General features: G+C 40.0%; 1 protein-coding gene across 1 annotated transcript; it reads right to left on the bottom strand.

Moving 5' to 3' along the window:
- Positions 1 to 6,700: 6,700 nt before the first annotated feature.
- HPS1 (HPS1 biogenesis of lysosomal organelles complex 3 subunit 1) lies at positions 6,701 to 47,343 on the bottom strand. The gene is made up of 19 exons (XM_063435252.1): positions 47,289 to 47,343; positions 45,356 to 45,462; positions 44,915 to 45,025; positions 43,576 to 43,710; positions 42,276 to 42,418; positions 38,458 to 38,566; positions 35,890 to 36,050; positions 35,527 to 35,629; positions 25,358 to 25,412; positions 24,141 to 24,202; positions 23,887 to 24,054; positions 23,317 to 23,496; positions 22,659 to 22,726; positions 20,152 to 20,283; positions 18,638 to 18,699; positions 11,906 to 12,054; positions 10,959 to 11,072; positions 9,449 to 9,531; positions 6,701 to 8,729 (listed from the first exon to the last, which is right to left on the bottom strand). Exons 3-19 carry the CDS (start codon positions 45,023 to 45,025, stop codon positions 8,567 to 8,569), a joined length of 1,998 nt encoding a protein of 665 aa, XP_063291322.1. The 5' UTR covers positions 45,356 to 45,462; positions 47,289 to 47,343; the 3' UTR covers positions 6,701 to 8,566.
- Positions 47,344 to 55,308: the final 7,965 nt, after the last annotated feature.

The following is a 55,308-nucleotide window of genomic DNA, read 5'->3' as shown; positions in this document are numbered from 1 at the left end:
GTGTGTGTGTGTGACCGTCTGCCTGTGATGGTGTGTGTGTGACTGTCTGCCTGTGATGGTGTGTGTGTGTGACTGTCTGCCTGTGATGGTGTGTGACTGTCTGTGACTGTGTGTATGTGTGACTGTCTGCCTGGGATTGTGTGTGTGTATGTGTGACTACCTGTGATTGCGTGCGTGTGTGTGACTGTCTGCCTGTGACTGTGTGTTTGACTGTCTGCCTGTGACTGTGTGTGAGTGACTGTGTGTGGGACTGTGTGCATCTGACTGTGTGCATCTGACTGTGTCTAACGGTCTTCGCCCTGCAGTGAGACGGCAGCCGGGATATGGTGTCATCGCGGCTTTGGCGTCATTACAGGGCGATCCCAGCAGCAACCACTGACCACCAGGGACTGAGGATCCACTCCAGCCCTTCTAGAGCAAGGTAGGGAGGCTGGGTGGACCTCTTATTTATTAAATGTGTGTATGTATATAATGTTTGTGTGTGTATGTGATTGTGTGTCTGTGATTGTATGTGTGTGGGTCTGTGATTGTGTTTGTGTATATCTGTGATTGTGTGTATCTCTGTATATATGTTTAGTGGATAGCTCCCTTATTCGGTGTCCATAAATATTGCAATCTAATATATGGATAACAAATAAGGGATTTATCTACTAAACAACTGAAAATAAGAAAAGGGCGTTTTTAATTTTGATCCTTTAGCTGTTTAGTAGATAATTCCCTGAATTGGTGCCCGTATGCAAGATTTCCATATTTAAAGATACCAAATGAGGGTGCTGTTTAGCAGATAGTTCCCTTATTTGGTGTCCTTAAATATGGCAAGCTCACATAAGGATAGCAAATAGGGAAGTTATCTGCTAAACAATGATCGAAGTTAAGAGGTGTCAGCCAGCCCACAACAAGAAATCTGGGTGGCTAATGTGAATTATATGCAAATGTGTTGTCAGATGCCAGCATGCAGAGCACAGTGTTTCTGCGTGTGTGTATATATGTATCTGAATGTGTGTATGTCCGTGTATGTGTATATGTGCAGACATCTCAAAATCTCGCCAATACTACACACCAATACACTCATGCATTTCAACGTCAACACTACATACAAACCACACCATTATATATAACCACATCACTGCATTCAAATACCACACAACACACAAATGCATGCTTGCATTCAAACACCAACACTACATACAAACACACACACCCCTACATTCACTCACTCATACTCCATACAAAAACACGCATACATTCACACACAAACAATGCTCAGTGCTAAATACATTAAAAAAAAATTGGTTGTTTTTTACATTTAAAGTTGGGGGGGGGGGTGCCAAAAATAGGACCCGCCCCGGGTGCCAAATGCTCTAGGTACGCCCCTGACTAGAGGCCCCAACTGGAAGGGAGGGGGGAAACAGAACAGCATTAATTCAGTGGCGTGTGATTTTAGGACTGGGAGGGTTAAGTTACAGAAAGAATGACATGCTGGGTATTCAAGTACAGGGGTATTTAAAGCTAAACACAGAACATCTGCCACTCGGGGAAGCCGTGCTTGAATGCTGAGCTGAATGTACATAGAAAGCAAATGACTTAGAAGTTGAAATGTATATTAGCAACAGTGTTGCACTTAGAAATTAATTTTACATGGATAATTCTAGCATCTAAGGCTGCACACTGTACACTGCACACTGCAGCTCTAATTAGCCCGATTTATAAAAGATTTCTCCCACGTGGGAAAAACAAGTAATTCATTTTCACCAAATTCCCAATACCCTCTAAAAAGCCCTTACCAATGTACAAGTCAGAGGGCGGAATAGCGGAAGTATCGGATGGCGATTTTTTTGCAATAGAGAGAGAAGCAGTCCAGACTCCGTTTGACATTACAAGTTATCAGTTACAAACAAAGGAATGTTCGTTATCCTCCACTTTCTACCACTTATCACAATATAATACACATAGCTTTCCTTCCCACTTATCTTACAAGGAGACAGAGCCATAACATCAGTTGGTCTTGAGTGGAAATAAGCAGAGATATGAACTGTGAAACCCCCAAAATAGTTAAATTAACACTATAGTGTCAGGAATACATGTTTATATTCCATTACACAACGTTTACCCTTATATCACAAAGTAGCAAGCACATCCCAATAGGGGACAGAATAAGTGATTTTTTTTTTGATTTTTTTTTTTTATAAAACTGGATAATGAATTACTAAATCATAAAAATATGGATTCCAATTCATTAAATAATTATTTTAACTAGCAGTTTTTTGTTTTTTTTTGCCTTAAAATACCACTTTATACCAACGAGAAACATAATACTTTTCACTTATTAGCAGCCTGGGGCGTATATAGTAACAGACCTAAAAGGAACACTGTAAGCACCATAACTACAGCACGCTTTAATGGTTATGTTATCATCAGTGGCCTGGCACCCACCATTTTACGTAGTCAAGCTCAGTGCTCCTCAAGGCACATGTAACCGTCCAGGATTTAGGGATTACCCGGGTGTGTCTAAGGTGTTTAGAAAAGAAAAAACCTTAGAGTCTAAGATTTATTTATTTTTTAAACAGCTTAGACACACCCGGGTAATCCCTAAATCCTGGATGGTTACATGTGCCTTGAGTAGAGGGTTGAGGAGCACTGGTCAAGCTGTTTGAATAAGCATCAGGTGATCACTAAGCCTGGCACCAATGAACTTAACTGAGACAGAGAGCGGTCAGCTGAGTGGAAGCTGAGACAGGCTCCTGGCGGACCCCAAATTGTTGACTACATACCTTGGGGGCAGTGATGTAATAGTTATAGTGTTCGAAGTGTCCTTTGGAAATTTCACAATGGAATAAAACTGTGAAATAATGTAAATATGTAAATTATAATTTACTATATAACCCAAGTCATGCTAATCTTTGTTTCAAGGGATGCCTCATTTTATTTGAAATGTATATTCGTTTTTCAGTATTTCTCTTTCTCCTCCTCTTATATCTAGGGCCTCAAATTAATATATTTCCCACAAGCTTTTCAATTATTTAACATGTTTTGGATAAAAGTTTACATTAATTATTTTTATCAAAATAAGAAGACATCAAAAATGATACCATGGGGAGAAAAAAAAATCTATCAATATAAAAAAAAAATAAAAAAAAATATGAAAGCATTCAAATATTTTTCAAAATCTTACATTTTAAAAGTTTATCCAAAAATATTAAATCATTTAAAAAACATATCCGAAAATATAAAACTTAGGCCTATAATCAATGACCAAAAAAATACAGTGATTGACAAGATGAAAGGTAAATACAGAATAGAGGTAAATACACCAGTGTGAATTTTCTTCAGACCTAATAAATACCTTTTTATTAAATATAGGGGATAAATAGACAGAATCTTAAAATACCAGGCAGTAACAGTTCACCTTTAATTGCCTTTATTCTTCACCAGATAATCAAATAGAATGTTTCAAAGCTGCAGGGAGGATAAATTAGTCTGGCTCTCCACTGACACATATCAATGGAAAAACATTTTTTTTTCTTTTTTCATCTTAAATGGCACATGGAGACAATTTCAAATATTTGCTTAAAACATATGGAAATTTTCTGTTTAGTGTTTGTACTGTAGCTAGAACGATATATATATATATATATATATATATATTAGAGATGCCATAAAAAAATTAAAAAAACAATTAAAATCAAAGCCAATTTCTGATGCATGGTTTTAAATTATTCTAGAATTCAAATCACTGTCATATACTTGACTAGAGACAAGTACAAAAAAAAAAAAAAAAAAAAGCTTACCTCCTATCAGTTATAAAATGCAGACACAATGGAGCAGTCAAAGTCACATATACAGGTTAATTTACTTAGTGAGACTTCATAGTGAATTAATTTGACATTTAAAGCAGCACTGTCACCATCTGTGTGACATCGCCGTTTGGGGTCCAGTGGGTCAGGTAAAGATTTGCTTACCTGAACCGGTCCCTCATGGGCGTGGCTTTCTCGTGCCGTCATGCGCGAGAGTAACGCCAGAGCCAATTCCCTGCAGCTGTCACTGGTGATGGCAGTCGGAATCGACAATTATACTCCGTCCACAATCTTAAGCAAGTCAGGCAGAGTAAATATTCAGAGACATAGTCTGACTGATACACTATCACTTTAAAAAAAAAAAAAAGAATAAACGCATTGTACTACGGTTTTATTTTTGAATCCATTTTAAAATTTGGTAATTAATTTATTTTTTTACCATCAACTATCAGACCTGCTTTTATATGGATTTATTTTTATCCTTGGATATCCTAGTCACATTGAGGACTCCTGCCAGCACTGTGTCACTTACATATATCCCAGGTGGGATTATACCACCCAAGCTGATTTCAGAGCATACAGGTGCTCCAAAAAATGTAAGTACATTTCTTTAATTAGCCTTTTTATATACCGTTGCACACAGAGAGCACAATGTCTCTTTTTTTTTTGCTTGAATTACATACTACAATGGGAATCATAAGAAAAAGCAACAACTATATCCTTTGAGCGGGGATTGCTCTGTAACAGGCTACTAAGAGCCGATTGGAAGGCTCTTTCTTTGAGTGTGTTTTTACATACCTTTTATACCACGGTTTTGTTTCAATTGAATTGCACCATTAGTGCTCATTGTCTCTACTTATTTTTATATCATCAATACAAACATCCATACTAGGCTACCATCCCTGCTGGGACCTATCAGTTACTATCCATCATATATCACAAATAAGGATTGTATTGTCAGAGGATGTTCCAATTGAGCTAATTGGTAGCTCTATATTTGTCAATGTATTCATAATTATTTAATAATGCATCCTAGGTTAAACAATATTACTTTCTGGTTTCGTTTGGTGCTTTATTTTCATTTTATATACTCACAGTGTGGATCTAAAGAGAAAAAGCAGACTACACCCTCTATTAAGGAAGTACTGACACTAACACTAGAAAACAAAGCATACAAACTATCACATAGAAGCAATACACACATTTTTGCACAATTAAAATACCACTGGGATCAATGGGAAACCGATGTCAAAAATCATATAACCTGTAATGTACTGTTATTCAATTTAAGTGCCTTGTACAAGTTAACATGTTTACTGTTATAATGGATGGATATTCCCTTCCTCCCCCCCCACTTCCCAGTTTACCCTTCCTTTCCCTTCCCTTCCCTAATATATTGTTCTTTATTATTTGTAAATTCTGCAAAATTTTTCAATAAAAATTATTTGAAAAGAAAAAGCAGACTGTGCTTTAAAATCATCTGCTACAAATAAGAACCTCTGTCTATTCAAAGACAGAGCAAACCATTTATTTTGGCATTTTGCACGGTTATATATTAAGATGCATTCTATGATTTCTTGATCTCATAATTGTCTGATATTCAGTTTAAATGTATTGATTATTTTGCTATGTGCATTACTATCTACTAGACACAACCTGTCCCTTTCTTTTTAGAAGCAATAAATGAGCAACTGATCTTTTTTAAAGTGGATCTGTCAATTTCTGGAATTTTTGCCTATTTTACAAACGACCACGAAGGGGACATCTCTTGATAGGGTCTGGTGGTTGTGGGGTGCAGTTAACGTTTTAATTACCAGAAGCTGTCCCTTGTAGGACTCACATCAGCTCCTGGAGCCTTGTTGGCCAGGAGCCGTGTCAGTGCTGTAATCTCGTTACATCACTAGAGGAGAAGCTGTCTTGACTAGAAGGTGTTTAGGTAAGTGTGCATGCTACTATAGCAGGATGGGGACATAAAATGTCAGCAATAAGCACAAAGAGGGCCTAAATAAATCTGGTTGTAACAACTGCCATGCTATTCAGTAATAGATACCACTGGGTAGGAAGGCATATGTTAAGAGCGTAGGTAGCCTACATCACCATATCTAGCTTGCAGTATATTGTTAGTAGCTGGCTCAGCCTTAGTCAGACATATTATGGCTATTTGGCCCATGTAGAGTGCTCACAGGCTTCCCCCCCAACTATGCTCCATATACCTCTAGGTTTGACATCACACCAATATTAATAATATGCAGCAAGCAAGGGTAATGGGCTTAGCAGCAAGATGACTGCAGTATGTCCACATGGTTGCTCAGCCTATGCCAGAAGATGGGATATTGCCATCTCAGAGGAAAGCCGAAAGAAACATGCAGGGCATATTGCAAGGCCAGCCATCATAGGCGGCTGTTTATCAAAAGGTTGTGGGTAGTTGCGTCGGCTCTGTTCGGGATTCAATCTGTGAGTCCGTGAACAGAATGCTGCACAGATCTCATCAAAGGCGGCTCAAACTGGTCTTCCCAGTTCTTCATAATTTGCTCCATCGGCGCACTGGCCATTATTAAGTCACAAGAGCTTGTTGTAACTGAGCAGGCTGCTGCAGTGGTACTATGAGTGCTCAATAGCTTTTTCCCCAGTGGGGCCGGGATATTCCCCCACCGGTCCAGCGGGCAGAGGGGAAGAACAGAGCAGCTGTGGTACACCTGCAGTCACCTCCTCATAATGTATGAGGAGCTCACATCAAGCATGTCTGACGGCCATGATGGTTAGACCGTGGCCCCCCCCCTTTTTTTTCTGCACCACAGGGAGGAAGGGGGCAGGAAAACAACTTTATTTTCCTGACACTATAGTTTCTCTTTGAAATGTAACTCAGAACTTTGCATATGAAGTTGGTAGTAAAGACTAAAATGATATGCATCAAAATGGTGGGTTTATTAGTTTACAAAAATGCAGTGTGTTACACATAGTACCTCAAACACCCATTCAAATTGTACAAAATCTGATGAATTACATTTAGATGGAGCACATAAGACATTTAAAGGGACAGTACAATATATCAAAACTATTACTTATTTTTAATTTTAGATCAAAAACGCCTGTATATTTTTAATGTGGAAAACCTATATAATTGTCTTTCAGAGATTCACACAAACATTTCATTTGCACTAGAATAACATGAAATATGTTCTAACACAAAAATGAAAAATGAGGACTTTTCATTATGATTAAAGGTGCAAAAATGAATACATCGTGTTTTATGTAGGCAGACACTGCTATGGCTGCCTGTGAGCATGAAGTAACACTGTATCAATTACAACTGCCGGGAGAGAACAAGATACACCTGAAGATTTATCTGTGATCATAAAAGTCTTAATTATTAACATGCCCATGTCATGTAAAATAAAATACAAGTGTCCAACACAACAGCTACTTGTAAGATTGCCAATTTACACTTCATAGAGCCATGTTTGACCTGCCATTAGCAGGGTTATTCAATAATGTTAACTACTTAAGGACACATAACGGAAATTTTCCGTCATGCTAGCCTTTTATGTCTAAAGTTGAATCCTTAAGAGGTTAAAGGGAATTTCAAAATGAATTCCAATTTTAAGACCAAAAAAGCCAAGCTTTGGTCCCAGTTCAGCTACTTTGACCTTAAATCTAAAATTCACATTAGGTTAACATTGAATTCCCATCAGTCCTCACTTTAGTGAATAATACTGCTAAGTGTAAATAGTTTATGGGTCTGTATATGGCAACACAAACACCAGAAGCTGTTTACACGTAGAGCCAGGACAAACATGGCTCAATGAAACGTGAGTGGACAGTCTAAAAGTAGCGTTACATTACACATAGTGTTCTGAAGTAATGTGCACCATTATTTGGTTTATATATTTTGTTTTTCATACTAAACAAAGGGGGAAGGGGGTGGAAGGGTAAATATTAGCTTTTTTATTTTTTTACAGCAAAACATTAGTTTTTTTACGCTTTATTACCTTGCTGTTTTACTAGAGTGTCATTGGGAGACAAACCCATTTTTCACCTGCTTATTATTTTTAGCAATTTTGTGAGATTTGTGTTTACACGAAAGGCAACAAAATTCACAATTTATCGAAAATGATAGCAAATGCATTAAATATTAAATTAACCAACCATGAAATTGATTAACTTTGATTCTACTTTTCACCCCCTACTTTGACCTTGACCTGCCATCAGCCTATAGATAAAGTACACACACGGCACGTCATTGCTACACACTAACTAGCAAATGACCACAATTCCCAAGCACGCATCCCAGTTCATCTATTTGTGGACAAGATCTTGAGAGGAGCAAGAATCTGCAGGAAACGATATTTTTTTTAATCTAAACTTTTGTTAAGTATTTTGCAGCAGAATACAGCATTAACTAGTCACCTACTTTGTCATCCTCAAATTTCATCTAAACTTTATTTCTACTTACCCAATAGTCGTGTTAATATCCGACTGTCCCTTTGCTTCTTTACACAATTTGAAAGGTCATCACTTGTTGGAAGCAAGTCATAATGGTCTCACAAGTACACAGAACACTGCCACAATATCAGATATAAAATACAAGTATGAAGTGCAATCCCTAGCGGTTTGGCAGGCGATATTCTGACCCATGAACAATACACTCCACCATAGCCTACACTACTAGTACTGTAACTAGAGGCATCCTGGCAGGTTAAACATGTAAAGCTCTGGTGGGTTGATTGTCCAGAGTAATTTACTGGCTGCTTTGTGCTAGCCTTCCCATCATTTTATAGAAGTGGGATGCGAGAAGGCTCCCAGAGAATGCGAGTGAGGTCTTGGCATTGCTGGATCACATGTTCTGGGGGAATGATTCCCAAGTGCATCGTCAGCAGTTCATAGCATTTTACCAACTCCATTTGATGATTCTTACTGTAGTAACGAAGCAGTTTCCTAAAAACCAGAAGAAAAAAAAAAAGAAAAAGAAAAAAAAAAGTTACAAAGAATACAAAACAAAAAACCCCAGAGGTGTACACAAGTAGTGTGCCCTAAAGGATGGCAAAATTAATCTCATTCGCCCATTGTGCAATGTGCACGTCTGCTTGAAGACAAAAATTAAACATTTCTTAAATCACAACATTCTTATAAAATAATTTTTTCATGACAATGCCTTCAATAACAGACTATAGAACATCTTAACCAGTGTTAATTTTGAACTGTTCGTACAATATACTGTCGTTGCAATAAGGTGCGCTTTTGAATCCTTTGTCTCTGCAGACAGAAAGATGTGTCAAGTTATTGTATACGGCCCTGAGCTTTATTAAACTAGGTTAAACAAAGTGGAACTCTCACGCGGTGTTTCAAACTGTGCACAACGTGACTCATTTTGAGTTTAATTAACATTTAATCTAAAGAAGCAAAAGGGATATAAAACCAGGCAATGCATAGGAGCATTTCACAAGAAAAGCCTAGAAATAATATTCTTGTTAATATCTGTGAACAGAGCGAGAACAACATTCATAATGGGGGAAATATATATTTATATTAAAAAAAGAAGAAAAAAAAAAGCAGGTTCTAACCATATGGAGAATATATACCTGGAAGGAATTCTCAAAGACAGAACAAGCTCTAATAATTCTGAACAATTTATTGTTGCCATCACAGATATTCACCTGTAATATTCGCCTGCTAGCATGCCTATAGGAGCCGAATCATCTCCTAGGACGGGAACATCAATTACTTCAAGCTTATCACCCTGTATAATTAAAAAAAAAAAAAAAAAAAAAGGAATTTAACTTTACGTTATTATTAAATCTAAACGAAAAAGTCTAGTGTTGGATATAATTGCAATTATTTTTATGCGTTTTGTTGAGCTGTGTGGAAGCTGTTGAAGGTGGAACTACCAGAGTCACAATGGTTGCTACTGCAACTGGGCCCTGAAGGTCCACCTGTAAGAGGGGAGTCTCCAGCCCCCCTAGGAGAACCATTATTTAGTATAATGCCAATGAATACTAAATAATAAATTACTGTAGAACACTTTGAGCACTTGCAGTTCTGGTGCTTAAAACAAAAGTCAGGACTACCAACAGGTAGTCCATGGCAAAGTTCTGATTATAACTCCACTAGACCCTCAGGGGTTATACCCTCTTCCTGCAAAAAGCTAAGCAAGAGGGGGAGAGGGAAATATATACAACCCCACTACACAATTTCACTTAACTTCACACACATTCACACTTAGCCAACTCGACACCTATACATTACAATCAAACCCAGCTAACACACACATACCACTAAAGGTGTATTCCTTAGGAAGGACTGATGAAGGGAGCCCTTTTTTAATACCTGTACCCAAGGGCCCTGTAGATCCTAGTTAGGCCCCTGGATACTAGGATACTATGTTCGCCCCATGAGACAATGGTATGTCCACTCACCTGGCACATTACCTGTAAACAGGGTTGGATTTACATCTATAGAAAAGTAAGTATTAAATAGACTGGTCAGTATAGAAAGGGCTGGAATGGGGAATTTCAAACAAGATAACGCTACTATTTACCCATGCCTACATGTTTACAGTAAGCATAATATATAGCTTCAGACCTTTACTTAGTCGGAAACCTGATGGAAAAATCTGTCCTCCGATTTGTTGCTTTAAAAAGCAACTTATGGTTTGTTCCCCTCCCCAGACTGCCAGAAGTAAACAGTATTTACAGAGACAGTGGGGTTTTACAGTACCAAGGTAGTACCATGGGATATGGCCTTTCTAGCTATTGCCCAGCCATTTGTTTACATCCGCTGGCTGCTCACTGTTTTAATACATATGTCCCCCCTGTGGCCTGGCAGGTGGGGGCATAAAGGAGGTTTCACAAGTCCCTTATACCAATATAGAGGTTACATTGATAATGCTGCCAGTGGGTAATAGTTCAGATAAAATCCAGGCCCCGTATCTAAACAATCTGGTAGCTTTCGGTACAGCTTTATTCCAGACCAAAATCAGGCTCATTTGAAGCCAACTGCAAAAAATATGGACAAAGTTAAATATTGTGAAAAGGGTCAGGATTTTGCAGTCAGAATGGCACCATACTGCACTGATTGGTTTTGCTCCAATCAGTTTGGGGACACTCGGCTTTTAGTGAATGACACTGTTCGTTTAGAAGTTTGTAAAGAAACATGGCCCAAACTCACAGCTTCGTTCTCAAACCAGAGGAAGTAACAGCAAAAATAATCGCCATCTCGAAACGTTACGGTTGTGTATCCTTTCTGAAGATATCGTCGAGACATCCCAATAAGGGACCAAACCTTAAAAAGAGGCATATAAATTATACATGTATTCTGTAAATACAACTGATAAACCTAACCAACCCCTTTATACCTGAATGGTCCTAATGGTTTATAAACCCACTAATACTAAGTATTGTAATGTCAGAACAAAGTAATGCGCTTATCAGCCCTCTAATACTCACATGACTTGACCAAGCCAAATACTGTTATGTTAGGATTTCCAGACTTTGAAACTAAATTTTTAGTATGTACAATATATGCTACAACACTTACATCCTTACTACTTATTGTACATTAAAAGGGTTTGCGAAACCCCTAAACCATTTTCTGAACTACTGTTCTAAATTACTGTTTAAGCTAGAATGGTAAAAATGGACACATCTTCTAGTTAATTTATTTTAGTCAATTCATTGTTTAGTATTAGGTTTGTTTGTATTTTGTGTAGGACTCGAACAATTGCAAAGCCTTGTAAAAAAAATATTCTTGCCCTGCACTGGGATGTGCATAATGTGGTTAGGTGAATATTTTTCTAAGCAATGGAACATTTTATATAGACAGAGTAACTTGGTATCACATTATACTGAACAGCAGTTATTGACACAGGGAGAGGAATTCTTTGAACGCATAACTCTAACAACACAGAATTTGAAATCCATTCAACTTGTCTTTTTTCCCAGATCCTATAGTTTATTACAAATGCCTGTAACCTCAGGCTCATTTCTGAAGCCTTGAACTATTGCGAACCCTTCTGTTACGCTTTGTTAAACTTGTTTTCTTGGAGGAATGCAGACTCATCTGTTCATTTCGCTTACTAAGACTTCTGTACGCACACAAACCTTCAATACAAATACCTTGTGTTTTATGAAATTAGCCATCAGGCTGTTTCCAAGCTCTGAAGAAGATTTTTCATCAATGTTCATAGAAGGAGCCACCATTTGTCCTACAGTGCGATCTACATAGATAAAATGCACCAGACCTGGGAAGTCCTCCAAGTAAGTGAACCCTTCGGTTAAAGAAAATAGTTTATGAAACCTCACCTTAATGGTGCATCCTATAAACAGATTTTTCTTTCCAGATTACATTTTTAAGATTATCTACAATTTCAGAGGCATGTGAAGGTGTGAAGGTGTGAAGCTGGTGCTGATGAAAAAAAATATACTCACTCCAAAGATTTTTAACATTATGTTTACTTATCTGCTACATTTAACAAATATATTTTTTATGAAGTCTGAAAAATAAAAACTATTCTAGGAATCCACATCATGTTGTGTACCTCTATCCTGGACATGAGTGCCTCCATATTGACTGCCCGTCAAACATTGTCAATAGTGCTGACCTGTTCAGCCATTGAATGTTGTAAATGCAGGAGTTTCTTGTCCTCCGATGCAATGTGTGCCATGATTGTGCCTGGACTAAACTGGAGTATAATGTAATTTGCCAACTCTTTAATATACATTTAGAAAACTTAGCATCAACGTTTTATGTGATTTTCAATGTTTTATTCAATACAAAGTCATATTACTAACACTATAGGAACCTTCTGCATCTCCTTCCCAACAATTAAAGGTCTAAACATAACCTTTTTGAACTTTCCTGATTTCAGCACCAATGTCCGGACGTTATCAGTCAATGGGGGGAACTGAATGTGCATGTGCAGCAAGCACCACACACGCATTAGGCCTTCCCCTATATGGAAATGTTGACTGAATGCTTTTCTATGGGGTTTTCCCAACATGCTGAATGACCTCATGCAAAGTATGGTTTCATGGAGACAAACTCAAGAGTTTATCTGAAACTGCAATGTTTTACAATTCACCCAGATAACATCAATGAGATGTTGTGGTAAAGGGACTTAGTGTTTTTTTGTTTTTTTTTTTACAGGTCATTTAGGAGTCAGAACATACCTTCCTATTATTTCTGGGATCCAGGGCATTTAATGGATAGGGCATTTTAGCTGAGCAAATTCAACATTGATTACAAGTTTTATACGGGCCCCACACTGATACAGTCTTCTGTTAGCCTAGTCATAGAAGCTATGGTTTAGAGTAGACCTGTGCTATGCCATGAGCCATGTCAATCTGTATAGGACTGAGAGTGAGCCATGTGTAACACAACCGTATGCACCAGTGTGGAATGAAAGCCATTTAAGAGCTTTATGGTTGTGATCTGAATTTGTTTCAATCTATGAAATCAACACACTTTAAGATCTCATGTAAATTCAAAATGCCATTAACTGTATGAAGCCTAGAATTGTAATTAACTAGTTGGCATCATTTATTCTAAGAATATTCAAGATGCATTACTAATATCTTTAGCAGTAGGTGATATGCACTACAAATTTATTGAGGTCCTCGTAGCCAACAGAACAATGTTTCCACCTATTGATAACGCTTAGTTGAGAAAGACCCATCGCTAGGTCAAAATGTTGTTCTGTGTTCTTTAAGAACCTTAATAAATGTGGGTTGCATTTCACCTACTGTTAAGTTCTAGACTATTTTCTACAGAGTTGTAAGTTGGTTACAGAGCCAGAGTCTGTTTTGCTCCAGCAGAGGAGTGAGTACATGTATGGGTGGGTGCAAGTAGTTTTTCTTTGTCGTTATCTTTGATTTGCTATAGGAAAAAGTTCTCTGAACAAAATTTATGGAGGTCGCTACCACCTAACTCCTACAGATGTGCCTCTGCACAGACATAAAATTGCAGTGAGTAGTGTCCCTTTACGGGTTCAAAAGACACTCTTTGGGCTGAAAAGTTGCCTGGTGACAGTTAAGAAAAAAATATAAATAAGGAGAATGAGTACTGAATCTTTTCGTTGTTTTTTTAGACCGTTGTTTTGTTCGGGAGGCAACAATGGAGCCACAAATTTGTGATATCTATATATAAAGAGAAACCACTTCAAGTTCAAATGTTACCAGGTTATTTCACAGCTGCCAACGCTGATAAAAATAAGAAATTATTATACTTATCAGGATTAAGGTAGTCATTCCAAGATTTAACCTTTGGAAGACTGGTCTGCTATTGTGATATCATCTTCTCACTGGTTTATTTATATTAGAGAATGTGTTACATTATTTGTAGTATAACTGAATTTACAGACACAGACCAACAATCTGGAACAGCAGCTTCTTTCCCTGGTCTTTTAGAGAATGAAAAGCCATCAATCAAGACTGAACGAACACAATCTAACAGTCTTTCAGAGCTATCATCTCTGAGCCAGACATTCACTTGGAACTCAATGCAAACATATTGAAACTGCTTTAATAATAAAATAACTGAAATATCTATACTACAGAGGAACAAATACAATATAAATAACAAGAAGGTAAAACCTTCAATAATGTTTATTCATGGTATTGGAAAATCCCGTTTTACACTGCTTTATAAATATATAACAACAACAAGTTTTGCCTTTGAAAAGAAGCCATAATACAACCCATAAGGATAACAATTTATTTTTGGCTTTGCAACCATAAAATGATAAATGATAATAAAAGAAAACCTGCAGTGTATATAGCGCCATCTTCTGTCAAATATCAGTAAATGTCATAAAACAATTAAAATAACATATATAATGCATCCTTTCTGGAATACAATTGCTGTAAAATCCAGGGAATGGCTGAGCTGTCAAAACATATCTACTTTTATTGCGGACGTCTTATAAAAGCATTGCTGAAATGCAATATTTTGTGGACCCAGGATATACTTGAAAACGAGAGAAATCTCAATGTATCTTTCCTGGTAAAATATTTTATAAATAAATATTATTAGGTATGTGATCATATGTATACTGATCAGCCACAACAATAAAACCACCAGCCTACAGTTATGTAGGTCCCCCTTTGTCCTTCCAAAACAGCTCTGATGCTTCGAGACACGGACTACACAAAACCTTTGAACTGGTCCTGCGGTATCTGGTAGCAAGGCATCAGCAGCAGGTCCCTTTAGTCCTGCAAATTGTGAGGTGGGGCATACAATACTTCTTGCCTAACAAAGAGCATATGTGTGTAATTGTGTGATAGCACTGCACTCCAGGTCTACATTCCTATACAAAAAAAAAAAAATTGTAGTGCCCGAAAGCCAGCCTGCAGCCAGGGATAAGTGGGATGAGTGGCCCATATCCCACTGCATGAAGTGGGATACATTTTAGTATAATATTTTCCAAAAATCTCCCTGCTCCCCTTTAATCTATAGACCATGCCTCTTCATCTATGTGAAAACCCCAATTATTATCTGCTAACAAGTTTACCAACATGGTCCTCACACCTTTAATAGCTTTGCTATGTTTTCACTCTGAACGTGTCCTATGGAATCTGGCACTAAGACATTAGCTGCAGAAACTTCAAGTCGTGCAAGTTGCAAAGAGGGACCTCCATGGATTGGATTTGTTCTTCCAGCACATGCCACAAATGCCTAATTGGGGTGAGATCTGGAGAATTTGGAAGCAGAGTGAACACCTTGGACTCTGTGTGATGTTCCTCAAACCATTCCTGAACAATTTTTGCAATGTGGCAGGGCGCATTATCCTGCTGAAAGAGGCCACAGCCAACAGGAAACACCATTACCATGAAGGGGTGTACGTGCTCTGCAACAATCGCTAGGTAGGGTGTACGTATTAAAGTAACATCCATATGAATGCCAGAACCCAAGGTTTCCCAGCAGAACATTGCCCAAAGTTTAACACTTACTCCACCATCCTGCCTTCTTCCTATAATGCATCCTGCTGCCATCTCTTCCCCAGGTAGATGACACACACAGAGCCAGCCATCCAACTTCTCTAAAAGAAAATGTGATTCATCAAACCAGACAACCTTCAGCCGTTGCTCCATGGTTTAGTTCTGACACTCACATCCCTATTGATTGCGCTTTTGGAGTTAGACCATGGTCATCACGGGCTGCTACGCCGCAACAGACAAAGCAAATTACGATGCGTTGTGTGTTCGGACATCTTTCTATCATGGCCAGAATTACGTTTTTCAGCAATTTGAGCTACAGTAGCTCTTCTGTTTGATCGGACCAGATCTGCTGGCTTTCACTGCCCCAGGTTCATCAATGAGCCTTGGGCGCCCATGTTCCTGACGCCCGTTCACCAGTTGTCCTACCTCACACCACTTTTGCTAAGTACTAACTGCTGCATATTGGAAACAAGACTTACCGTTTTGGAGATCCATCATTATTTGGCTCTTTTCAAAGTCACTCAGAGCTTTGCGCTTTCCCATTTTTCCTGCTTCCAACACATTAAATTTCTGTATGTTTAGTGCATCTTAGAATATTGAAAAAAAAATAACAAAAAAAAAATAATATATTTTAAATCCTGATTTTTGCATGGTGCCCACTAAGGAACAGCAAAATACAGTTTTAAATTTTAAAAGGCTATTAAGAATCCCCTTATAAAAATGATTCATTTTTGAAAACACCTTGAGCAATAGCTCCACCCCCTTTTTTCTCCACTTCCAAGAGGAAGCAGCAGGAGACATACATATGTACAACTGTACTTTTCCCATAAGCCACTGCACTTTCGTTGAAGAAAGCCACGAATAATCACTTGTATTAGAATGCAAGTTGCAATTTAATTACGTGAAGAAAAAAATTTCAGAAAAGTTCTAAAATTAATTGAAGCCACCAATGGGTTGTGCAAGATAATCAACTTTCAATTAATGAAATGCTGCTTACAGTTCTACTCCACAACAATCCATTATTGAACAGTTAGCAACATGCATGTCTCACACACACACAAGCTAATCCCTCATAGAACATTACAGAAAATCAGAGATGGGTTCCTGGTTTCTATAGAAGTCACCAGAGGGGATGCTTTTAGTTAAATCCAAGCAATGGATCCCTTTAAATGAGCGTGACCAAATAGTTTTTGATATTTTTGGCTGACAACAGCAGCTACAAACATCTACTAGGGGACCTTATAAATAATAAAAATAAATGCCAAGCCAGTTTAGTTTCACAAAGCAGAGCTAGACAGATTTTTCATCTAAAATATTCCCTAGAAGAGATTATTTGTACAGCACAGGAACTGAATTCATACATGCATTGTTAATATTAAAGAAGGTCCTACAACAACCTTCACAGCAAGAAAACAAAAACAAAATGTGAAGCAACAAAGAAGCGTTCTTAGGATACACACGATGGCATGTTTCCTGCCAACGAACGTTTTTATATCTAACACAGAGCTATATGACAGCACAATGTCTTATTTATATAATGCCAAAAACCTGACTCCATATTAGGACAGGTTGGGACAACCCGCTTATTGAATGTACGGTGATCTGATGGCACATTATCAGGTGAAAATGAAGATATTAGATGCCACTAATCGGGAGTCTCTAGTTCTGGTCTACTGTTTTTTTGTTTTCTTTACTTATTAGCACATTAAATCCTTTTCTTGTTGAGGTTAGTATATGAAGTTCAACCCTCAGCTGCAGTTGCACTCATAAGACCTAAAGAGTGGTGCTGCTCAATAAGCCGATAGTGGCCATGCCAAAGTCCGTATCAATGTATTCCGAGTACCATTGGCAGAAGAACTCTACGCATCGTAACCTATCAAAAAGTACGTTCTCGTGGATCTGTCTCCTTGCACACAGTGACTTTCTTACTGCAGAGATTTGTGAAAAATTGTTGCATCTATAGGGCCGCTAACTGCCCCTCTGAAATCAAACATGAAATTATGGTTTCTCCTTTTGGAATCCGTAGTTTGTCAGAATTTGGCATGCCATTCACTCCCCTATCTGGCTCTGAAGGATGCCCAAAACCATACACATGATCAGGTGGCGGCTCAGGCAAATGCTGTTAACATGCAAGTTCATGGGACTCAGAATACATTAATAATAACCTTGGCATGTCTCTTTAACCGACTCCTTACTGGAAGGTGACCAGGACAGTCCAATCGGAAGCCTACTGCCTAATCATAATACACAGGAAGTTGTCAAGAAGTATAAAATTCTTTATGATGTAAGTCAACTTCTGCTCACCTGAGCTCCCGTTAAATTACGATGGCAACAAGAAGACACAGTGATCAGGGGTCATCACCTAGAGCCAGCGCATTAGATATTGCACAAAGGATGGGGATTAGCGTCTGCTAACTCCCAACATGACATGGAAACATTGTTCATTTTAATTAAATTATAGTATTTTCATAGTGAGTGGTGGAGGATAAATAGAAAGGAAAATAGAAGATAAAAATCTAACCAGAAATATTTACGTCATCAGCCCAAAAATACACTATAGTTTAATATTTTTTTTTTACATATACTAAGTAAAAAAATAAAATGTAATTGTGATTCATGAAAATGCCATCACATTAGACAGTGATCCATTCTACCTTGCTCACAATTCGCGATTTATTCACTAAACTGTAGTAAACTGGAACCGAATGTAAAAATGTAGGTGAAAGTAGGTGATTTGGAGAAATTCTCCAATATGAGCTTTAGTCACCGCTTGGCCATGTTCGGCCTCAATTAGAAAACCCGTTCCTGCAAGCGGCTAAATCACTAGACATTAAAAGGCGGTTACGATAATCAATGCTGGTATATTTAACTAAACCAAAACCGCAGGATCAGGAGTAAAAAAAGGATATGTGACCATGGTGATATTTCTTTTACTCTTCACCAGCAAGAATTCCTTCCAGTCCATCAATTTCTCCCTGTAAAAACGACAACAAATAAATCCACTTATCTGCAGAGCCTCTTCTTGTGATTTTTGTAACATCTCACAGCCATCCATTTACCCAAGTTATCAGCAGCAAAGAAGTCGCATTTTATCTTCTGTATAACAGGGTTTGTTTTTTTTGTTACATTAACAGTGCCAGTTCCTCTTCGGAAAATCTGGTATTTCAAGTTTCTAATGTTTGTTCTAATTCCCAGTTATATTGACAAACAGAAAATGATACAACTGATCTAGAGATAGGTTCCCCGTGTATTGTCGTAACGCTGCTTTAATAGATAAGAGATGTGCATGCTATTGTACCAATATCTGCATAATTATGATGGCTTATTACAAATCCCCATAACACACATCATGCATATAGTGGTTATTTCATAATGCATCAGATGTTAATGCCATTATTGTGTTTACATTGTATAATGTTACCATTTTTTTTCTTTAAATGTCATAGATTTGTGCTTGATTTTACAGAGCGTTATAATAAATTAACCACTTACAAATGCGTGTGTGAGACTCTGATTATATTAGATATGTGCCCCTTTTTGTCTGTCACTCCTTTCCCTAAGGAGGTCAATAACATTTAGCAAATAGATAATAATGCCTTGTTTTAATAACATTACAATGACTTCTTGCACATTTTCTTGTGCAACAAAGTGCGTACATGGTTTCATACAAGAAAAGGACCTCAAAACGCTCGCACTGTAGGTGGAAGATCTTCACAAAAACGGTCAGGGGTGAAAAGTGCCTAATTGTGCCTACACAAGATTGAGAAAAGGTTTTCTAGCAGAGAGTTATATCTGAAGCCCTTAAACAGGCAAGTGTTAACCTGGAACTAGAAGACAAAAACACACACACAGAGGAAGCTAGGTGTTAGTGGAAGCACTTAACATAATGGACTTTCTTATAAAAAGCTTAATTTTGAAAGTTTCTCTAAGAGTTTTGAAAAAAAAAAAAAAAAACTATCTGCAAAATGCCACCGAATGGTGATCACTGATGAAAGGTTTGTGCCTCCAGGAAGACTACCAAACTTGGAGGTTCAAGGACTTCTCAACATTCCTCAATCCACATTAAGCTGCAATGAGGAGTGCCATCTAACCCTGGGTGAAATAGTATGCCGAATAAATAAAAATAGGCATGTCAATACTAAAATCAATACTAATCTGAACATATTGATGAATCTGATTGGACTGTTTGGGTTGGACTGTTAATATCAGCGTCAACAAACCTAAAGAAAAATAAGAGCAAGCATTGAGTCTCGCTCTTCCTTGTAATGAATGGGTCAACTGTATTACAAAAGTAACAAAGGGCTGATTTATATGTCATCGTCAAGTGTAAGAATTACATTCTGCAGCAGAGGAGAGCAATATTGTAATATGATAAGATGATCGCTTTTCAATGATTGCGAGAACCTATGACAGGACAACGCACTTACTGAATACGTTTTCTGGCTCGAGTCTGCAGATTCGGAGTAAGGGAATGTGTCCCGCTTATTGGAGAGGCTAGAAATAACTGTCGATATATTGAGCACAGCTGTCGTTTCATATTTCCACAAACCTGGAGCAGCCTGGAGATGAGACGTAGAAATTAGCGGGAAAAAATTGTAACTGATGGTTTCAAGTCAGTTGAGAAAACCAAATGGTTAGAAACATACATGCGCATTTATTGTACCTCCCTTACAAGACATGAAACCTGGTGTCCTTAACTATCTAGAAAGCTTTAGTACCACACTGTATCAGGCATTGCTGTCACATCCTGTTCGCGGGTCATTTCTGGCCACGGCTTCTGGTATCCAGTACTCTTTTTACAATTCTTTTTAAAGGACCACTATAGTGCCAGGAAAACACTTGTTTTCCTGGCACTATAGTGCACTGAGGGTGCCCCCACCCTCAGGGACCCCCTCCCGCCGGGCTCTGGGGAGAGGAAAGGGGTTAAAACTTACCTTTATTCTAGCGCCGGGCGGGGAGCTCTCCTCCTCCTCTCCGCCTCCGATCCTCCCTTTCAGCTGAATGCGCATGCGCGGCAAGAGCTGCGCGCGCATTCAGCCGGTCGCATAGGAAAGCATTTACAATGCTTTCCTATGGACGCTTGCGTGCTCTCACTGTGATTTTCACAGTGAGAAGCACGCAAGCCCTCTAGCGGCTGTCAATGAGACAGCCCCTAGAGGCTGGTTTAACCCATTTATAAACATAGTTTCTCTGAAACTGCTAGGTTTATAAAAAATAAAAGGGTTAATCCTAGAGGAACCTGGCACCCAGACCACTTCATTAAGCTGAAGTGGTCTGGGTGCCTAGAGTGGTCCTTTAAGTTTTTCTGGTTTTCTATTCTACGTCTGGTTTTCTTTATGCTGGGTTTTCTGGGTTCATTCCTTTATTCCGTTCCTGGCATTCCCAGTCTCTTCGATTCCTTTAAATGTTTGTTTTTTGTTGCCACACCCGTTCCTTTGCCATTAATCCTTTTTGTTTCAGTAGGTTCCTGCAAGCAGTAGTCTAATTTCCTCTGCTCTTTTCTTTGCAGGTAAGTACTGTGTGTGTTTTATTGTTGTTTATTTAGTCATGCATATCTAGGCAGTTAGGACCCACCGTAATTTGAGTACTTCGGCGCAGTGGTGGGCTGCATACATCTTGGCCATTTATGTATGTCTAAATCTCCAATGTTTATTACATATTTAGTACTTGGTTATTTCTCCTCTTGTTTTGCCTAGTTTATCTTGTCTTGTTCTAATTTTGTCTAGTATTCTCAGTTCATGTACAGTCCTGTCCTGCCCTGTTCTTGTTTACCTCATGTCTTGTGTACATGTTCTGCTTCCTGTCCTACTCCAGTTCTGGGTTCTTCTATAATCATGTCTTGTTAGGTGCCTATTCTAGTCTTGCCTTATTTCTAGTATTGGATACATATCTGCATAATATCAAGCTCCTGCGATCCGCAGTAGCTGCTTCAGGTCCCTGATATGTGGCCGCACAAACCCTTGTGCTCAACACCAGGGGTCGTGTGGTTACCCTGCACAAGACCACGATTGTTCATTTCCACACTAACTCCTACCATCTTCAGGCATACAGGGGTCCAGGTCTCCGGATGGCCACCAGTGACAATTGCAGAGAGGATAAAATACACTTTATTGGTGCAATGTACCAAAAAGAGAGATCCAGATTCTCTGAAACTGCTATGTTTATAAAAAAAAGAGTAAAAGCTAGCTGGACCTGGCACCCAGACCACTTCATTAAGCTGAAGTGGTCTGGGTGCCTAGAGTGGTCCTTTAAGAGTGCCTTTACTGGCTGTCTAGAGGAGCTTCCAGCAGCCTCATAGAGATTAACTCCATGAAACAATGCAAAATGTCCTCACGCTTTGCATGAGGTCATCCAGCATCTTGAAAAACCCCATAGGAAAGCACAGATTCAAGGTCTTATGGGGAATGCCTAATGAACATATGTGTTCATAATTTTGTCTTATTCATAAACTGGAGCCAATCCTTTCATAAATCTTTTAGCATTTTAAATTTCTACCATTTTCATCTTCCATTGGGGTGGGGGTTCAGATATCTATTAACAACTGAGAAATTGCAATTATGAACAGAATTTCCACAAGATCATACCCAACAGTAAAGTCATATAGTGCAAATGGAAGGAAGAATAATTGTGTGAATTACACATAAAACCCTACAAAACTATATTATAAGAAATATGATAAGTTTTGCAGTTGAATTCTCTGGCAAAAACAATTAAACATACAGCCGTTTTCCGAACCTAACAGACACAAAGAAAAGTACTCTACTGAAAATGTAAAAAAAGCTAGAATATAAGTAAACAAGATTGAAAAATGTAGTGAGAAAATACATTACATATATGAAATCCATTTACTTCATGCAAATTAATGCAACAAAGACCACACGTTTTCCCTTGTTCAGGCCAATGATATTGTCAGAGATAAATAGGTCAGACTTACTCGTCTGTAGTCCCAGTCTCACTTCTGGAGAAAGCTTTAGCCTTAAACTCAAGCCAGGTGTTTTGTAACTTAACAGAAAGAAAATAAATGTGTTATTTTAAAAAAATATTAAAAAAAATTACAAACTAAAAATGTGTAAATATGTTTCAAAAGAAAGCAGACATTAATGTTAGTCTATGCTGTTTGTATAGGTTATCACGCAAGGAGATCTCCTGTCTCCATGCACATAGCCCAATATAAATGCCGTTATTAGACCAAGATTTCCCTAACATACTTAACAGACAGGCTCATTTCATCTTGAGAGATTTTGAAACATTATAGCCCCCTGATCATCTACAAATGAGTGGGTGGGCTTATAGCTGCAGTTTTAACATGTATAACATTTATGATAGAGTTTTTTGAAAAGAGGGTCATATTTTTTTTTTTTTAGTTCTGAACAATTTTTCTGTTCTAATCATTATTGGCATTGGCTGTGCCTAGACTAAACTTGACTGGTCAATAATAATAAGAATAATAATAATAATAATAAAAAAAAAAAAGAAAAAATGAAAAATCGAGCATAACATGAAAAAAAGGTTAGCACATAATATTGGTGATTTCCATGGTTTTATTCAACGAGGTAAGTAAGCATTGTTTAGGGCAAAGATAGACTACACACCTGTATCTCACGACCACCAAGGGACTTCACAAACCTTTCTGTCCTCTGTTTAAGGTCTGCCATGAATGGATGAGATCTCAGAACTTGGTGAACATCCTGGCCCTCCAACAGTTTCTTCTCAATCATGCTATACCCATCTAAAAGCTGGTAAAGGGAAAGAGCAATATGGCTGCCAGGCAACTGACACCAAGAAAAAAAGAAAAGGCCATTAAAATAAAATAAAACAAAAAATATGGAATCTCTTTGGATAACAAGGAAAATGTAGCCTTTGAAGGTTCAATTATCTTTGAAGTGGACTTAAATATACACAAACTAAAAAAACCCTTTCAATTATATATAAAATATATATTTTTATTTCTACAGAGGGAATAAAATAATAATGTTACTGATAAAGCTTTGAGCATCTGCACAGTCAAATAGTGTTTCTATTCCAGTAAAGAATTCATTGGTAGAACAAGTGTCCATTGTGTCCTTTGCTACAGTTGATTTTTCATGTAACACGAGATTGTGTGTTTAATATAAAGAACTTCTTTGTCTACTGTAGAGAATGCACTTTGATTAGGTAGGTACCTTTGTCAATAGAATAAGGCATATTCCAGGCCATAGAGGTAGACAGTACATGGAATGTGGCATCATGGGGCAATACCCCTCCTTCGTGTTGGCATCCAAAAATACTCTTCTTGTGTTCGTAGATTCAGGAAGTGAACCAACCAGGGTTTTCAGACTGTCTTCGGCAATCTATAGCACCATTTAAAGAGAAATCGTTACACACAAATACTTGGAAAAATAACCTATAGGAACATCAGAAATGGAGAAACTTATACCTGTATTTCATTATCTGTAAAATGTGATGCTGCAGGATCATCATCAACCCAGCTCTCAGCGCCTAAAGAATTACAAAAAGTATATAAGAATATCAAAACAACAAAATGTATTGGGCATAAACCTAAGTGTCAACTCATGATGGGTAACGATTGTTTTTTTTAATTTTTTTATTTTGTGATTTTATAGCAATCTTTGTTGCAGGGCATTATGGGATACATCATTTTGCAATCACTGAAACCTCTAGAATGAGCATACGTAGCTACAGCCATCAAACTAGGATAATATCTATGCCTAATGAATCATAGCGATCTTTGTTCTTTGCAATGTCCTCCACATGGGTCTTCTGTCCATGGGACTGTGTGATTTACCCAACTTAACTTAATTTGCTTTTTTCACATCATTATCAATTATATTGCCACAGACTGTTCTTGTACGCTTACATCAAGGCCTTTGTATGTACATGTCTTTAATAAAAAGAGAGTTTAAAGAAATCGTTTTCCAAAATCCCAGCAGGACGACGACAGGCTGTGTCAGCCAACAGCCTCACCTCCTTGATACAGAGCCAGATAATGAGGGTGGCAAACTTATCCACAGAACCAAAAATAGAGGGAAATTAAAAAAAAAAAAAAAATACAAAAAAATAAACCTTCTGTTCATGACAAACAATGCTCTTGAAAATTGCATATAGGTTTCCTCCTTTCTACTATGTGAAGTTGGAACAGGTGAGCAGAAGTTACCCTGTGCAATTCTCAAGAGAGTGGGGGAGGTGGCGGTTTAACTTGCTCAGAACAACTTTTGTTTGTTTGTTTTTTTTCGTTAAGTGAGCTTTTTCTAAAACATAACATAAAAGGCAGAAAGCGTATTCATTTTTTCACTGCACAAATATAAAATACTTTGAGCATCACCTTCTGCTCCATACTAATGTTTACAATCTTGGTTTTGTGCCAACTAGTGCCCATTGTATAGGGATCTCGTGGTCGTGACTCCTTTTATGAGATCGGACAATTATGACCCATGCACACGGGTTTGGTCTCGCTAAAGGCAACACACTCCACTGAAATAGAGCCGGAGATGCATGTAAAGATTAACAGAATTAGGTTACAATTATTATTATTTTATTATTTATATAGCGCCATCACATTCCGTAGCGCTGTACAGTGGGTGTACAATCCTTCTGTATTTCAATATATTGCATGCCCTCTGTGTTTCAACTTACCCAGGCTACTGGTACTAGGAGACGGATCTGGGGTATAATATTCTTCCTCTGCTTCCTGAAGGATCAGAAAAAAACAAAACACAAAATGCATATAGAGCAGGTAAATACAATGCAATTCAGCTACAGGGGAGTACGACTCCTATCATGTTCAGCTGAGCATGGTGGGAGTGAAGGCCTCGAAAGCTGTAGGGCCAGAGTTTGGTTTTCTCCAGTGTTTTAAAACCCGTGCAATTCGAATTTTTCAATTTTTGGCCCCTTTTCTAAAATAATTCCTCTTTAGGACTATGGTGACATCATGTGGTCACTAAAGGAAGGACAAGCGTTTAGATGTTAACGAACATAAACTGTTTAGCCTTATTGCTGAAACTGGAGTGAATATTGCACAATAGATACTGATAGTTTATTTTGTAGTCCAGTTATATATTTTTAAACAGGGTGAACACATGAACAAGGTTATTTACATAAGAATGCTCTGTTGGAAATTAAACGTGAATTAAATATGAATATAACAATTTAGGCCAAGTCTGTTAGTGGCTATTTTAGTCTAAAAGTCCATAAATCACTAAATTCTTTACCCTATGCACACTAACCCTGTATAATATATATTAAAAGTGTATTTTATTCCATTGAACAAGAAATCGACGTTTCGGTCCGCACAGGGACCTTCCTCAGGATGAAGTCACACTTCATCCTGAGGAAGATCCCTGTGCGGACCGAAACGTTGATTTCTTGTTCAATGGAATAAAATACACTTTTTTTCATATTCTAAGTCAGTGAGTGCAGTCTAATTTCTACACCTATATTCATCAAAGAACCCCTAATGGACGGGCACCCGGCAAATTATACCACTGGATAACAGTAGGACTTTTAAGCGTGAGTGCAAGGATTTACTCATTTTTTTGTGTGTATATATATATATATACAGGACGATATTCAGAAATACCAAAATGAATTGATCCGATTTAAGAAAGTTAAGGTCGAGAAAGTAAACCATGACTATAAATTCCATCAGGTCTACCGCTGGCTAAGTGGCACAGAATCCAACACGAGGAACCCTGCCCCCAGATTTAGGACGCGGATAAGAAAACCTGCCCTACAAACAGTGGACATTAGTTCAGGTGAATCAGCTTCAGATGGAGAGAAGAAAGCTGACCCTCAAATAGAATTACAGGCTCCTTTTTTAAAGGATGGAGCGCATTCAAACGATCCACCTCGGGCTACCAATACCAGCGAACAGAGCAGAAGAGATCCCAGAGACATCCTAGACGTGGACAAAAGGGTCACAAGAAATATAGGAGCCATGGGAAAACCTCCCAGACAACGGAGATAACACCTATATTTAATCTCTCAAACAAAATCTTGGACCACAACCATATCTCACTCTTACAAAAAGGACTCACGTTCATACCCGTTGCCAAACCCAAGGAATTCGAGATGGCTATTGACATGTATAAGTTACAAAGAACTTTATATAGCCATGAAATAAGAAAGGAGGAGAGTCCCACTACGGTACACACCTTTCCAAACCGCCAGAAGAAAGATATTTATACATCGAATCATTCGATCAGGACTTTCATGCAAGTAGTGAGACATGAGATTAGCCCTATTGTGACAACCCCACCTCCTCACAGGGACAATTTATCAAAAGAAGAACATGTAGCATTAAAAGATCTGATTCAGGACCCCACCATCATAATCCGGCCAGCCGATAAGGGGGGTGCCACGGTTATACAAACCTATGCCGACTACAAAAAAGAAATCTTACGCCAACTACAGGACACGTCCACATATCAAAAATTGACTTATGACCCAGTTGGCAAATTCCAGAAAAGGATTGAAAAACTTATTGAAGAAGGCTTATCACATCGGTACTTGGACGAGAGGACGGCAAAATTTCTATTGGTCAAACATCCAAAGCATCCGGTGATGTATACATTACCGAAGATACATAAAAATCTGGAGCAGCCGCCTGGCCGCCCAATTGTATCTGCCAAAGGTGGATTAATAGAGCCGATTGCTCAATTTTTTGATCACTACATCAACAACAGTGTGAGGAAACTTCCGACGTGTCTGAAGGACACACAACACTTTATCAGCCAGATAGAGAACATGGATCTTACGGGTAAAGATATTTTACTGGCCACTATGGACGTCCAGAGCCTCTATACCATAATACCCAAACGAGAAGGAATTGAGGCTATAACTGAGATTTTGTCTAATGATGACACATACAATGGCCCTCACATCCCATATCTGATGGAATGGCTGGATATTGCGTTATCCTGTAATTACTTTAAATTCGAGGATACATTCTACCTCCAAGTCTCCGGGACCGCCATGGGTGCAGCCATGGCACCAGCCTATGCCAATGGCTTCATGTATTGGTTCGAAAACAAACATATCCTGCACGAGTATCAACCATACATAAGAAAATATACAAGATTTGTGGATGATATCTTCATTGTCTGGGAAGGCACCAATACCGCACTTGAAGAGATGGTTCAACAGATGAATACATTACCTATCCCAGTTAGGCTCACACTTAATTGGGATGAGCACAGCATTGAGTTCTTGGATGTGAAAATATACAAAGAGGAAAACCATCTTGGGTTTACTCTATTCAGGAAAACTACAGATCGAAACACGCTTCTGTCGGCCACCAGTTTCCATCCTCAACATGTTAAAGATTCTCTACCCATCTCACAATTTCTTCGGGTCATGAGATATAACAGCAATCCAGCTAATTGTGAACGTCAACTACAGGAGGTGTGGGATCGCTTCCTGGCAAGGGGTTTTCACCCTCGAACCCTGGAAAAAGCTAGAATGAATGCCGTAAACAAATTCAATCAAGTAAATACCACAAATGCCATCAGGAAGAAGAATATCTTCCTCCCAGTGACATTCAATACTGCCACTCCGACCCTAAAGAAATGCATTTATAAACACTGGAATATGTTTCAGGTAGATCACAACCTACCGGATAGATTCAAAACCAGACCTGTATTTAGTTACAGAAGGAACCGCAACCTCAGGGATCTACTGGTGCAAAATGACCCTCGACAGTGTTATGCTCTATTACCTAAAATCCAGAAGAAGGGCAGCTATAAATGCAGTGGCTGTGTTACTTGCAGCCACATGCTGACTGGAACCACATTTGCCCACCCCCACAGTGGAAAACGTATTCCTATTAACCACTACATCTCATGTAGGACCACACATGTGGTATACATGATTACATGCCCATGTGGACTATCCTACGTTGGGAAGACCGACATGACCTTAAGAGATCGGATTAGGGGGACATCGGTCGGGGATAACTACTGCCTTTAGGGATCAAAGAACAGATAAACCAGTGGCCAAACATTTCCTATCAGCACAACACTATCTACCGACTCTTCGGTTTATAGCAATCGACCATGTTCCGAACCCACCAAGAGGAGGAGACAGGTCCAAGCTACTACTCCAGCGTGAAGCCTACTGGATCCACGAACTAAAGACAGTAACCCCCAAAGGACTAAATGAACATCTTGTCCTTTCAATGTTTCTTTAGAATAATATTTTTTATGTCCACAGGTCTCGGACATCTCTCTGCTATATTTTTTTTGGTTTGTGAATAGTCTTTGTGATTGTGGTGTCTGTTTACACAGACTTAAAAAAATTAATGATCCTTTTTAGGATATATATTATGTACGTCATGGAGCAGAAATACTGGTCATCACGTACATATGTGGTGTCTCACTCTTTTGTTGTTGAAATAGATTATCATGACACTATAGGTCTGGGATGTTGATACAGCCAGTTGATATGTTACGTTGGATACATGATAAAAAAAAAATATATATACCCTCTAGAGGCTCAGGCCTAATAAGAGGTACAGTATTCAACACTGGATGGTAAACTATCTCATTCCCACACCTAACAGTTGAAATGGTATCTGATGCTTCTCCTTGAACCAACATCAGTATGCTATGGATTATATCAATGATCCTTCTACTTTGGACTAATTCCAGTATATATAGAAACATTGGATGCTTTTCTTTGAATTAGCCCCATTATGATACTTATAATTTATGTTATTTCTTTATGCTGGACCAATTGTAGTATACTTAGAAATAATTTGCTTATTAGTTTATGTTATGCATGTTCGCAGTTTAGTTTACTGCGCCCCAGATGTTGATGTGATCTGTCTTTTATTGTTTATTTTTTATTGTTTTAGTTCTGACATCTATCACACACTGTTCACTGATGTTATTTCGTTTGCACTTGCATGTCACTGCCAGATCACTGACATCATGGGGTTTTGTATGACTATGTCCTCCATTATTGTTGGTTATGTCCTACTCCCCGTTTTTATCGGGGGTAGGTAGAATTGCACGGTTTGATTGGTTGCTATGCAACCCGGTCACATGCACGTTTGTGCAGGTCAGGTGTTAGTTATCACGTGGTTCAGCTACTTCCGGGTTCCCCGGCTCGCCGGCTACCGGATCTTTACACTGGAATAGAGAGGTTGTTTGTTTGGTGACTTAGCAACCAGGTCACATGCACGATTACGTAAGCACTTTTCACGTGGTTTCTTCACTTCCGGGTTCTTCAGCTTTTCGGCTGTCTGATCTTCTGATTGGTAAGCGTTATTACACTTATATGTATATATTGTACACGTTTAGTATGCTTCACTGTGATCTTGATAAAGACCCCAGGAGGGTCGAAACGTCGATTTTTGGACACAGATTTTGTATTATGATTTAATACAGTAAAGACCATTTTTTCCACTATTGAAAAGTCCTAGTGTGCTCCCTTTATTTATGATTGTATATATTGGTACGCGGGATTGCACCTAGGCAGTTTTGATTTTTGTTCAGAGAAATCCAGGAGGAGTGCCTTGCTTATCCATTTTTTTGTATATATATATATATATATATATATATATATATATATATATATATATATATATATATATATATATATATATATATATATATATATATATATATATATATATATATATATATATATAAAAAAATACACTGATCAAAAAATTAAAGGGAACAAAAAAATAACATCCTAGATCTGAATTAATTAAATATTCTTCTGAAATACTTTGTTCTTTACATAGTTGAATGTGCTGACAACAAAATCACAAAAATTGAAAAATGGAAATCAAATATTTCAACCCATGGAGGTTTGGATTTGGAGTTACACTCAAAATTAAAGTGGAAAAACACACTACAGGCTGATCCAACTTTGATGTAATGTCCTTAAAACAAGTCAAAATGAGGCTCAGTAGTGTGTGTGGCCTCCACGTGCCTGTATGAGCCTGTGCATGCTCCTGATGAGGTGGCGGATGGTCTCCTGAGGGATCTCCTCCCAGACCTGGACTAAAGCATCTGCCAACTCCTGGACAGTCTGTGGTGCAACGTGACGTTGGTGGATGGAGCGAGACATGATGTCCCAGATGTGCTCAATTGGATTCAGGTCTGGGGAACGGGCGGGCCAGTCCATAGCATCAATGCCTTCGTCTTGCAGGAACTGCTGACACACTCCAGCCACATGAGGTCTAGCATTGTCTTGCATTAGGAGGAACCCAGGGCCAACCGCACCAGCATATGGTCTCACAAGGGGTCTGAGGATCTCATCTCGGTACCTAATGACAGTCAGGCTACCTCTGGCGAGCACATGTAGGGCTGTGCGGACCCCCAAAGAAATGCCACCCCACACCATTACTGACCCACTGCCAAACCGGTCATGCTGGAGGATGTTGCAGGCAGCAGAACGTTCTCCACGGCGTCTCCAGACTCTGTCACATGTGCTCAGTGTGAACCTGCTTTCATCTGTGAAGAGCACAGGGCGCCAGTGGCGAAATTGCCAATCTTGGTGTTCTCTGGCAAATGCCAAACGTTCTGCACGGTGTTGGGCTGTAAGCACAACCCCCACCTGTGGACGTCGGGCCCTCATACCACCATCATGGAGTTTGTTTCAGACCGTTTGAGCAGACACATGCACATTGGTGGCCTGCTGGAAGTCATTTTGCAGGGCTCTAGCAGTGCTCCTCCTGTTCCTCCTTGCACAAAGGCGGAGGTAGAGGTCCTGCTGCTGGGTTATTGCCCTCCTATGGCCTCCTCCACGTCTCCTGATGTACTGGCCTGTCTCCTGGTAGCGCCTCCATGCTCTGGACACTACGCTGACAGACACAGCAAACCTTCTTGCCACAGCTCGCATTGATGTGCCATCCTGGATGAGCTGCACTACCTGATCCACTTGTGTGAGTTGTAGACTCAGTCTCATGCTACCACTAGAGTGAAAGCACGGCCAGCATTCAAAAGTGACCAAAACATCAGCCAGGAAGCATAGGAACTGAGAAGTGGTCTGTGGTCACCACCTGCAGAACCACTCCTTTATTGGGGGTGTCTTGCTAATTGCCTATAATGTCCACCTGTTGTCTATCCCATTTGCACAACAGCATGTGAAATGGATTGTCACTCAGTGTTGCTTCCTAAGTGGACAGTTTGATTTCATCACAGAAGTGTGATTGACTTGTTGTTACATTGAGTTGTTTAAGTGTTCCCTTTTTTTTTTTTTTGAGCAGTGTATATTATTCTCAAATTCCTCTCATCAAATATAGGTCTTTACCGAAATTAAACCATAAAAATATATTTCTACAAAACATTTAACACACTATAAAATCTAAAAGATGTACAAATGAGCAAGTAATTAGCAATATTTTACCTGACTATGTCCTCAATTTAATATTATTGAATAAACTTTAAAAAAAGTTTTCCAGAAATATTTATATATAAAAAATAATTATCAATACATCACATTTTTTATATTAAATCACATTAAAAATATATCCAAAAACATATTTGAAAAGGATAGATAAATAAGGTTTTGTTTTTTATTTAACTTATTTTTTTAAAGAATCAAGCTGAAGAATATATAAAGTGATCAGCCACAACATTAAAATCATTGACAGGTGAAGGGAATAAAATTGGTTATATTGTTACCATGGCACCTATCAAGTGGTGGGATATATTAGGCAGCGAGTGTATAGTCAGTTTTTGAGTTTCATGTGTTGGCAGGGGCGTATTAGCCGCAAGGCAAACAAGGCATTTGCCTTGGGCGGCATTTTCCAGGGGGCGGCAAAAAACGCCGCCCCCAAATGCCCAGGGCAAATGCCTTGTTAGCCTCGCGGCTAACAGACATGCCGGTCAGGCGGGCGGCATTGTCGGGCGGCTGGCGAGGGAGCAATTACTCTGAGCTGTCTGCTCAGCTCCCTCGCGCGCCGCAGAGTGAGGCTGGGAGTCGGAATATGACGTCATGTGTGTGTCTGCTAGTGAGCGCGCCCGCCTGCCTGCTAGTCAGCGCGCCCGCCTGCCTGCTAGTCAGCGCGCCCGCCTGCCTGCTAGTCAGCGCGCCCGCCTGCCTGCTAGTCAGCGCGCCCGCCTGCCTGCTAGTCAGCGCGCCCGCCTGCCTGCCAGTCAGCGCGCCCGCCTGCCTGCCAGTCAGCGCGCCCGCCTGCCTGCCAGTCAGCGCGCCCGCCTGCCTGCCAGTCAGCGCGCCCGCCTGCCTGCCAGTCAGCGCGCCCGCCTGCCTGCCAGTCAGCGCGCCCGCCTGCCTGCCAGTCAGCGCGCCCGCCTGCCTGCCAGTCAGCGCGCCCGCCTGCCTGCCAGTCAGCGCGCCCGCCTGCCTGCCAGTCAGCGCGCCCGCCTGCCTGCCAGTCAGCGCGCCCGCCTGCCTGCCAGTGAGCGCGCCCGCCTGCCTGCCAGTGAGCGCGCCCGCCTGCCTGCCAGTGAGCGCGCCCGCCTGCCTGCCAGTGAGCGCGCCCGCCTGCCTGCCAGTGAGCGCGCCCGCCTGCCTGCCAGTGAGCGCGCCCGCCTGCCTGCCAGTGAGCGCGCCCGCCTGCCTGCCAGTGAGCGCGCCCGCCTGCCTGCCAGTGAGCGCGCCCGCCTGCCTGCCAGTGAGCGCGCCCGCCTGCCTGCCAGTGAGCGCGCCCGCCTGCCTGCCAGTGAGCGCGCCCGCCTGCCTGCCAGTGAGCGCGCCCGCCTGCCTGCCAGTGAGCGCGCCCGCCTGCCTGCTAGTGAGCGCGCCCGCCTGCCTGCTAGTGAGCGCGCCCGCCTGCCTGCTAGTGAGCGCGCCCGCCTGCCTGCTAGTGAGCGCGCCCGCCTGCCTGCTAGTGAGCGCGCCCGCCTGCCTGCTAGTGAGCGCGCCCGCCTGCCTGCTAGTGAGCGCGCCCGCCTGCCTGCTAGTGAGCGCGCCCGCCTGCCTGCTAGTGAGCGCGCCCGCCTGCCTGCTAGTGAGCGCGCCTGCCTGCCTGCTAGTGAGCGCACCTGCCAGTGAGCGCGCCTGCCTGCCTGCTAGTGAGCGCGCCTGCCAGTGAGCGCGCCTGCCTGCCTGCTAGTGAGCGCGCCTGCCTGCTAGTGAGCGCGCCTGCCTGCTAGTGAGCGCGCCTGCCTGCTAGTGAGCGCGCCTGCCTGCTAGTGAGCGCGCCTGCCTGCTAGTGAGCGCGCCTGCCTGCTAGTGAGCGCGCCTGCCTGCTAGTGAGCGCGCCTGCCTGCTAGTGAGCGCGCCTGTCTGCTAGTGAGCGCGCCTGTCTGCTAGTGAGCGCGCCTGTCTGCTAGTGAGCGCGCCTGTCTGCTAGTGAGCGCGCCTGTCTGCTAGTGAGCGCGTCTGTCTGCTAGTGAGCGCGTCTGTCTGCTAGTGAGCGTGTCTGTCTCTGACTGTGTGTGTTTGCCTGTTAGTGTGCGTGTGTCTGCTAGTGAGTGCTTGTGTCTGCTAGTGAGTGCGTGTGTCTGCTAGTGAGTGCGTGTGTCTGCTAGTGAGTGCGTGTGTCTGCTAGTGAGTGCGTGTGTCTGCTAGTGAGTGCGTGTGTCTGCTAGTGAGTGCGTGTGTCTGCTAGTGTGTGTCTGTAAGTGTGAGTGTGTTTGCCTGTGAGTGGGTTGTGCGTCTGTTAGTGAGTGTGTGTTTTTGTTAGCTAGTGTATGCGTATCTGTCAGTGAATGTGTGTGTGTGTGTGTGTGTGTGTGTGTGTATTTAGAAGGCGGGGTGGGGGGGAAGGGTTGGGTGGGGGGGGGGGGGGGGCGCCTGGGTTTTGTCCTGCCTAGGGCAGCACAAAACCAGGATACACCACTGTGTGTTGGAAGCAGATAAAATGGGCAAGAGAAAAGATCTGAGTAACTTATGAGGGCCAAATAGTGATGGCTAGATAACTGGGTCAGAGCATCTCCAAAATGTGAGGTCTTGTGGATGTTGCCGGTATGCAGTGGTTAGTACATACCAAAAGTGATTCAAGTAAGAACAACTGGTCAACTGGCATCAGTGCCATGGCACCTAAGGCTCATAATGACCTCTGTCCACTACCGAAAGGGCCTTCATTGGGGACGTGAGCATCAGAACTGGACCATGGAACAATGGAAGAAGGTTGCCTTGTTTAATGAATCACGTTTTTTTTTTTTTTTTTTAAATCAGGTGGAAGGCCAGGTGCGTGTGCATGGTTTACCGGAGGTTGAGATGCAGCAGGATGCACTATAGGAAAAAGGCAGACCAACCAGTGTTATGCTCTTGGCAATGTTCTGCTGGGAAACCTTGGGTCCTGGCATTCATGGCAATGGTGTTCTCTGATGGCAGTGGCCTCTTTTAAAACCTGTCACACTGCAAAAATTGTTCAGGAATGATTTGAGGATAATGACAAAGAGTTCAACATGTTGCCTTGGCATGTGTTGGGATGTGCCGGAATGACAAATCCGATCCACCACACAACTTGCAGGCTCTGCTGCTAATGTCTCGGTGCCATAAACTACAAGACACATTCAGAGGTCTTCTGTAGTCCCTGCCTCAACACATCAGAGCTATTTTCACAGCACGAAGAGGACCTACACAATATTAGGCAGGCAGTTCTAACGTTGTGGGACAATGACATCAGGGGAAATGGATTGGACTGAGGGGAGAAGTTGGTCTCGGTGCTGCAATGGAGGTAAGTTTTGCACAGTAATGGTTACTCTAACCAAAAACAGTGTTTTAGGAAAATACTGATTTATTCTTTTTTGGTTGGAGTAACCCCTTAAGGGTGATGACAAGATGTTTAACTGTATTCCAACGGGAAAGCTTGACCAACTCTATGGCCATTGTCCTCATTTATACAAATCCAATCTTTAAATCAATCTAAGAGTGAGTACCTGGAAAGGCTGGTCATGTAGTGTGCTGGAGCCAGGATACAAATCTTGAACAATCAGAATTAAGGAGAGGAGATCTGCAGGTCTCAGTGAGCTGGAATTTCGACTTCAGACACAGAAACAGAAGTATTTTTGCAGGTTAGTGTAACACAAAAGTAAGACTCACCACACTAGAGAATATCGGCAATTCAAATAGAATACCTTCTAAGGTATTAACAGCCATAGTATTCACATATCCAGAGTACAGAATATTTAGATCTGCGCACTCTCACAGCATTCTATAGCAAAAGCTTGACCTATCTCAGATGTGACATGTCGATGTTTTAAGGAGTTAATCAATGATAAAAACAATTTTACAAAGCTTACCTGGAGAAAAGTGCCAGTAGCTTCGTATTGACTAAAACAAAGGCATGTAGGACCTCCTCTCCACCTCGCTCATTGCTGCTGTTAATGTACTGAACTACCTGCTTCTCCAAAAACTCAATGCATTGTTCACAGAGCTTTGGGTGAATCAAACGCTCCACGGCCTGCAAAGTAATGAGTGTTAAGGAGGTGACATTAGTCCTATGAAAAGATTATGTAGAACAACAAGACTGGCCAAGTAAAGAAAAATCCGACAATCAAACATGACAAATTCAGGCTTTTCCCCTGTTGTTGCACATCATGTGCTGAAAAGGGGGCAAGCTAAACATCATAACTGTTACAGTGCAGTGAAGTGGTTATGGTGAGATGAGTTTATAGGTGTTGTGTCCTGCTTTTGTATCAAACCATTTGAGCAGGAGCAGCATGACAAAAAGTGGGTCTCTAGCAGCAGTGGCAGACTATTCCCTTGTTTTCGGTTGTCCGCACCCCCTTTTTTGTCTTCCAAATGACTGGTGTGTGGTCCCCTGGCTGTTAACCACATATTAACAACTTTGCTTAAGTGCTTTCCCTGGGTGGCCGCCATTCGTATAACCGAACGCACGTGGATGTTTTTTCTCCCGAACATAGGCAGTGGTACCTGGTCGAACGCCAGGAACTTTTTACGGCCTCACGTCTCCGCGAACACGGGCAAAGATGGTACTGCTGCTCATCCCACTTTCCGACCAACTAGATGAACGATGTTCGGGAGATAGGATCTACCAAACAGGGGGTGCATTAGTCGGTGTTCACACAGGAACCACCAAAAGCTGACCGTCCATCCTGCCCAATCCTCTGGAACTGTTGGGCCATCACCTCATGGCCAGTTGGTCAAAACTCTATTCAAACAGAACTTTCGTTCTACCAAACCGATCTGTGCACTTTTTGGGGCTATTTGGGAATATGGTTTTTGTGGGGTTCCTGTATACTTTTGGGAGGTATTTTAAAAATGTATGTAAGTTTCAGTATTTGAGAGATAATTGAGTTAGCCTAATTTAAGCTCAATTATCTCTCAAACACAAAGGCTCTTGGGAAGAAACCCCTGTGTTATTGATGTGAAAACTCCATATGCTAGGGGCCAGTGCATAAAAGCCATGTGTAGCAGAATAAACTTCACTTGTACTCCCAGAACTGTGTGTCGTCCAGTTACTGGGGAGGAGGTGGGCTATTTACTTGGCAATTTCTTGTTCCTGATTTCTTTTCTTGGTGATCCAGTGGAGGAAAGTCCTGGGCAGGACTAGGGCTCTGCTACACTAGCACCCAAAGGTCTGCGCTCTGCATCATCCACATTATCCATCCAAAGTCATCTGCCTTCAGATGGCAGTGATAGGCCCAGGACAAGTTAGTGCAACCCTTGCATTCTGTCACTACAGATAGAAGTTGGATAGCTTTCAACATGTAAACCAGAAGTGAAACGTTCACGTTATCTGGATGACTGCACAGGGACCATGGTTTTTGTTAAGTTGCCCAAAAATTGTTTGGCAGAAAATCTAAAAGATTCACCCAGAGGTTCAAAAGTGCCAACTTTATCCAATGCTTCCAAATAAGTTTAAACTGTGCACACTCACACGTGCCATCAAGCCAATTTGAATCAAACAAGAATTTTCTATATCCATGTCTTATCTACTGGAGACACGCAAGGCAGGCTGGCCACTATTTACAGTGCCACATGTTTGACATGAGATCATGTTGGGAATGATCACGCCAAATGGTATCCAACAGAAAGTCAATTTATATTGATGCTGGTTCTAACACAATGGACGCTGTGTATATACAGAAGTATTAAATTAGAGCTCTCATCATGAGCATTTAATTATTTTTCATGTTTATTGCTTCAATTTTAGAAATTTGCCCAATAAATGCCCTTTATACTTTGCACTTAATGATTTTCAAGCCTACAAGATTTTCCAAGAAAACGAGGCATTATGGACATCTAGTAAACAATATAACTTGCTGTCTGTTGGAGTTGAAATGTATTACGTTTAATATACAAACCATTAACAAAAATACAAAAAACTTTAATAAAAAAAAAATGACATAGGATACATACAAATATATATATATATATATATATATATATATATATATATATCACTGTAAAATCTGCTCTCGCCATATTCTGGTCATTTCTCATAGTCCCGCTCTGACGTTTTTTATTTAGCAAAATTGAGTTTACAGCTGGTGTCCAAACTTCAGGCATCAGTTTGTGTAATCATCAGCTTTCAATCAGCTAATATGCCAAGTAGAGTCTCCATGTAATGATGGGTACTGACCCGAGGCGGTTTGCTCCTCTTTCCTTCTTGTGGATTCTCCAACAACCTCTCCAAGACTGACCCAACTGGCATTATTTGCAGCTACCTGCCCTACTTTAAGAAGAACTCACCACCTGAATATGCATAGATCCAATCATTTTTTATTCTAGTATAAAGTATCAAACTAGATTACAAAAAAAAAAAAACTATACATTTCACCCTCCTTTGAAATTCACAGAGGAATTTTTTTTTTTTTTTAAATTCACAAATAGGAAGGCATTACCTCTACTAGAAAGCTCTGGTCCTCCTGTCTCAGACGGTTATATGTAACAAGAAGACTCTGGAAGGTCTTCCACACCAGCTTGCAGTGTTCGGAATCAGGGGGCCGCAGTCTGCAATAGGAAATCAGAATTTAAACATATATATTTGTTTAAATTAAAGCACAGTTTATATTTGTGTGTGTATATATATATATATATATAAATAATGTTATGGTAGAGCGATTGTCTTGAGTTTTAGTGAAGATGCTAATTGATACATTTAAAGCTTGGATGCTTATGGTCAACAAACCAAAAAGATGATTAATTCCATCAAGCAGCGGTTTCGTGATTAATAAGCAGTTACAAATGTCGTACTGCAACACGGATGAAGTGGAGGTGTCGCACTAACAATTCACCAATTTTGAAACTTGCTATTATTAGCTTGCACCTAAAATGCATAAGGGAATTATGGCATAGCATTGTGGGAATTGTAGTCACCAGAAACACCAGAGTGCCCATGTTAGCCATGACTGTTTGCAGGTCTACAATATCCCACCCAAAAAGAATGTATATGGAAAATGTCATGGGGAAGAAAAAGGAAAAATGAAACCAAAGAAACTGGAACAATTTGAAACAAACATTTTATTCCGATTTCGTGGATTTCCTACCCCAGGCATCCACATTTTCTGGGAAACAAGTCATTATCTAACATGGGCTGCAGTCAGTGGAGCAGAAAACATCAAGTCCTTACTTGAAGACATGACTAAGCAGAACTCCCAAAACTATAGAATATCTGAAAATTTCATATAAATACCCATTTCAATTATTTATGGTTTTGGTTTGTCTGTGGGCAAAGATTTTGCAGACAGATTGGAAATACTTTATTTTCAATTCCCAGAAAATTCAAACTCAGCACAATATACACCATGACATACTTATTCAAACAGTTCAACTAATGGCACGGACGCAGGTTTTCCAAAAAAGTGTTTTTGTTGTTTTTACCTCAGACACGCAAAACATGGACTCGATATGAATATCAGAAAAGTTGACATTAAAGTAAAAAAAAATAAAAAAATAGATAATAAAGTATCAAATTGCACTGTAAAACTAAGAACATAAATATTAAACAAACAAAAAAATATCTATATGCAGCTCCAGGCAAAGTGGTGTAGAGTGTTTGGTTAAGAAACCAGGATGTGAAAGTCACGGCAGCGTGACTGTTATGGAACAAACCATGAAAAAAAAGGCTGAAAAAGAGGTAATGTGTTAAAGAAATAAAGGAGAAAAAAAAAGAAGAAAGGAAAATGGAATTAAAAGGTGTGATCATTGTCGGACTCTTGTAGAGAGAGAGAGATGATGAGAAACGGGCAGGTATACCTACCCTTAAGCCCTCTCACAACTGGTACGTGTACTTCAAATACAGAAACTATAAGGCATCAAACCATACAAGCACAGCAGGAAGCAGATTGATCCAGTAGGAATTTTTCAATAGATATTGTAACCCACCCAGAGACTATAGCCAGTGCATCTAGTCTAGACTTGAAATTTAAATTTTACCATCAGTGAAAAAATTATCCTTTAGATTTTCCATCTGCGTTTACACATTATAAGATTTCTGCACTTCAAAAAAAAAAAAAAAAAGCTTTTTATTCACTACAAGCTAGAGGTTTTTAATAACGGTTTATTCACTTGAGTGCTAATCTTTTATTTCGATCTGATATATATATATATATATATATATATATATATATATATATATATAAAAAAAGAAAAAAAATCTAATTTACAATCTTGATTTTTGTAAACGATGGAACACCTGTGTCTGCACAGAAAGCTCTATTAAATATTTATTGTGCAGTAGGCTTGCTTGAGCATACCCATCATAACCTTTGCCTCTTGTTCTTTTAAAAATTGACATAAATTTAATAGGAAGGGTTTTTTCCTACTCATTGTACAACTGTAACATACTGCAGCAGAATAAAAACCAAAATATATTTTTTTTAAAAAGTAAAGCCTCCAAAGGCACAAACAGTATGGTTACTATCCTATTTATTAGTTATGGATTATCTGTTAAAAGAGAACCTTAATCAGGTCTCACCTTCCAAACCACTTTAGGAGGCATAGTCTCAGTTTTTGGGACAAAGAGGTTTTCACCCATAGCCTCCAATGCAGGTGAGGCAATCTTTGGCATTCCAGACGTTGTGGACTACATCGCCCTCAAGGTATTATCAGCATTATGGATATAAGAGCAATTATGGGTGATTGTGTCCTCAACATCTGGATCTTACCCCTGCTCTAGGAGCTCTGAATGTTCATGGAGTGTGAGTGCATCATGAAACATCTTAGCATATATTATATTCAGTTTGTAATTAGCGATCATAAGGTGACATTACCTACCAACTCCCAGACTTTCCATGTCCTATGGACCTCTGGCTATAACCTAAAGCAAATCATCTATCTCTGACCATATAATATGCTGGTAATTGGGTTATCACGCATGTGGCTCACAAGAGTTTCTTAATGAAGATAGTAGCAGAGAAGTTTTAGATAGATAGTAACACAATCCATAGCTACAATTTATAAATTAAAATGGAAAGATTTAAAAGGGACACTGTGGCACCCAGACCATGTCATCGCATATAAGTGGTCTGGATGCACTGTCTCTTTCCCTTTAATCCTGCAATATAAAACACCACAGTTTATATTTCAGGGTTAAGATTGCCTATAGTGGCTGTCTACCAGATGGCCACTAGAGGCGCTTCCTGCTGTTATATGGAGTTTAACTTCAAAAGCATCTTTGAGGAAAGCATTGATTCAAGGCCACGTGCACATGGAGTGCTCACGCAGGTGCAGATGTCAGAGAAGGCAGAGAAAGAGCAGGAGCTAAGGGTCTTCAGGAAGAAGGTAATTGACTGCTTTAATTTTTTTTTTTACCCTTTAACTGCCATGCACGGGGACACAAGGGATGGTCATTTAGCTTGCTGCATTGAATAATGTCACACCATCACAATGTCATATAAACATGAAAAGAATTTCATTGAGTTTAAAAAAAATAAAGATTATGACAGGTTCCTTTTCTAGTTAGTATTCCTTAAACAACGAACATATCAGTTATCATAAATATAGAAGATAAATGTTAATATGTTTGGATTAACCCCTTAAGGACCAAACGTCTGGAATAAAAGGGAATCATGACATGTCACACACGTCATGTGTCCTTAAGGGGTTAAATTACTTTGTTCCATTCCAGCACTATTAAGGCATACATTTTTCAATTTTTGCAGTCTTTACATTAGCTATAACACCAGCTCCCCATATTCCTTCTTACCTCCCCCTTACCTCCTATCAATTTTTCCCTCCTTGGGAAGCAATGTCACACAAGGGGTACAATACCCATATGCCATGAGCTGAATCTAATGCCAACGCAATAAATTGTGAATGGAACCAAGGCTGTGACTATTTATTTATTAGTCTGGTAGGAGATGATTTTAGTGTTACTACGCACGTAGCTGCTGTGAAGGAAAAAGGTGACACCTGAAGAAGGCTTCTCCAGTTCTCCAATCCAATTCTAATCATACAAACTACAATATTGGCATGGTAGTGTGTGCCGAAAAAGGAAATGTTATTTCATTTTTTTACAAAGCCTATACATTTGAAAAATATTCTACTATATATGAAATTAAAGGAGACCCAATTCACGATAGACTTGACAGTTGTACTTTAAACATATTTCTGCATGCATATTATATTTGTATAAAAAAACCATCCCTCTGTACCCAAAAAGAAAAACACAATTTTAAAACAGTGAGACAGACTATTGCAAACATAGAAACAAACATACTCCTTTTTAATGAGTTGGCTATCAAAGGTGACGAGGCCAAAGTGAACTTCACTTAGACGCTTCAGGACATAAAGTTTTCTACGAAGGTCATCCTCATTTTCCAATCCATCCCCATTTACTGCAATGTATAGACATCCTCCAAACTGCAGGGATAAAGGAAAAAAAAATAAGAATGTCATATTCGTAGAGTGCCATCGGTTTATAACTACAGACTAACAAGAAGGTTTTAATCTGTGTCAAAGAATATAATTAAAGAGGATGTGACTGTGACAAGGTTTCATTTTTTGACCCTCCCATTAAACTATTAGAAGAAATTGCAGGACAATATGTACATATTTAATACATATTGATAAATATACACTATCAGTGAAAAACTCCAGACTTTAATCTTCTAAACTCTACTGGTATGACAGATGGAACCGAGTATCTCCAAACACCTGAAGCACTTAGGCTTGCTGAGATGCTTTGTGTGTCAAGACTGTTTTCTCTTTTTTTTTCCATTTTGCAAAAAGTGTAGATTTCAATAGAAATTGGCACTTTTATAAATTACACAAAATATAGTTGGTTACATAGCTGAAAAGAGACTTGCGTTAATCAAGTTCAGCCTTCCCCACACCTGTCCTTTGCCGTCGATCCAAAATACAACTTCCTGGAGTAGTGGAACTTGCTGGAGAAGGAGTGTTCACTTATAGCTGCAACAGCTTTAGCATCTGTAGCCAGGACTGCACAACAGGGAGAATATACCACTGCAGTGTTATCCCCCGTTGTGAAGTCCTTGACTTCAATTGTAATAAATTTTTAAGGTTTTAGATTTATTGAAACACATTTTGGATATTAGGTCTTGCAATGACTGCAGACAAGAGATCGGCAGCTTTTTTAAAGCTCCCCTTTAGATATACTCCCAGTGAAAGAAATGCAGCAGTAAAGAGGGATTTTCAAATTTTCTTTGGCCAGTGGAATGTCCCTTTTAATGTCATGCAACATGTTCCTATCTTACCCTCCAATCCTAGTTCCTTGTGTTTTCCAAAAAGCGTGACTACAATCCCATTTTATTTCTTTCCCAATTCCAGCGAGTTGTTTTATTTTGTGGGTCATTAGGATTATTTACACAATCCATTTTATTATGACCGGATTTATACCAGCTTCCTTTCCAAACAGATAAATACTCATTGGAAAGTTTGGATGATTTTTTTCGTATAGAATGTCAAAGCATTAATAAATAATATTTAAAAAATGTTTTTTTTTTAAACCTAGGGTTATTTGATCAGTGGGTACAAGTTTGGTCCATTCATTTTAATACCATATGAAGGACAGAAAGGTGGCCATTGTCCGAGGTGAAACACGTATATGTATCCTTGATTCTGTCTAGCAGAGTCACACAGGAAATTATTAAAGGGGCAAAGAGTGTGTTGGTGGTGTCCCCTATGGATAGCGCCTGCAAAGAAGAGAAAAAGAAGAATACTAAAATTAGGTTTCAGATGTCCAAAATACAACAAAATCAACACATCACAGATTAAACACCAAACTCCAAAGAATGTTTTTTCATTAAATGTATTAAGTTTAAAAAAAAAAAGTACTGTTACCGGACACAAAGACAATGAACAGAGAAATGCATGCGGCCTTGCATATGTGGATACATTTTAAAACGCAAAACGTTTGAATACAATGTCTGTTTCAGTAACCATAGCAAACAGGTCTCCTCTCAGTTATGGGATAATGGATCCGAGATACAGTATCAGGGTTAGATGTGCCTCCAGTAAGTAAAAGTCTGCAGATGTTTGTAAACAATATCGAATTTACAAAGTTTCACATCTGGGTCAAATTTTAATCATGGGGGACAAACAGTTAAGCTAATGGAAACAAGTTCTTCAACTACTTAAATGATAACGTTAGATCTCAAACAGAAAAATATGTCTGGGGATTTGGTGCCAACGGATAATTTTGCTTTTTTCCCCCAAAATGCTCCAAGTGGTTGGTATTAAAATTATACACTTTAAAAAAAAAAAAAAAAAACAACGAAAGTTATGAGCGTCAACAAAACACTACATTTTAAAGACCATCTCCAGATCACTAATCAGTTAAAGTCATATGTAGTAATAAAGGGACAACTAAACAACTTAACATTCCAAACCCCTTCCATTGGTTATGGTGCAAACAGATAACCTATCTGTGCCTCCCCCTTAGTCAGTGGTTTATAAATACAAAGATTTGTACGTGTAAGTTTGTGTATGGAGCAACGCATGCACACTCCATGTGAGTTCCTGCAACCTTAGACATTCTACCTCCTAGATATCTACGAGAGCTTGGTTTGAGACTCCACCAATCTGCAGCCAAGTCTAGTTCCATTCAAGAAATAATGTGTCTGGATTTATCATGTAATGCTATACCAGCAACAAATGAAAACAATATAAAAAAAAATATATACATTTTTTTTTTATTTAAACAGGATGACCATATTTTAGAGCATTCACAATTTTAAAAAATTCTCTCTTTTTTTTTTTATTTAAATAGGATTTAAATTCAATTTTAATAGGAAGCCAACCCAGACTGAAGTGTCTCTTCATATAATGGGTCACCAGTGGGCACAAAGATCTATTTTTCATACATTGACATTAAATACAATGCCAGTTGCTTGTTACCTGAGTTTCATCCAATGAACAGTATTTTGCACGCAAGTGGCTTTCATATTCTTCATCTGACCAGCAGAAAAGGACTTCAGCCCCCTCGGAAGCAATAAGTACACATTTCATCTGGAAAAAAAAAACCATACAGAATACGTTATATATTTACACTTTTATTAATGTTTACTAACCAAGTAGTATTTTACAGCCAGGATACTCTAAAAATCTGTCACTTAAAAATCACTCCAAGTATCAACATTCCTCCCATTGCCAGCATACAGCTGAAAATGACTTTAGGAGCATCTAACCCAGTTTGGTAAACGGATCTTCCCAAACCACTTCTCAAGCACTCTCAATGACCCAGGATTGTGGCTTGTGGTTTAGAACACAAACCGATGTTATATTGTAAACGAAGTAATAGCAATATGAAAAATGTACATCATACTCATAGTCACTCACCTTTTAGGATTCTACAGCAGCCAATGATCTTAATATGACATCCAGCTTTTGCTGAATCTTGGAAGCAATTTCTGCATGTGATCGCCCAGGGATTAGTTCATTTTAACCTATAGATTGAATAATATTCAGTACATGGGACTGGCAAGTAGGAGTTAAAAGTAATAAAACTTACATAAATAAATTCAAAAAATGATCTCCAACCCTCTTAGCATAGAAAATGAACAAAAAATAATGATATAGTTAAAGAATACATTTATCAGTACTAAATGGGACACTATTAAGCTCAGAGCGCATGTGGGTGCTATGGGCCTGCGAAGGGAGGAAGGCAGGAGGGTGAGAGGGGAGAGCTAGCTTCCCATTGCAGGTACTCTGCAAGATTTTTAAAGGGACATTTTTTTTTTTTTTTTTGCTAAAAAGCATCCGAGGCCTTTATTAAAATAAAAATAAAAAAAAAAAAATATATATATATATAATCTAAAAAAAAATACAAAAAATCTATAGCATATTTTCTTCTTTAGATAGAGAATTCCACATCTTTATTGCTGTTTCTGTGAAACACCCTTTTCTCTGTTCTGTATGTGTGCATTGTATCTGGAAATGTGTGTCTAGCAGTGTAAATCCGTGTGTGTCTTTCTATGTATATAGCAATGTGATTTGTGTGCAAGTTTCTGACAATGCATATTTGTATTTGTTTGATGTGCATATGTGTAGCTGTGAATTTGTGTGTGTTTCTGTGTGCCTGTGTCTGGAAATGTATCTGTCTGCATGTCTGGAAATGTATCTGTCTGCATGTCTAAGAGTGTGTGTCCGGGAGTCCTGCAATTTCCAACTGGCGGCTCTGTACATCTGAATAAAACAGTCTTAATGACAGAAATAATACATTTAAAATAAATGTAAATGAAATAAAAAAAAAAATAAAAAAAATAAATCACATAATGCTAAGTTGATTATTTACTAAAAACACAATTCATGTGAAGATAAATCAAAAATTTAAGATTAAAGGATCACTTGATGCACCATAACCACTACAACATCTTCTAGTGGTTATGGCGCCTGGAGTGTCTGGGAGAGGGGGGGGCGGGGGGGGCGGGGGGGGGGGGGGAGAAGGTATGTCTGCGGTCCTTAAAGGACCGTTTTTTGTTGGACGTACCTGATACGTCCGAGGTCGCGATAGGGTTAAACACGGATTTTGTTGGAGGTACCAATAAATATAAGCTTATACTTATCGATAACTTGCATTTATATTCCTGTGAGATGCATTGCTTTGCCCGGGCGCCTATAATGCTGTTAAGATGGAACTGCTGGCAATGTTCACCTTAGTGAATAACCCGGTTTGAATTCCCAACAGTTAACAATTTAGTAAATGAAACCATCACATGTTATAGATATAATTGATCAATTTCTTGCATGAAATCAGGATCGTCAACACGCTTGTTTATTGAGAATTACAACAACAACAACAACAACAACAAAAAAACCACACACTGCATACAGATATGTGCATAACAATTACCAACAAGTGCTATTGAAATATAAAAATAAATTATAAACAAATCAAACGCATAATGTAGCAAATGTGGTATGAATAACAAACTGTGTTTCAAATCACAGAGAGACAAAAGGTGACTTCGAAATGTTTATAAACAAAACAAAACTTCTCAAAACAAACTGCTATCTATTAGGTTTGAGCAGGTGATAAGACTTGTTGCTGGGTTTTAAAAATCCAAAGCATTGCTGTATAAATATATATATATATATATATATATAATTAACAATCTGAAATTAACACAGTGGCAGATTACAAACTAACCCATGTTATTAGTTTTAGAATTAGTAGCAATTAATAAGACTCCAAACTCCAGCCATGGAACACAGCACATAATACAGCAAGGTCACAGCTAAGTACACTAAGGATATGGCAGTATACACTTACCTAGTGCAGCATGATTGATGCAGATACATTGCAAACTTGTTTCCTTTTGTTACACTTCCTGCATTGGAGCATGTGATACAAACGGTGCACCATGTGACTTGCTCTCAGACAGCAGGAAGTGGATTAAAAACACACCCTTAGATGTAGGAGACTTTTTTAAATATACATTTTATAGGAATGTGTTTTTGATTCAAGTTTCTTCCTAAAATTGTACTTTTTAGCAAAACAGGTAGATAAACTCTGTTCAGACTGACTGGAGCCACAGGGTTCCAGTATAGCAATGTATTCTGATATAGATTCTGAGTTTTATTCCCAAATAGCAATTCTGGAGCAAATATCTAGAATTGGAGCAACTAGCAGCAACATTTCATCGCTCTATTGAAATCTGCCCCAGAATTGCTTTGTAAATGGATTGTCTAGGTAAAATTTCATCCTTTTTTTTTATGTTGATAAAAAAAAAAAAAAGTTGCCATCAAATTAAAATGAAGTCATATAGAGCCAGTCCTATATGCTGGCTTTGTAAGGATCAGTGGGGTACACTGCATTTAATGGACCTGCACACATATATTCCTATTTTGGAAAACTGCTCATAAGATATGCCTTGACTCGGTCACTGGACTGGCATCGCGTCTTGAACCCACACTCATGTTCCGCCACCTCATACCAATCTCTCTTTCAAAATATATATATTTCCTTTTTTTCTCAATGAATCATATTTATTCAGAATTTTTAGTAGTACATAAGCACAAATATTATTATTATTAGTAGCCATTGCAGTGATTAAAGCGGCACCGTCATGCCGAACTTACCTTTCCCCAATCGATTCCTCTTCTTTCACTCTGTCTGGATCTGTTCTTCATTTCTTCCTGTCTGCTCTAGTTTTCTTTAACCCCTTAAGGACACATGACATGTGTGACATGTCATGATTCCCTTTTATTCCAGAAGTTTGGTCCTTAAGGGGTTAACCCCTTAATGACTGCTGACGGTTCAGGACTGTCATCGGAAAAATCCCCTTGATGACCGATGACAGTCCTGAACTGTGATAACGGTATTATTTACTTACCTGAGCGCCGCCGTTCCCCCCTGTGGCGATCGGCGTTGCTCCTGGTGTGGGGAGACTGCCTAACAGCCCAGGCAGTCTCCCCTCGGTGAATTAAGACCCAGCGGTTAACAGAGCTGCCACATGGCCGCAATAGGTGTCCAAGTATCTGCCTGCGGGGGGACTGCCTGTGCTGTCAGGCATTCTCCCTGCATGTGTAAAATGGAAAAAAAATAGTTAATTAATTTAAAATATACCGTATTTTTCGCTCCATAAGACGCACCACACCATAAGACGCACCTAGTTTTTAGAGGAGGAAACCCAGAAAAAAAAAATATTTTCAACAAACTATCCCATAGTGTTTTTTACTATGGGAAAGTTTGTTCAGAATATTTTTTTTTCTCCCCTGTCCCATAGTGTTCCTTACCACCCACTCCCCTCCCCTGTCCCATAATGATCTTTAACCCCCCCTCCCCTATCCCATAGTGATTTTTAACCCCCCCTTCCTCTGTCCCATAGTCCCATAGTGATTTTTAACCCCTCCTCCCCTGTCCCATAGTGTTCTTTAACCCCATCCCCTTGTCCAATAGTGTTCTCATCCCATAGTGTTCCCCCCTCCCCTCCTCCCATAGTGTTCTCCCCCTCCCCTCCCCTCCTCCCATAGTGTTCTCCCCCTCCCCTCCCCTCCTCCCATAGTGTTCTCCCCCTCATCCCACAGTGTTCCCCCCTCCCCTCCCCTCCCCTCCTCCCATAGTGTTCCCCCCTCCCCTCCCCTCCCCTCCTCCCATAGTGTTCTCCCCCTCCCCTCCTCCCATAGTGTTCCCCCATGCCCTCCTCCCATAGTGTTCCCCCCTCCCCTCCTCCCATAGTGTTCCCCCCTCCCCTCTCCTCCTCCCATAGTGTTCTCCCCCTCGCCTCCTCCCATAGTGTTCCCCCCTCCTCTCCTCCCATAGTGTTCCCCCTCCCCTCCTCCCATAGTGTTCTCCCCCCTCCTCCCATAGTGTTCTCCCCTTCATCCCATAGTGTTCCCCCCTCCCGTCCTCCCATAGTGTTCTCCCCCTCCCCTCCTCCCATAGTGTTCCCCCCTCCTCTCCTCCCATAGTGTTCCCCCCTCCCCTCCTCCTATAGTGTTCCCCCCTCCCCTCCTCTCATAGTGTTCTCCCCCTCCCATAGTGTTCCCCTCTCCCCTCCCCTTGTCCCATAATTACTTACCTGTCTTGTAGCGTGGGCCAGCAGCACAGGGCGCACCGCGGTACTGGAACTTCAATTTCAGGTTCCGGTTTCCGGCGGGACTGAAAGGAAGTGTGCACACTGAGTGCGCAATTCCTTTCAGTCCCGCCGGAAACCGGAACCTGAAATTGAAGTTCCAGTACCGCAGTGCGCACTGTGCTGCCGGCCCACGCTACAAGACCGGTAAGTAAACCTTCACATTCGCTCCATAAGACGCACAGACATTTCCCCTCACTTTTGAGGGGGAAAAAAGTGCGTCTTATGGAGCGAAAAATACGGTAATTATATATGTGTGTGTGTATGTATGTATATATATATATATATATATATATATATATATATATAATATATGTTATATATATATATAATGTCATACTAAGTGTATTTTTATATTAATATATACACATATAATTAAGATAATAATTATATAATTATATAATTAAGATAATTAAATTACACACATATATAATATATATGTATTAAGGCAATTTTGCCTGGATTTGTGGGAGGTGCTGGTTTGCTACAAGTAGCCTACTTAAGGCACTCCCCTTACCTTGCTCCTTACCGTTCGAGGTCAGCGTTGAATGAGGATCCACTTCCGGGTTCTCTCAGACGCCATCTTGGTTTTCTTACCCACGAGTTTCTCCGCGACAAGCTGTGTCCAGGAATCCTCTTGCAGGCCTTTTCCGTCCGTCCAGCTTCTTACCCGGGTCTTCGCCGTAGATCGCGTCCCAGGGACTCCTAAACCGTAAGTTAGACCTACCTGTCACACCAGGATCGGTTCCCACGCGCACGGTACAGCACGGGTCCTCGCTTTACGGTTTCTCTGCAGTCGCAATTACACAGCCTTTTTCGCAGCTTCATTTTGTGCAATTTTTTCGGCTAAATCATGCGTATTAAGAGAAGCGATCATTTCGCACAACTGTTTCCCTTGCTTCATTTAACAATTATCATTTCGGTGGTGTTTTCCGTTCGGCACTTATTCATGTTATATTCATGCACGCTTGCTGTTCGCATTAAAATGCATACGTTTAAGCTATTCGTGCTACTTCTGGTTCCCTTCATACTAGATTCGGTTATTCTGCTATGAATTCACATAGATCTGGTTCGTGAGTTAGATTTCATCATGTATATACATTTGGTTAAATAGTTGCTTGTTTTAATAGACAGACCATTTTCATTACTATTTAAAGGTGTCACTTATTATATCAAGTGCATGAAACCAGCTAACATTTCTGTATGGATCATTGGACTCCCACGCTTCCAGGAGTTTTCATAAATGATCCATTTCATTTAAAAATTGACTCAGCCTACGTTACAGGCCTCATTTCTTTGTTGTTAACGATGACACATAAGGCTATAATTCCTTTTCATGCATACTCGGGTTGAATCACACGTACTGATCCAACCAATCATACGTCTTTTCTGCAGAGTGATATACATATATATATATAACTTACATTTTATGTTTCCCATACACACTATTATTATATATCACATATGTTGTTTATACATAGGCCACGGCCTCCCTCAGATGTCTTATTAAAGCCATGACATCATTTTCCTGGGTAACACATTTCTATTCCCATGGTATATCACAACATTTTATTTTTCAATCATACGCCAGCAAACCATAAAAAACATTGCTGCTACAGCCTACAAGTCTGTTTTTCTTTCTGACAATCCACACTCATCATACTACTCTCTTTTACCCATTTCAGGCTGTCAAGCTTATATATATTTGCTCCACACGGTTTTTCCTTTGAAATTTGTCATACTACCAGGTACGTACACCTGCTCATATGGTATTCTACCATACATTTCATTTCTTCCCCCTAGGTTAGAGTACTGGCAATAGGGTCACAGGCTTCCCAATAGGTATTTACCCCGTCTTGGCAGTCGCCATCAGTTAGTGGTCCCGCGAGGCCAACACCCCCCCTCAACGTTTCAGAGGCAAACACCCATCGGGCCACACGTTAGCTAGCCGCCTCGCATGTTGCATAGAGAGGGCCTCACCTGTCACTCCCTTCCCCTGTTTTCTGTCTTACAGTCACCGAGAGGCCAAAAACTCCTGCCACTACAACGAGTGGCCTCAATATCCCCTCGCGCCAACGCATAGATAGAGCCTCTCAAGCAATTAGTAGGGCCTCATCTGTCACCAAACAAGTATGTTTCGCCATCCGGCCTAGCTAGCCTGCCAGTACAATTTGGTGGTTTCATACACTAATTAATTGTTTTAATAAATAAAACACAAGTTTATACACAAACGAAGTGGGACTAAGTGTGGTAGCAATAAATGCCACAGACCACCTGAGTGGAAACCCCTTACACCACTCAAAAAGATACAAACATAAAATACATACAATGCAGTAGGTGGATCACACTTCTGAATATATCTGTAAAATATATAAAACAATATAGTGTAATATGTCAGTACAATTATATAAGTAGAGATGAGAGTCAGGTACTCACAAGCCTAGAGCCAAATCTCAACATATGGCTCTCATGTATGACGCTGTGAGACTTTTTAGGATGTCCCTCTCCTATTCCCAGATGGCCTTTTGGTTACTCCGGCTAGGTATAAATCCAGGTTCCACAACTTAAGTTGTATCTTTCAGGAGAAAACTTTATTGCTCTGCACGATTTCCTACTGGTCGAGGAGAATACTTCCCCTCCTACTAGCCTACTACAAAACTACCACTAAGCTATTTGAGCAACTAGGTGTACCTATCTCCCCTAAGAAAACAGAGGGGCCAGACACGGTTATCACTTTTCTGGGTATCCAATTAGACTCAGCCACAATGCAAGCGAGCCTACCACACGACAAGATAGAGAATATTCTCACTTACATAAACACCTACCTTCAACTCGGTACTTGCAACCGCAAAGAGCTACAGTCCCTGCTGGGATCACTCAATTTTGCTATGCACATCATACCTCAAGGCCGCTCCTTTATATCATGACTATTGCATCTTTTCCCACTTTTCCTACATGACACGCACAGGTTGTCCTTAGATACCCAAGCTACGGCAGATCTAAACATGTGGAAGAGATTTTTAACCACTTGGAATGGTAAAAGTATGTTCCTCCCTCAATTGACTGACTCATCTCCTACCATTTGGTCAGATGCGGCATCTACCACAGATTTTGCAGCAATTTTTGGAGACGAATGGCTTTGGGGCAGCTGGCCTTCAGCAGTGCAGGATTTGGAAGGTTTTTCCACTACCTCAGCTCTTTTTGAGATCTATCCCATCGTGGCGGCTGCCGTAGCATGGGGTCATTTATGGGCTAATATGCCAGTGCGTTGTTACTCAGACAACCAGGCAACCTGTCACATCATCAACAAAGGTCGTTCCAAATCCCTTGGTTGGCAGCTTATCATAATTTTTTCCTATGTTGTTTCCATGTTCCAGGTGTATGTAACACAGCTGCTGACAATTTATCTCGCTTTAAATTTCAGGCGTTTCATCAAGCACTCCCGTCAGCTGTGCCCACAGCCACCATCACTCCAACATTTCAACAACTCATACTGGACTAGAAACCATCATGCAGCATAGCAGGACATTGTCCCAATTGGCACTTTCAAACAATACACACAAAACATACAACAGGGCTTTCACACTATTCAAAAGATTCCTTCTGGAACATAACATCATGCAACCATTCGTTATGACATCTTTTTGGGGATTTGCTTCTTTTTGCCACCTTAAACTTAAAATGTCATATAACACCATCAAACTCTATCTCACTGGCATTCAACACCATATGCTAATCTTACACCCAAATAACAACAGTGTCATGGCCTCTCACCAGATTAAGACCATACTCAGAGGTATTCAAAAATCAGAATCCACACATACAGCCCAGAGGCTACCCATAGATAACCATATCTTTAAAGCATTGTCTAACCTGCTTGACTTAAAACCTTTTGACACCAATACAAATTCTATCATCAAAACAGCAATATGCATAGCTTTCTATGGATTTCTAAGACCTAGAGAGTTCACTACAACCACCACGACCCAAACTACTCCTTTCCTCCTCTATTGCCACTTGACAAAACATATGGATCATTACATCCTGACTTTACCTCACTCCAAAACCAGTCAGCACATACCCGTAAACATTCCGTACTATCCCACGCACAACAGATGGTGTCCCGTCAGGGTTCTTGATGCATACATACAGCATCATAACTTACTAACATAACTTACAAGAATTAAGGGATGCTTTCAAAAACATGTCTGGTTGATAAATGTATCTGTATTGGTTGTCTGTAATAAATTTTATTACTTAATTTTTGCCCTCTTCTTTTTCAGGCCTACCTCATCGTCGGTTCCGGCACACCACAACCGACTTGCTCTTTTTATTATCCCACATTTATTTATGGTATTTCACACTGTACTATCATAAGCACCTAACACAAGTATTAAGACAATTTTGCCTGGATTTGTGGGAGGTGCTGGTTTGCTACTCCTAGCCTACTTAAGGCACTCCCCTTACCTTGCTCCTTACCGTTCGAGGTCAGCGTTGAATGACTCTCCCACCACACCACATTTTAACATTTATTTATTTCTATCTTTCTTTTACTGGGTAGGCCCTCTTCTTTCTCAGGCCTACCTCATCGTCGGTTCCGGCACACCACAACCGACTTGCTCTTTTTATTATCCTACATTTATTTATGGTATTTCACACTGTACTATCATAATCACCTAACACAAATATATATATATTAATTGAGCGGGCCAAAGAAAAAACAGCTTTTTCCACACCAGATGGTTTATTTCACTATAGAGTCTTACCTTTTGGGTTGCATGGTGCACCTGCCACCTTCCAAAGAATAATGGATAGAATGGATATATATATAGTGACCTTTATGGGCAAAGCAACACAGTCCTCTAGGGTAACAGGCATAGAACAACAGTCTCTGGTGCAAAAATGGTGTGGTTTATTTAGAGCGTGCACAAAATCCATACAGCAATCAGTTTGTTCAAAAACTGCAGCACAACAGAAAGGAAAATCTACAAAATAAATCCTAGCTCAAATTTGAGCACTAACTAAACATAAAGAAATGTCCCTTACTAACCAGGGTAATAAACTACACAAATCAAAAATAAGCATTGGTTTCACCAACCTTTAGCACTTTGTTTAGATGCTGCTCTGCACAGACCTGCTCTCTCTCTGCAGGTCAGATTGTATCTGACTCTTTCTGCTCTGAGACCTGCTAATTAAAGCCTCAGCAGTTGCTAATTGGGCAGGTGAATGAGTATAGACTATGGAGGATTCTGGGTCCTAGATACCTTCCTTCTATTACCCTCCCATAGACTCTGTCACATATCCCCCCCGCCAGCTTAGACCCATCGGTCGTAGCGACCTTTGACAACGAACAATGGACTCTGGATAAACCATCTGCATTCCCCTGGTCTTTACCAGCTCTATGCTCCATAGAGAAGTTATATGGCTGAAGACTAAGGAACCACCTAGTTACTCTGGCATTTGTTTCCTTGTTATGTCTCATCCATGTCAATGGCGCATGATCTGTGACAAGTTTGAACCTTCTCCCCAACAGATAAAACTTAAGTGTTTCCAGTGCCCATTTTATGGCCAAGCATTCTTTCTCAACCACTGCGTATCTCTGTTCATGGGGATTCAGCTTCTTGCTCAGGTACATAATGGGATGTTCTTCTCCCCTGTGTACCTGAGAAAGAACTGCTCCTAGGCCCACATCAGACACATCTGTCTGTACCACAA

Source organism: Pelobates fuscus, chromosome 10 (genome assembly GCF_036172605.1).
Source record: "Pelobates fuscus isolate aPelFus1 chromosome 10, aPelFus1.pri, whole genome shotgun sequence".
Lineage (NCBI taxonomy): Eukaryota > Metazoa > Chordata > Amphibia > Anura > Pelobatidae > Pelobates > Pelobates fuscus.
Note: the sequence above shows the minus strand (reverse complement) of the source record. Positions and strands in the feature narration are given on the sequence as shown.

Excerpts from the sequence above, each read along its gene's own strand:
- HPS1 (XM_063435252.1), bottom strand. The coding sequence starts at position 45,025 with ATGAAATGTGTACTTATTGCTTCCGAGGGGGCTGAAGTCCTTTTCTGC. Across the intron at positions 23,497-23,886 it reads GCCTTATTCTATTGACAAAG|TTGCCTGGCAGCCATATTGC; the intron begins GTACCTACCTAA and ends TCTTGGTGTCAG. Across the intron at positions 22,727-23,316 it reads TTGGTGGTCGTGAGATACAG|TTACAAAACACCTGGCTTGA; the intron begins GTGTGTAGTCTA and ends CTTTCTGTTAAG.